The following is a 72089-nucleotide window of genomic DNA, read 5'->3' on the forward strand; positions in this document are numbered from 1 at the left end:
AAGAAAAAGACTGAGCAAGTTTACAAAAATGTTGAATACCCAAAATCTCTACGATATTTAGACGATTGGTTTGGAAAAAGGAATAAACCAAAGCTGTGCTCAAGAAATTACCCAGGTATCGTGAGACAATGAGCGTTCATGTTCACTGGAGGTATCGAACAAGAACATCTTCGTCTTGAGATAAATGTCTGTATATACTGTCTAATAATAATAACTGATGAGCCAAATTGCTGCTACTTTTATATACATACTGTATACTGCAGGTTACTGAATACAAAATGTTATAAAACCAGATACTGTTTAAACGCATGCAAGTGTGCAACACAAGCCTCGTACTTCACGCAGTATGTTTATCAAAGTAGCGACAGCAGATTATTTGACACGACACTCCGAGAACCCCCTCCCAAAAATATACTGTAATCTGTGAGTCACCAACGGTGCGAGAAGGTCTGAAGCAGTTTTTGCTACATGCACTGGCAATTCTGGATTCATACAAAGCAGTTCAGCTTCATCCAAAAGGGTTCATTCAGTGTTGTGGAAATCAGCTTTGACGAGGCCGTGCAGGAAATACGAGTCCACAGGGAATGAGGAAATTCAGAGGGAAAAATCAAGGAAAAGGTCCATGCACTCCAGTTAGTCTAGTTGGTTTGGCCACTGGAGTGTTTGTGTCTGGTGTTTCCAGAGAAAGACATAACACTTTTGACAAAGGAACAGAGTTTGACAGAAAGTGGAAAACAAATAAAAAACCTCAGAAGTTAATTCGACCTGTCACACACAGCAAACATCTTTACCTCAAAGCTTCTGTTTTTTTGGCACTGCTGTAGCACATTAGAAGAAGGCTGAGGAGGAGGTGGTGGAGGAGGAGGAGGAGGAGGAGGAGGAGGAGGAGGAGGAACACCCTTAATATTTCACTGCTAACTTCACACACACCATCACTTTGGCTTCTTCATGTTACTTGTCAAGCAGAATTAGGAGCAATTAATCCTTTTCAAATGAAATGGGTAACACTTTATAAAAAGGATACCTTAATAAACATTAATGAATGCTGTAATAAGCATTTACTAACTCTTAATTCAAATTTAACTTAATGTTTAATAATGTTATTCAAGTTGAATAAGATATAAATCTTAAGACTTCATAAATACACAAGTATGTTAAATATGCCTTACATGAGCACAATTAACCACATATTAACCATTGTTAAGAAACATTAATAAAGGGTAATGATGGTTAACAAATGCTTTATAATAGTTAAGTAATACTTAAAAATGAACTTCTCTACATTTATGAAGTCATAGTTAAGGGACACATGTTTTACACTTTATGGCAAGGGTCATGAGCATTAATAAAGGCAACGTATGATTAACAGAGTTCAGTGATGATTATTTAGTGCCTGTTTATATAAATTAAGGGTCATTTCAGGTAAAAAAAATAAAATAATATATGTATTTATGTTAATAGATACAGAAACATTTTATGAATATTATCTAAAGAAAGGCATTTACAGTTACCTAAAGCTTTTAATGTAATTTTCAGTTATGGTTAATAGTGGCATACTGGCATTAATACTATAATAATAAATGGATTAATAACTTAATTAACCTGAATAACATTAATAAACAGTGAGTAAAAAACCATTAATGAACTGTAAGAAAATATTTATAATAGCATTAATATTGTTAATTAACGTATCAATATTGTAAAGTGTTACCACAACAACAACAAAACAGCTTAAAACCAAAAATAATAAAATAAAATAATAAAAAATGGCACTTGAATAAATGCTAATTCTTGTTTTGTGTAAAAAGATGCCCACTATTGTCACTAGCATCACCTAAAATCTTGCTTTTCTGTTTTGATATGTTTACAGGTGAAATATGTACAAAAATAATAATATTAAATAATAATAAAATATGTATTTTTAGTGTATCTGTGAGGTGAACTACAATGTTAGCATAGCCGGCTAATATGATAACATTTATTTGTGGCTAATGGACGTTTCATTACTTATGCAGGCCTTGGTCACAAACCAAAGTTTGGGATAAATAATAATAATTATAATAGTTATGATTCATTATCTGAAAAACGTGAACATCTGCGACAAACCTAATAGCTGATTTTAGCTAAAATAGCCAAAAATGTTAGCCTGCTAGAGGCAAAAAATAAAAAAATGAGGGGATTATTTAGGTTTTTATAAATCATCCTTTCACGACAATGAATGTATGTACAGGTGAACCACCCAGTAAAAACTGTTTGATTAAGTCTCTTTAAAGTCAGAACAAATAGTGGTGCTGTTGTTTGAAACGTATCACCTGGATTTTCAGAGATAAAAAGTTTTTAATCAGATATTCAAGTGGTCACCAAAGTGTAAAATTTTCTACCCAGAAAACCAGAAATTGTTGTTTCCTTACTTGTAAAAAGACAGATATTAAGATTTTTTGAAAACAAAATAATACGAAAAAGTTTCATTCACTGAGCACGGACTTATTTTTTGCGATACCAAGTGGTTGGTCATATTGGCAAAAAGCCCAAAAATATAAATTAACCTCCTCGGTTGTTGAGAAGCAAAGAGCATATTAATTTCTCCAGATGGTTGGAGGTTTCTCTCGGTGTTATGGAAATACCACCTTTTCAAGCATCACTGAATATTAATTTTTTTGGGGGGGTGGGGGGGGGATTGGGGTGGCAAAGCAGATGTTTAGCTCTGCGAGTCAAGCACAACTGACATCTATGACAAACACAAGCTGCTTCCTAATCTGTGTGCTCTCACTTTCATCCATCGATAATCTCTCACCCGTCAATCCCCATAAAAAGCAGATTTTGTAAATATTAACAGCACTGACCTGTGTGGGGGGGGGGGGGGGGGGAGAGAGATTAGAGGTTACACAACAGTCACACCGGAAAGCTGCTCTGAACATATAGCTGACCAATAGGGAGCTGTTAAGACTTCAGTGGTTCCTGCTTAAATTAATTAGAATTTTGCTTCACACAACTTGGCTTTAGAGGTAGACCGATTAATTGGGTCAATATCAATAATTTTTAATGATTGGCATTGTCTGAATTTTACAAATTAAATTTTTTTCTCTCTGAAATTTTATTTGTTCATCCAAAACTTGATTTTATTTAGTTTTTGAAGACCTATTTCATGTATTTAATATGTAGTTTGTAAAAGAATTACTGGCTATAACTGCACTGAAGTGCAAAAACAAAATATATTGAGGCCGACAATTATTGTTTGTCAATAACTTGTGATTAAAGTTATTGAAAATCTATTTTACAACGTTAACGTAACACCAAAAGTAGTGCCACCAAGGACCAAAGGACACTGTAGAATGCTACTTGGATGCTAAAATAGCTCATTTTCAAACTATTTAACTCTTTAAGTGTTACTAATACTAAAAAGAGTTAAATTTAATACTTCTCCATGGTAAATTTGGTTTTACCTGGTGTTGAATTAACTCTTACTTTAACACTGTAAATTTGACCGTGAAAGAGTTATATTAATTAGATTTAGGAAACATATAGAAAAAGGGATAAATATATGGGCCAAAAGAAAAATCGGCTGCCCTGATTTCTAAAAATCCCATCGGTCGACCTCTACTTGGCACTACACTTTCTAACATAGCTTTCCACTCCATTTTCTGTCTCTTTCACACCAAAATAAACGACGTAACAGAGCACAGAGAATATAAATAGCACCTAAATAGTCAACAACTGCCGCTAAAGTTCACAGATGCTAAAGGCGTTATCATTATATCACTGTGTTACAAGACGTAGGCTATAACTGTTTCAAACCAGTTGATATGGTCAGACTGACGTGAGGTGCATTAGTGTAGACATGCTGACTGCTCAAATCTAGCATTTAATTTTTGAGATCGAAAGGATAAATATATATATATATATATGTGTGTGTATAGTAACAATTGAACAGTACAATAACAAGGCCATGAACATACTGCAAAATAATCCATGCAAGACACATTTACAGAGATGTGAACAATAACAGTGTTCAAGTAACGGAAAAGGCGCTGAAAAACCCCCCGAAAAAAACCAAACACTAACTGTCTTACATTCAACAAAAATGTCTCAAATGGCATTAAAATAACTCCTATTTTTAATTCTCAATGTCATGGAGACAGGGAAGAGACATACTGAAAATAAAAACGATGAAATTGCACTTTCAGAGAAAAGAAAAACACATAAATTGTGATTTGTCAGTTTGAAGTCTCTATTGGACACAAGGTGCTCAAAGGTCAAACCGGATGAAATAAATGCTGTTGTTCATCACAGAAAGGTAATACCAGTATTGGTTGAATATGCCATTTGTAATCCATTTGAAAAGTATTTTACAGTTTGTCCCATGTCCCACGCTGTCTTCCTGTAGTGGAGACACAGCCAGGACCAAGGCAATGGCACAGGTTGTTAGGCAGGACGTTCTCCTAAGATCTCCCGCCGTCCTTTCACCATTAAGAGGCTTTTATTTCTTCTTTTTTTCCCACCACATTTAAACGAAGTAAAGTGCAAGGTGTGTTTTCAGCTCAAGGGCTCTTCTCCTTTTTAGTTCACACCTTTTCTCAGAAATCCTTTTATCTTTCTGCATTTAACAGATATACATTCACGCAAACACACGCTGCACTTAAATCTAATTGTAAGCTGAAATCCCCAGAATCAAGATATGTCCCCTATGCGTTGGTGTATTTTCACGTTACGGTCCTCATTAGAATTTAAAAACAAGTACACCGCTATCTCTGTGGGGAGAAGTCAACCTGAACCTAAATCTAACAGCAACCTGAACCCAAAAACCAGGTCTTAACCTTCAGAAATCAACAGTCTGTCACATGTCCCTATTGGCTGGTGTGTCGTCACGGTCCCCACCAGGATTTAAAAACAAAGTACACACTCTCTCTCTCACACACTCTCTCTTTCTCACACACACACACACACACACACACACACACACACACACACACACACACACACACACACACACACACACACACACACACACACACACACACACACACACACACACACACACTCACACTCACACTCACACTCACACTCAGCGCTGTTCTGTGCCGACATCAGAAGCAGGAGCCGCTGTGTCCTGACGTCAACGTAGACATCAGACTCAAGTCAGAGGAAGAGTCAGGCAGTGGTGTTGCCGCTAAGAGAGGATGTGGCACAGGGGGTGGTGGTTTTGTAGCGAGGCTTGGGCCATGCCATGCCAGGACATGCCAGGACATTCCTGTCTGAACGGGGACGATGAGAACAAAGGGCCTGGCTCGTCTTTGGTCCCATAAAGCACTTGAATTATGTCACGGTGAGTCTTTGTGATGGGTCGGGAATCGAAGAAGCACCGGCTGCTAAGCTACGACGACAAGATGTGCAGCACAGGCAAGTTAAGTTTCTATTTTTTTTTTTTGTTTCCCTTTTTAGGCATGCAGTTTGGCGATCGTCCATAGCAACCGGCAGAAAGCGTCTCGGGGGAGATTCAGATGGTGCCAGTGATGGAAGACGAGCATGCTCACAAAACGACAGGGTAAAAGCTCGAGTCGCGTTGGCTTTCATTTGATAAAAAGTCCACGGGGTAAAAAAATTGACAGACAGCACTGCATGCTTTCCAAAGCACGGGAGGAAACTGGAGAAGAGGTGAGGTGTCCGGGGCAGCAGGAACATCCACACATCAAAGGCTTGAGTCGATATAGAAGAGGAAGAGACGTAGCATCTAAGATGTGGACTGGATGATGAAATGAAGGCTGTGCTGATGGTAAGAACATAAAGGGGTGGGGGATTTAACATAACGTCCCCGTCTCCTCCACGTGGAGAGACATACTCAGCCTTAAGGCAATGCATAGCCCTTGAAAACATTGGCACATGCATGGCGAGTGCAGACATATCTGCATGTGTTGTATATGCACTGTGTGTTCGATTATGATAATATGAAAGGGGAAAAAAAGGAGTTTCTTCGTATCAGTTAAGTCGCGAATTAAGTGAAAGTGATTAAAGGTGCAATATGCAACATTCTGCCTCACATGATGTTGGTATCACATATGTAAATACTAGTGCTGGGCACATTAACGCTTTAATGGCGTCAATGACGCCCGTGAGGTCATGTTTACGTGACTCCCGATTGTTAAAATGAGTCTCTAAAGTAACGCTAAACTTTAAAAATAGAGGCACATACGCAGTAAACAGGTACGCTGGTTATTTGTAGCGCTGCTCTTTTGGTTTAATAAACAGACCGATCCAGTTCGACTGTAGGTGTGCTAACGGCACTAACGACACTAAAGGAGCTAACTGGTAAACGATACCTGGACTCCGGTGCCACGGCACTTTAACATGATGTCGCATGCGTTTTTTTCCGGTCAGCTGTCATGGAAACCCGTCATGCAGCATTAACGTGCCCTAGTAGCACTAGTAAATGCATCACGTTGTAGTAGAGTCTTCAGTTTCAGAGTCCTCAGAGTTATATTAAATTGTTTGGTATATTAAAAATAATAATAATTTAAAAAAAAAAAGCTAACAAAACAAAAAAAAAAATGTTTTATCAATTAAAAAGTCAGAGGCTAAATCTTACAAATACAGTTGGTGTTTGAGTCTGAAATTCAGTATCGGTCAAATACAAATACAAAATCCCCAAAAATCATGAGACAAGATGGACATGAACCACCAACATCATGTGACCAGAATGTAAGTGATCATGTGGACTATTTTAAGATAAAAGACGGCTGTAACTTTATGAAAAGTGTGTGTATAGCAGTAGATGCTCAAGGCTGTGAAATTGGAATCAGACTGAATGAAAAAGTGATTCCAAGAAGAAAGTACTTCAAAATGTCCCGGTGACGACAAACCTTCAGTTTTACTTCCTAATACTCATAATTACCTTGATGTAAACATACTTATCTATTATTATTATATGTGTGTGATACATGCAGGTACACAATAGACGAGTTTCGGTTTGACACGTTGGCATTTTGCATTTTGCACCTTTAAAAATCAGCCTGACTGAAGCTCAGACATGATTTAAGGACAAACATCATGTTTTGTTGAAACACTAAATGAAGGGCGATTTTGGCATGTGTTGTTCGGTAAGGAAATAAAGGTATAGTCCTTCAAAAACACTTGAAAGAGAGTACAGAAGAAAACAAGGGGGAAATGATGAGAGAAACAAAGAGAGAGCGAGCGAGCGGCACAGTGAGCTCCAGCGATGTTTGGAGGATGATCGTTGTTCATCACAACGGCATACACGACGTCATCAGATGTTGGTGAGCGTGGTGGAGGTGATGAGGCGCACAGTGAGCGTGCCCGGTAGGTCGTTGTCCTGGCGGTTGCCCTTGTCGCGGAGGTGAAGCGTGTGCTGCTCCTGCCGCTCGTTGGGGTCGCTGAACAGGATCACCTGGCCCAGGAAGGTGTCCACGATCATGTTCCTGTTGTAGATCTGTTGGGTCGCTCGTGTAAACAAGGCAGGGATCCGGGAAGCAAAGGGAGGAAAAGCAGGAAAAGAGAGGACAGAAAAGACAAAAAGGGGAATAAGCAGTGGAGCATATTTGTAGGGGACAGGAGGAGATGGGATTTAACCGACAAGACGGGAAGCAAGAACAGCAGATCAAATACACATGACTGCAAACAGCTATGTTTATCCAAGCATCAGAGCTGTTGTTTCAGAAAATCCACAAAAGGTTTGTATCATAGAGTTTTTTATCCACACTGAGACGAGACATAAAGGAGGATTTTTGGAAAACCCAGCGCAAAAATCTTGAAATGCCACCCTAGTGGGCAAAGAACAATATTTGGTAATTTCCGCTGACATCCGGAAAAACGCGTTACCGCGTGTTACCGCAAGATCGTAGAAACGGCCAATCAGCAGCTGCGTCACAGAGAGCGTCATTGTGAAAAGGCCTGTGACACTCTAAATTTAAGTTCCCAAAGGCAAAACGTAAGGTCATACGGCTCGGTTTTCTCCTGTATCTATTGTAATATTTCAAAGATGAAGGAAAGTTGATGAAGTTGAGGACCAGGATTTTTTTATATTCTTATATGCATTTGTTTTAGATTATTTGTTTTACCACAGATGGGCAAGGAATCTTATATAGTACCTTTATTTACCTTGATTTTCTAAATGAAAATAAAGCATTTTGAAAAAATTAACAAGTATTTTGGTTTATTTCATACAGGCCTGGCATATAAAGCGGTAATTTTTGGAGGTTTCCTGTGTAAAATATTACTTGAAATGATGCTGTGTTTACAAATACTATAACATTATTTATTTGCCGCATCCTTCATCTGAAAAATAAGCTCTGTCAAGCAAAACTATCAGTCCTAACGAGAAACATTTAGCCCAGGGGTCTCAAACTTATGGTTTAAATGTCTGTTTTTGATATTTATAGATTCATTAAATTTTTTGGTTAACTATATATCACTTCATACCCAAAACATTTATTTTGAAATTCTGAAAAATATTGTTATTGCTACAACATGATGTAATATTGTGAGGGCTTAGTCAACATAGTGACTGATATTTCAAACCTTCACAGGTCTAATATTCTGATTACAGAGTGTGCGTTTAAATATCAGGGGAGAGGGAAAAAAAATCTCTGCTCTGGGGCCTTGACAACCTCCACAGCATGAAGACATCTGCTTTCACTCACCAGGTCGTAAATTATACAATTTCACACGTCTGATTGAATAAATTCAATATTACATCAGCAATAATAATTCCCTAACAAGAGCGCTGGCTTACAAATATTGCCTGATATTGAGCCTGTAATTGATTAGTTATGGATGTCAAGCGAAAGACACACACACACACACACACACACACACACACACACACACACACACACACACACACACACACACACACACACACACACACACACACACACACACACACACACACACACACACACACACACACACACACACACAGACAAAGGGATGATGGTTGACTTCAGCTATATATGTAATAAAAATTATATTGTGAATCCATGTAGTTCCTGTACTTGTAAATCTACAGCTTACAGCAGGATTTGTTTAGATATCTTGTTAATTAGAATGGGAGGAACATGTAAGGAGGAAACATTCAATTAAACCTGAATATTATTATCTGAACTTGGTGTTTTCATGCAAATATAAAAGAAACTTAAGGTTCCATCTTTATGTGTGGACAAATTAACTCTTTCATTTATAAGAAAAATTAGCAATTCAGACTATTTATGTCAGAAGAAGCGTTGCCTGTTGTTGTGACACGAGATTTTTCACAGCTACTATGCGTCACTGTTTATGTTAATCACCTTTTAGCAGCATTTGTTGGCTTGTTCACACAACAGCGACATGTAATTATGTATAATTATTGCTTGTAAACTTGTAAATGACTGGTCGGGTATTTATTCCGATGCCTGAGACCAAACACAGGTCACAGTCAAACAGAGCGTCGTCGTCGTGTGTGTTTCAGTTGTTTCGTGCACAGTGTGACAAGCTCACCTCGATGTGGATGCCCTCTTTGGGTTTCTTGCGATAAAATAGGCCTTTGATGTCGAAGTTTGGGCAACGCGTGTCCTTGTGAACGGGCGAGCGAACCCTCTCTCCTTCACAGGTGATGATCACGTAGGGATTGACAGCTACAATAACAAGAAAACACATCAGGACACCAGGTACTATATGTGTATTTGGTTTTTAAATTACTTTACCAATTACCAATACTTTCACCAATTTAATTAGTAAATATAGCACTTTCTGAATTCAGAATTGTCTTTAAAATGTGACTTGCAGGGAGAATATGCTGCTTTCTCCCAGACTTCTATGCTTCTTCCTTCAACAACTGTTATTTTATGAAGATAATTTATATCTACATCTGCTGCAGCATGAGTATGCAAAAATATTGTTAGTTTCACTGCAGAAGAGACATTTGGACGTTGGGAAAAACACCATAAATGAACAAGTTACTGATAAAGGACTTCTTATCTTACCCAAGAACTCACGTTATATCGGCATATCAGATATCAGCAAAACGTCATGATCAAGATTTCACATAAAAACACCACATTATATCGTCTTATACTGAGTTTTTTCACAGATAACAGATTGATCTAGTTTTACTGAAAAATATACAGAAAATATATTTTAAAATTCACAAAAAGTGGGTTTCAACATGACGTTTTAACATGATCATGACAAAACAACTACACTAAATAATAATGCTGTGTTCAGTTTCAGAAGATGGCGCTGTGGGACCTTGTGCTTTGCTCATTATTCTTTTCTTTTTGGGGAATAGACAGTGAAGCTCCATGTGTATGTGTCACTGGACGTACCTCCGTTAGAGTCCTGACCCTGCAGACCCTCGGCGTTCAGCACATGGACCTGAGTGACCAGCTGAGGGTAGCCACACATCCCTGTCCAACACGTCTGAGGAGGCTCGTCCAGAGTCAGCTCTCTGGGAAAGACACGGGACAGGACATGGATATAAGGGGACAGGTTTGTTTTTATTCATTTTTTATTAATAGCTCAGATTTTCTTGTGAGTTTGAGGCCGAGGTCTGTTGTTAAGCTGCTGCTATGCTCTGACATAAGTAGAAAATGCCATAACTCTTCAATGTCCAATGTCAGGATACTTCAATGTGTATCCTACAAATATTCCACAATAAAAGTCTTCAAACAGATTCTGGTAACCGAAACACTGTGATGATTTTACTTTGAAACATGTATGAAGTTTGTTTGTGTTCATATTCAACAGATATAGACGTTGAAACGAGGGCTGCAACTAATGATTTTTTTCATCCTCGATCATTAACCTGTTAATTATAATCGTTTGGTCCATAAAGATGTGAGAAAACATAGAAAAAGAGACACAAATTCAAATGTTTGTTTGAATTTGGTGAGGAAAATCGCTGATTAAGATGTCAGGATGAAGTAGCTACCACATTGTCCAGCAGAGGGCGCTGTGAGCACAGCTTGGCTGTAGATCCCGTTTTAATTCCCAGGACTCAAGGAAACTAAATCTGACATTAAAGCATCTGAAAAACGGTGCGTGGAAGCATTTATGGCTCCACATCATAGATGCCAAAGGAGCACCTACACATCTGTGGACTCAGCGGTTAGCTTAGCTTTTAGCGCCACCTGAGCAGTGCAGCAAGAGTTCACCCTCATGTGACTAAGAGAAACAGTTAGCAAATGAATTAAATGACACTCTGCTCTATCTCTGGACAGAGAGTACAGATTTACTTGCAGTCTGAAGGCACATCAGTAAAAACACGCAGCAGGAAGTCGCCCTGCTGCGTCGGGTCAAAGGTCGCGGGGATGATGACGTAGCGGCCCTCCTTCAGCTCCTTCCTGAGGAAGACGCAGCGCGAGTTGATGTAGATGGAGCCCGCTACTTTCTGCTGGGCCGAGTGCATACGGTACTTCCGATTTAGCTCCACCTGCAAGATGAGAAAAGACATGTAAAAGAGTCCCATTAATGATGGATTCATGACACATTTTTACATATATTAGTGTCTTATTTGAGCACTAGTACCCGGTGAATATCAAAGCCAATAGCCAGGTTTTCCCCTTTGCCCTCTTTGGGTGTCGCTCTCTTTTCTTTTTGCTGCAAGCAGATCAACACCTCGTCCTCCACCTTCTTCACATCGAACACGTACTGCAAAAAGGAAGTCAAAATCATATCCAGTCTTAGCTGAAGCACATAAACACACATCAGCGCCGGGACCAACCTGAGGGTTCTGCAGAAACGTGGCTTTGTGGTTGATGCAGCCGCCGGACCGGTTGCGGAGAGGATCCTGCCGGTGGACCCAGGATCCCCTCATCACCTCCTCCTCCCAGGTTTTGTGGATGCTCAGGTAGGACGTGTTGATGAGGCGACACAGGATGATGTCGGTGAAGTACTGGCAGAAGTCGTCGAACGTCATCCTGCAGGAGGAGGGGCAGGAAAAGACGAGGAGAGAGAGGAGCAGAGAGAGTGGAGAGGCCGGAGCTTGAAAGAAGAGCTTCAATAGGTGTTTTTTTAAAAATAGAGGAGATGAAACCAGGAACAAAGAAAAAGGGCAACACGTGAACGTGAGACAGGAAATTCTGCCGGTGACACTGAATGAGATTTAACCAATATCCAAGTATCAAGTCTTAAAAGGTGCCTCTGAACGAAAGGAGTGTGTCTGTCTGAGCTCAGGACAGAGAGAAACAATCAAAACGATTTTAAATGACTTGGTTTCTTATTCCTCACTCACCAGAACTCGCCGTCGTCCTGCACGGTGACACCCAGCTTCTCTCGCTCGCTCTTGCTCACCTTGTTCCACTCCTCCGAGCTGTCGAGAACAAAGACAGAGAGAAAGCAAACAATTTATTTACTTTGGCAGCAGAGAGAAACCCTGGCTTTTATTTCACAGCAGTCTTAAATCGCAAACGTGACTCTGTGTCTAATTTCCCCTGAGTTTTAAGTGTATTTGAGCAAACTTTAATACAAATCATACACACCTCATCTAATTCTAATACTGTTTTGAACATGGGTTTTGATGGGTTTTCACGACAGGCTTTCAAAACACAAATCATGTGTTTCATTCATTCATTACTAAATTTACCGTAGTTTATTTATTTATTTATTTATTACAGACTTCATTTTCTTTTGTTTTCTTGTGGAAGCGTCTTTAAATTACCTGAAAAACATTATAAAAATCTGCTATAAATATTATTATTATTAGCAGTAGTGCTGCAACTAATAATATATTCATTTATATCAATTTCCTTGTTTGGTCAATAGAATGCAGAAAATTTTGAGAAATGTTGCCCCAAACCTCAAAATAATGATGTTCTCAAAAGTCTTCAATTGTCTTTTTTTTATTGTTATTGGAAGCAAAAAAACCTCCCAGAAAAATTCACATTTAAGAAGCTGAAAAATCAGACAGCTTGTTCTAATCATCTTCTTAAGATTTGTAGTAGTAGGGCGGCAACTAATAAATATATTAATAATCAATTAATCTGACAATTTTCTGAATTAATTGTTTAGTTGTTTGGTCAATAAAATGCAGAAAATGTTGAAAAATGTCGACCAAAATCTCAAAATAATGAAGTTCTCAAAACTCGTTTATTGAGTTTTGATGGTTTTTCTTTGTTATTTGAAGCAAAAACCCCAGAAAATATCAGACAGCTTGTTCTAATTATTAAGAAGAAGACAAAATCAATAAAAGCATCATCAAATAACCAATTAATAATTGATTATTCGTTATAGCACTTCTTTAAAGCAAATATTACAAACCTAAAACGTCTCCATTGTTGTTTTCTTGATATATACTGGTTAATGAATTAAGATGGCTGTGAGTACAGACACAGGAGCTAACAGTTCTTCCGTTAACCGTTGTATTTCTGTGATTTTGTTTCCAGAATTTGGCATTCATGATAATATATTTTGACATATGAATCATGTATCACATCTGCCCCTCATGAGCAGTGTGATGGTTGTTACTGTGAATCAAACCTTAACATCCAGGTCAATCCTGTATTCACTGCTCTGTTTTTACTGGACGCATTAGCTCCGTGTTTATGTATTTGTGTTTACGTCGTCGTCTCAACAGTCTGTCAGACTCCATTTACTGTAACAGGTTTAATCAAACCATAAATAAATTATTCAGCCAGTGCGAGATGACTCACGTATGCCTTAATAACATCGTTCTGTCTTTGGGCTGGATTAATAATTCAGACGGCGTTGTGATCCGACTTTACCACCTCCCTGTTTGTGTCACTGAGTATGGCAGCAAACAGTTCACAGAGAAGCTCGGGGAGCAACTTTATCTCTGTTTCCTTTCTTCTCACTAACAATTGCATGGCAGTTAAAAAAACAACAGAAGGGAAAACCAGAATGAAAGGCTTGTTTCTGGGATTGACTTTGGTCCCTTGTGCAAACCAATCATTTTGGCTCCCCTGGGCGTTTAAACTCAAGAGGTATTTGGTTAAATTTCAGCCTCTTCACAGAGATTTTCCGGGGAAAGTGACTGCAGCGTTTCAAATCGTTCACGACAAACAAACAAAACTCCTACTGCGCTGAATTCACCCGTTCTCGTTCGCCTCGTGGCCCATTAGCTTGATTGCATCTCCATTTTTCATTGTCAACCAGACGTTTCCTATTGTGCAGTTTTTCCTGTCACCACGGGTATGATGCATAGACTGGGCGGGTTTTTTTTCCCCCTCATGTCGTTTCATGTTTCATGTTTGCTTATTTATCATGTGCAGTCTCTTCAGAAACACATTTTGACGACAAAAAAAGCAATTTACATACCACGTAATTATGAAACAAGACAGATCATGAATCTTCTTCTTCTATTATTTAAAACATCAGAATTTTTTTTTTTAATTCCATCAAATATCTTCAACTGAAAACAAAAGGAAACCACCATAGGAAATGGTGCATATTTTAATCACAACATCCTGCGTTTCTATATATTTCATTCACCAATTAATCCACTGTATAATGTATTTATTTATATTCAAACAACACATTTAAACCATTCTTTGTTATTTTTGAGTCTATTATCCATATATTTTCACCTTAACCTCACTCATACATTTTTACTTGACATTAAAGCTAATTTTCTTGTGTTAATGTGTGTGAAATAAATCAAATATGACAAAAGATATGTATAATATTGCATTTTTAAACAAAATACCTGAAATTGGGGATGTTGGTACAGGTCTTACGAGAGATAGACCAATAAATGGGTCTAAACGACTAATTTGGCCGATATTTGCCTTTTTTGATTAATTGCGATTGGGCAATTTAAAAAAAAAAAAAAAAAGTTTCCAAAAGTTTTTTGAAGACCAGTTTCATGTATGTACAGATTATACCAGTGTTTTATTGAAAATGCTCGATATAATTGTCCTGAAATCCAGACATAAATTTAGATAGGCAGCCCATTAGTGTTGTTGGTTACTGAAGTTATATTTAATCAAATGGAGGACAAAAAAGGAAAATAGACAATACGTATTGTATGTGTATTAGAGCTGAAACGATCAATCGATTACTAAATTAATTGTCGGTTTGAAGCTTTTTTCATGATTACAACAAGATTTCTGATTGATTTAGCTCCTAAAATATTCTGAAATTTTCTTTGTTTCTTTGCTCCACATAACAAAGAATTCATTAAAACTGAATCAATTTATTTTGTGGATAAAACAAGACATTGAAGAACATCATCATTTCCAGGTTTGACAAATACTGATCAACGTTTTTTTAAAGCGGACCTAGACTGTAAGTTCCAATTAACGCTGTTTTTCAGTGTGTATCTGCGACATTACCCTGTTTAAGAAGCCCTGAAGATTCTAAACAAACAGTTCAGCCACCACTGAGAACGCTGTGTTTTATTGTAATCTCGGGCTCAGCGAGAAAAAAACCTGGTACGGTTACGTAAAAAACGGTTCTCCGGAACAGCAGATCGTCCTGCTCCGGGCACTAGTCCGGGCACATTCGGTTGCGTACATTGAACCGCAGAAGAAGAATAACGTCTGTTGTGGCGGAGCGACAGTGTCTTCTGACTCTGGGTCTGACTCCAGGTCAAAGTCATAAAAGGGACTGCGGCGGGGAGTCGTGAAGAAGCTATTTTTAAACATTGTTAAAACAATGTTTTGATAATGAGTAGCAGTGCATCCACCGTTCCAGAGGGGGAAGCTGTGCTTCTGAGAGGGGGTGTGCTGAATATGTCCCTTTCCGGGTGCTGGCCAATCACAACACAGTTGTGAAGGCTCTATGCTGGCTGGCCAATCACAACACACTCTGTCTTCTGGGGGTGAGATTTATGTTTGAAATATTGCGGCTGAGCACAGCGTCAGAAAAGACAGATTTCTAAATAGCATCAGTTATCGGTCATTAACTGCTTTCATTTCTAAAAATCTGTATCAGTGTCACAGAAAGACCCATCTCTCTCATCCTCTAAGTCAGTCCAAAGAAACATTATTTCTGTTACTTTTGAAACATCACACAGATGACTGTACGCTAGCTCATTGACCTTTTGTGTAGGTGTCGGTGGTTGTAATTACCTGTCGCTCCAGGGGCCGCTCCACTCCTTCTCCCCCCACGGGTTCCTCATGCGGATCATGTGCAGCTTCTCTGATTTGAAAAAGGCCAGCAGGCCGTGACCCAGCCGCACTTTCCGCACGTCCGTGACGGCATAAGCGTGCCCTTTCACCAGGCCGCAGTCCAGCCGAGCCTCCATGTCCTCTATTGTAGTCGCCTGGAAAACAGCGAAAATGTTGTGGTTAAAAGCAGACAGGTCACTGCGGGTCAGCAAAATTATGTAAATTAGGAGAAGGCTGGCGCTGTTGTCTGGGAAATTATTACTACTGCAGTTGTTTTTTTTTTTTTTGAACAAGGTCTTTTTATTTAAGACTTTCACAACACATAAAACACACTTACAATACAAACAATAACTAATCCCTAATCACCACCCACCCACCCACCCACCCACCAAACCTGTACCACGAAATCAAAATACAGTCATTATGCATATTTGTTGACAAGGCAAAAATAATAAATAAATAAAAATGAATAAGAAAAAACACATGTACCAACACAAATAGGAGAATCTGTATTATAGAGCCAAATTTTCTGTTTCCATTTGCTCCACAAATGTCAGGAAGGGCTGCCATATTGCATAAAATTTCGACACAGACCCTTGCAGAGAGTATCTTATTTTTTCCAGCTTCAGATATTGCATAGTCTCTTTAATCCAGTGGGAGTACAAAGGAGGAAGAGGGTCTTTCCATCTTACTACTGCAGTTGTGAGCAGAATTTAAAAAAAGGCTTGAGAAGCAACAAATACAAGGACATTTGTTGGCTGGGAAAACTGTTCACGGGAAGCTGTGCTGACATTTTACTTTCACTGTGACCTGTGTCTTCAATATAACTATAAAAATAAATAGTGGCTTTGAAAAGGAACAGGCGCATGGAGCCAAAGCTTTGCCTTGACTGTTTGGAGTTTGAAAAGTAAAAGTTCTTTACTTCATCCTACACCCTTTTGAACATTAAACGGTTATACTCTACCGTTCAAAAGTTTGGACTCACTTAGAAATGTCCTTATTTTTGAAGGAAAAGCAGTTTTTTTTTTCAATGAATATAACATCAAATGAATCAGAAATACACTCTATACAATGTTAATGTGGTAAACAACTATTCTAGCTGCAAACATCTGGTTTTTAATGGACTATGTAGAGGCCCATTTCTAGTGTTCTAATGATACATTGTGTTTGCTAATAATGTTAGAAGGCTATTGGATGATTAGAAAACCCTTGTGCACTTATGCTAGCAAAGCTAAAAACAGTTTTATTTAGAATAAAAAGCATTAATTCTAATCTTGTCAATGTCTTGACTATATTTTCTATTTATTTTGCAACTCTTTTGAAGTATAAAGGTGTGTCTTTTCATGGAAAACAGAAAAAAATGTTATCGGTGACCCAAAACTTTTGAACTGTAGTGTAATTAGGGGTGTCATTTTGTTGTTAATCTAAAGAAAAGTAGCTTCTATTCTCTTCCCCTGCCGACATAGGTTATTTTGTTAGTTTATCATGTTTGAATAAGTAGTTTCTAAAATTAGGTAAATCAGCGACGCTGCTCTCTGTTTACCCTGATGGAGCAGCTGATGAGTCCATCTCTGTTGTGGACTTTGAGAACCCGTTCAAACAGTTGGTTGCGGGCGGCTTCGTCCGTGGCCATCTGACCCTCCAGCAGGTCCACGGGCTCCGAGACGCCGCCAGTGAAGTCGACCAGTGCGTCGGCCGTGTTCCCTCCGTCCAGAGCCTCGTAGCAGCCGTAAACCCTGCGGCAAGTAAACAAGAGTTTACGAGTCGATTTGTTTAAACTGACAGCAAATTCAGCGGCAGTACTAACTTGGCGTAGGCCTTCTCCACCAGCGCGCTCCAGAACTCGTTGCTGTCGTTGGAGTGGCAGTACACCAGCTGGTTGTCCACCGTCGGTAACCGGTCGTCGATCACCACGTCTACCCACTCGCCAAAGCGCCAGAAGCGGAAGTGGAAGATCCCGGCGTACGATTCTGGCTTCTCCGTATCCCACTCCTGCTCCTTCCAGTCTGGAATGACCTGGAATAAGATGTAGGAGGAGGAGGAAGAGCAGAGGACCGGGTAAGCCAAACAAACACCTGTAGCATAATAAAATTAAAGAGCAGTGGGCTGCCACCATATCCCCTCTCGCCTGCTCAAACATTCAGGAATAGGGGACGAATGTGTCAACGTGGACCTCAGGCTCATAAATCCAGCTGTAATAGGACATGGGTGAGAGGTAATAACTGTTTGACTGCAGCGGCTGAGTATGAGTCTATGAGCTGCAGCCTCCATTTTGTGGCTATGTAACAAAATTACAAACTCATGTGCAGTCGAATGTGAATGCTTCAAGCAGAAACGGAAGGAATTCTGTGGCAAGAGCCTCATCCTGATGAGTTCCTTGGTGGCAGGGTGGTCTGAGCTCACTAGGTCACTGCCCGTTTCGCCCTTTTAGCCCGGACATCTTGCCTCAGCGGCGCCGTGAAGACTAAATTAGTCGACTACTTCCCACTGCAGGTTCCCTGCTATCCACAGGCATCTTGAACTGCTGCTCAGCTGCCACGGTTATCTCTCCTGTGGCCCTCTTTAGTTCTTGAGGTGCAAGTCTCTCTATTTCTGCAAGAAATAGCACGGCCATGTTGCTGGGAAACTTCAATGGGGGGAATAAGGTTTTGCACACCATCCTTTCAAAGCAACTAGGGCTGCAATTAACAAGTATTGTCAGAATGGATCAATCTGTCAGTTCCACAAAATGTCCGAAAATGTTGACTGGTGTTTTCTAAACCTTGGTTTTCATGATTTCTTTGTTTTATGGAGCAAAGAAACCAGAAAATACTCAAACTTAATAAGCTTAAAAGTCAGAGAACTTGTTTTAGATAGTGAAAAAAACTCTCAAACGATTAACTTACCTTGTCAACAAAGTCCTAGCAAATAAAGAAATTAGTACAGATGTTCTGACATTTTGAACCCCCATGTTACAGTACAGTAGTCCACAATGGACAAACTAAACATATTTTGAGTTTTGCTGCTCACTGATGGCTCCATAGATTCTCTATCACACTTAGAAGTTATGCTGCGTCACCAATCAATTTAGCTAAATTTCTCACTCTTTCTCACTATCAATACTTGGCACCCGCATATTGATAATCGCATCTGACAAGTCAGGACAAGCTTGTTCTAAGGTATATACAAGCCTCACAGCCACAGCGTTGTGATTGCTATTTGAATATTAAGAGAACGTCGTTGCGGTCTCTCGAGTCGGCCGTGACTCAGTGTCATAAACAGAGCATCCGACCTCCAGCCGACCTGAGAAAGGGCATCCATCTATGAAACATCTACGGGCACAACACAAGGAAAACTGTAAGTGACGCAGGGTGCGAGAGAGCGACACCACATAATATGAACTGACTGACACCATCCCAGCAGGCGTCCTTGGGAGATGCCAGAGTGTGCTCACGTCACGGGGGTTCCTGTCAAACCTCCCAGCAGGTGGTGACACTGACACGCCATCGCTGATGGAGAGAGAATCTCGTCTCTCCAGTGAAGCGACTCTGAGAAAGGCAGAGCAACAATAACACAGAGAGAGAAATAAACAAAGCACTGCAGCACAGAACCATCACAGTCATTCTGAAATCCTTTGGGAAGGAACCTGTCTTACTGCTGCTGCTGCTGCTTACTCCCTCTGACATAACAAAGACTATCTGGGCTGACAACTGTCCAGAAACACAAGCAGGAGCCTCCTTAGCTACGGATGCACTGTATAACCCAGGGGGAATAAAGAGGATTTCCCCAAACTACAACCTACATTCCAACAACAAACACTTGGGATAATTGTTGCTTTCAGTCGTCCGTGTGTGACCGCACGGCCTCCACTGGCTCTTTTCTGCTGTCCACTTTATGTTTCATCATCCCGATCGATATCTCCGTTTGTTTGTTTGTTTGTTTACCACTACTTCATCTTTTGAATAATGGATTTGATGAAGTCGTTGATTAAACGTCGTTCACTGCATAGGTTTCTCAAAATCAGGAACAGACTCAAGCCTAACCTCAACTGTATTCATCTAATAACCCAGAATATCAACAATACCACAAAACCAAGACTGAAATTGCAGCAGTACACAAGTATCCTTAATTTAAGGCTTTCCTGAAACTTAAGAGAAAGGGTACCCAGTTTTAACCAACACTGAAACACATCTGTTCAAACATAAACAACAGTTTTAAACTATGATGTCCTTCAAATCAAACCACTTTATAGTAGAGTAAGGCAGGGACCTTACATCAATTTCTTTTTTAAACAAGAAGAAATCTCTGACAATCAAAAGAGAAACAGCAACTAAAACAGAAGACAAGACGTCCAGTGATATGACATGACAGAATATGAAGGTGTTTGTGACTCTACAGGAGCACAACAAGAGTTTTCTGTCACTCGACGAGTATAAATCAGGCTTCACGCTGACATAACCACTTTGATATTCACATCACTCACACGAGTCTCTTGGATTTCTGGCGGTTACACCGAGCGTTTCTTTTGAAGCCAAGGAAACAAAGAGAGACAAACAAATGTGTGACAAACAGAATCCTGCACGGCTCCCTGAAGGAAATGTGCTTGTGCTGTGGTTGCAAATGTCATTAGTCCTGGTTGCCTAGCACCGCAGCTCATCTGTACGCTGCCTCCACCCTCTTCTATCAACGCAACACAGACGTGCTCACATGCAGACCGTGGCAGCCTGCAGGCAAGAGCAGATAGTAGGAGTTTACTGGACTAGGAGAGTGTGGAGACGTTTGGCTGTCGACTTCATCCACCCCCTCGTTTGATATCAAACATGTCCACAGTACTGGAGCTGCCTTTCCGTCCCGACACTCAGCTGACGGAGGTGATGCGTCTGCGGGTTCAGTCCCTGCAGCAGCGTGGACAGAAGAGGCAGGACGGCGAGCACCTGCTGCGTCCCAACGAGGCCGTGTACCGGCTGGACTTCTCCAAACAGTCCCTGCGATTTTCACGGTGGACGGTGCAGCTGCCTCAGCCCGGGCGCATCACCATCACGGCCACCTCGCAGCTCTGGACGCCAGACCTCACTCACCTGATGACGCGTCAGCTGCTGGAGCCCGCCGGGGTTTTCTGGAGGTCAAAAGAAGTCAATGCGGCGGTCCAGTGCTACGAGGCTGACTCGCACGAGTTCGGCGAGAGGGTCGCGGAGCTGGCTAAGGTAAGGAAAGTGATGTACTTCCTGTTTGCGTTCGCCGAAGGCTGCAGCCCTGAGACTGTCGACTGCTCCATCACCTTCACAGTGGACAGCTGAGAATCACAAAACCTTGGACAATCGCTCCTTCTGTGCTTGGAAACTTTTAGTTGAAGATTTTAGTATACATTCAAATGTCAACAAAATACTGTATCGGAAAAGAAACCCTTTCAAATCCTGAAATCCTGCAAGAAAGAACAAGAATAAGCTGTTTTTCTAACTCTTTTGTTCTGACCTTTTCTATTCTGTGATATTGAGCATATTTTAGTAAAGTTCTAATAAATCTAACACAGCAAGAAAGTCTTTAAAGAAAAACTGGAATAACTTTTGATTCATGATGTTTACGTTTAGGTTTTGGAATTAGTTTTTATATTTGTGTAACTGAAAATGTTTGTGAATCTTTGTTTGATTTGATTTGCGAGTCCTTGGGTCGCAATTTGATTAAAGATTTTCAAAACAACTTCTGATTCAAAATCATTTATTTTATCTTGAAAAATGTATTCAGTACGAGGAGCTGCTGGTTGTAACAGGAGGGTTGTTGGATCGAATCCCTGTTCGGTGAAAGGATGAGGCACCTCATCGCCACTGTTAATTACACAAGCTACATTGAGCTCAGCCACGGGGGAACCACATCCAGTACTCCTCGTCCTCGGATAAACGGGAGGGTTGCGTCAGGACAGGAAGGACATCCTGCCGAGGATCACCCACTGTGGCGCCCCCTAGAGGGAGAAGCCACACCTTTTCTTCTTAGGAAGCTTTTATTTTGGTAAAAGGCACCGTAAACACAAGCTTAATTTTTAGTTAAACTCTAAGTTATTTAGGGGTTTTTTTGGGGTATAAATTGGGTATAAATGTCAACAAAAGACTGTATCGGAAAAAGAAAACCTTTCAAATCCTGAAATCCTGCGAGAGCTAAAGAACAAGACTAAGCTGTTTTTCTTACATTTTTGCTCTTCATTTCTATTTGCCTAATTTGTGCTAGTTTAGTCACTTTTTGGTCTTTTTTAAGCTATTGTGTATGCAAATAACTCAAAGAAACTAAATTATCAGTAGTTTATGAAGAAAATTTCAAGCACAGATCATTCTTTGGGATTCAGCTAAGCCGTCCTCCCTCACAAACATTCAGCCCTGATGGGTTTGGCAGAAATGAGTCCCATGCGAGATAACGACTAGAGACGAGTGCGTGTATTTGTTTATATGTGAGCGAGCGAGTGATTCCCCCCGGCGGACGGCAGAACAGGTTCCTGCTGCCTCATCTGTCTCTGTCGTACACGGCGACCCCTGACAAACAAGAGAACCTAGCAGGCATGTGGATCCCATCGCTCAGCCTCCTCCTCCTCTTCTTCCTCCTCACCACGGGGGACTAAACAGCAACAGTGACTGTAAATGAGTGGACGCCTGCACGATGTAAAGCGTGAGAAAAGAAAATAACCGAGACGTCCCTTGACGGTGTAAAGCAAACACTAACTTGCCGCCTGAGTGGTCAAATCCGGAGAGACTGAACCTCTTTCTTTAAAAAAAGAAAGAAAAAAAAAGTCCACCACTGCAATTCCCAGGTGTGTCAATTAAATTGATTTTTCCTCCAGCACTGAATGCATGAATATAAATCATTATCGAGTGCCCTCGTTGTTACGTGTCCTTTAGCTCGCCGCTTGCTTGTCACCTTTTTTGACCAAGGCGTGAAATGACGCGTGGAAAAATTGGATTCAACAGCTGAAATGAAAAGCACTCTGTTGCTTCTGTTGCGGGTAATTAACTCGTACAAAATACACAATAATTATGTTTTGAAGCACCAGCACTGGCTGATTCACCGGGGGATAAGCAGCAGTCCCTGTGAGACTTTGACAAGTACTTGTTCTGCTTTCATAGGAAGTGAAGCTGGAGGCTAATGGAGGACAGAACAGAGCATACGAACGACTCATCAAAAATTCAGTTTATGAACGGCAAAAATAAATAATAATTAAAAGTAAATTGCTGAAATTTTCAGGCTAATTAGCCAGAGTGAGTAACAACATTACTATTCAGGCTTTCCCATTAATTGTGAGAGCCTTCCATATTCATCAACATTTCTCATAACACAACAGATTTCTAATGCAGTTTTTACTTTTTATTAAGGAACTGCACAAATGCAGACAGGGATATTTTGCCTCAAAGCAACCTCTTGTTCATTAAGGTTTGTGCTGTCAGAGTTTCAGACCTTTACAGTTAAAACTGCAGTTCTCCATCATGCGACAACAACTGATCCTGCCACAGATTGAATTAATCCTGTGATATTCGAAGAAAAACGGACACTGAAGAAATAAAACACGAAATAGAACACTAAAGAAATCAAATATATTAGTAACTAAAGGAAAAAGCCTGTTATTTGGCAAAAGCTAAAATTTTTCTCTACAGTTTTTAACAGTAAACTTTGAAAAAAAATTATCAGTTTGTTTTAAAAGAATAAAAGTTGTACTCCAGCTTATTCATATTTTTTGGCTTCTTTTTTTCCCTTTGGCAGCGACTGCAGTTTTTGTGGTGGTGCTGGTTTCCATGAACCATTAATATACTTGACACCCAGATATTAATTATCGAGGTGTCCAGCAGCGTTGGCACACTGTTGAGAGAATGTGAGGGGAGAAAAACGTACAATGGGTTGGGTTTGACATTGTCTTTTGAAGTTTGATTTTAGGGATCGAATAACTAATTGATTTTAGGAAGGAAAAAGCAGCCGTTTCCTGTATCTTTTCAGTCTCAGGAGGCTTCAAACATGCTGTGCAGCATGAGAAGTACAAGGAAGATGAGGAGTGAGGATAAGCTGCTCCTCTTCAGAGTCTGTGACACAGTTTCTCTTTCATTTTTTTTTTCCTCCATTTCACATAAAAAGCGATCCTTGAAGGAGGTGTTGGAGTAACAAACAAGGAGTACGCCACACGTATAAAACATCAAGGGAAGATGCACTCTGTTCTGGAAGATGGAGGTAAATGCTGCATTAGAGCATGAATATCCGACCCAAGCCTGGACAAGGACTGATTGGTCACGCTGGGTTCCAAGAAAAATCCAGAAATTATCTTCAGGCTTGGGTTGAATTTGAAGTTTCAAGTTCTTCTTGCAAAATGCGAACATTTAATAAATAGACGATCACCGAGTAAAAATAAGAGCTAATAAGTAGGGCTGTCAAAATTAACGTGTTAACGCTACTGGCGCAGATAATGATATAATCATAACATTAACAGTCACTGTCTAACGAATGGGGACACAGACAGCAGCTAACATTAGCGTCAGAATGCTAGCTGACGCTAACGCTAACTAGTAGAAGCAGTGCTTCAAAGTGCTGATGAGGAATTTCCTGCTGTGGGTTTAGTAAGAAAACTATTTAACTTCTATACTTTATATTTTGTTTATAATGTGAGTTATTTACAGTGCAATGTATAGTTGTTTTTTTTACAGTTATTTACAGCATTTTATTTTTTCTATTTATTTATATTGTTTTATAATGTGTTTTTTTTTTTACAATGTAATGTTTCTTTTTTACTAAGTTTGTATAGGTTTTTACAAGTTATTTACAGTATTTTATTGTTCTTTACATTTATATTTTCACATACTTTATTTATCTCTCCGTATCTACAACAATATAAAGAGAAAATTCGATTTTTTTGGCATATTTACGAATGGTAATTAATCGTGATTAATCGTGATTAATCCACAGCTACCCTGTGATTAATCTGATTAAAAATTTTAATCTTTTGACAGCCCTAATAATAAGTAGAAACTGACCTCCTGTTTTTGTTGAGCTGGGGTTTACTATTTACAACAGGACAGTGAACGCAACACGGGCTACTGAAGCAATTTCAACTCAAAATGAACCACGACAGTTGGATCTTGGAAATAATTACCTGTGGTTACAGTTCATCAAGAAGTTTTTTGTCCTGGATGTAACAACAACTTTTTAGTTTCAAATTTGTGCACATAAAGACACATGGGTAAATTAATTGGATGATGATGACACATAAGCAGGAGCAGATGTTCACACACCTTCTGAATCGTCTATCATAATCCAGTGTTTTGTGAAAACAGGCTGAGGGATCTTGTTTTAAATCCTGTTAAACCTCTCTAATCACTTCGTTTCCTCTGTCAAGCTGCAAGTCAATTACCATGTCAACAAAAACATCCTGAGAAACAACAGGTTTTTTAAATCAAGACTTCCATTTCTGGTGCCAGTCATGATGCAAACATTATGGATATAACATTTCTCGAGAAAAATGCACAGATTATCCAGTCACAACGCACATGAGGAAACCCATAGTTGAAATAAAAGATGACATTTAAGACAGAAGAAGAAGCAGACAACACACACACACACACACACACTTACTTTTTGCCACAGTGACTCTCTGGAGGCCAAACTGGAACACGCCGCCACGAACCAGCAGTTACCCAGCTGCCCCTGGTGCAAATCGTGAGCGCTGATGCCATCGACAAACAGGTGAGGGTCCTCACACAGCTCCTGTGGTCAGACAACAACAACAGGAAATGATCAACATCTGATTTAATTTCCGTGAGTAAACCAAGCCTGTAATAGGATTGTGATTCAGGGGTCAGTTCAGGTTTTTGAAGTGTGGTTGTGTGAGGTATTGACACATATTGGCTTGGCTTTATATTGGTGTTAAGACAGCTTTTTTTTTCTCCAGCTAGAAACTGAAGAATACAAACCAGTCACACCAATCTCCTTTGAGAAAATTGGTGTTTTTTTGCTCACATGGACTACTGCTGCAGAGTGATCAGTTAATAAGCTTAATGTTCTGGCCGGCTAATGGCAGGAAAAACAGCAGCGGACATCATGGACTTGTACTTTATCAGGTGAGCCTTTTATTGCGTGGCTTAAATTAGATTTCCTGTCTCTTCTGTCCCCGATAGCAGCCACGTTATCCATAAAAACACCAGCGTGCCCTGAACCATCCCTTTAACAAACTGTGTGTACAATCAAACACTAGAACCCACGTATCATGTTCATAATCTTTAACCTGAGTGTGGGAAGGCGGCGTGCATGAAATCAGACTCTGCTGAGTCGAGGTTTCATTTTCTGCTGCAGCGTAGAGCGAACAACACGCGTCTTCTTTCTCTCCTCCTGTGCACGTGTCACAAACACCTTTCCATCAGCCACTGCAGGTCACACACACACACACACATACCCCCCCCCCCCCCCCCACACCCACACACACACACACACCCCCACACACACACACAAATCAGACTTCCTGCCGTTCCTGTGATAATGTGTGGGATGATTACTACAGCCTGCGGGCTTGAAACTAGCCAATTACCGAGAGACACACACTGTGCTTTGCTCTTTTGTTGAAACACAATGGCCTCATGCTTCAGCAAAAATCTGTCAAAAAAAGAATGGAATGAATTGATAAAACAAAAAATTAAAAGAAATATATAATAACTTTAGATGGTTAGGTTATTATCTATCATGCAATCCCCGTCATGGAGGCATCTTATCAGTCCCACATTGATTCTGCAGCACAGCAACAACAATTCAATTCAATTTATTTGTACAGCGCCAAACCACAACATAGGCAAAAAGGCAAAAACCTTTACAATATTATAGAGAGCAGAAAAAAAAAAACATTCACACAATGAGCAAACACTAGGCAACAGTGGAGAGGAAAAAACTGACAGAATCAGACTCAAAGACGTGCGGCCATCTACCTAGACCGGTTGCGATAAAATGGAAAAATTGGGGACAGAGGAGAGGTGGAGTCTGAAAGAAACATCCTCTATGTACAAATAGATTTATAGTCTTAGGGATGGTGATCAAAGAAACTGCACCACCATCTGATTTATAGAGAAGCTGAAGAACACCAATCTGAATACGAATGAGGACTTTTTTCTCACTCATTATTTTCCTCCTAAAACAGGGAGTTGGTTAAAATTTTAACGATTAGACATATATACAACATCTAAAACACACTAAAAGTGCTGACGTATCTTATTATTCATTGAATATACTAATATTTTGAACTCCAGCGCATGAGAGTTAGTGAAAGTAATGCAGGGTTCACAGTATGTTGAGCTACAGAGATGCATTCAAAGACCCAAAGAATAATTTACAGCGTAACCCTGTGAACTTCGTCATGCGTGAAGTCCGCTAACAAAATGATCGCTGCCACCTTGTGATAAATAAAATACAGAAAGAATTGGAGTAGAAAGATATGTTTTTATAATTAATGACACATTTGTTTTGCATCTTTTTTACTATAATTATTACAAATAGTCACAGTAACTGATGAACCTTTCAGAACAAAGCAAGTAATGAGCAAACTACTACATACTACAAACTACTGCTCAATCAATTTTAAAATCGCAGGAGGCGGAAGATTTATAATAGCCAATGTGTATCAAATTACCCTTTTAGATTAAATATTGTCCTGACTTACACAAATCGTATTCTACAGACTGAGGAAAACATCTCTGTTTCTCACAGATAGAAGACAGTGATCATTTTTAAATGTCTTATTCAAATGACAGCTATAGAATAATTAAGAAAAATAACCATTCCCTCGCAATTGCCATTTCAGTCACAATTAGATATCTATACTTTATATATACACAATACTTATACACAAACATTTGGCGAACAACTGCAATTAACAATTATTTCCTACATTTTTCAATACATTTTTCAGTGTCAAAATAACAAATATTTCCTCTGTTAATTGGTTAGTTGTTTGATTCATAAAAAGTCTTTCCCAAACCTCAAAACAATCATGCTCTCAAATGTTTCTTTTTGTCCACAAATTAAATTATTAATTTCAAAAAACAAAAAACTAAAAAAAGTCTTTGTTATACAGAGAAAAACAACTGAAAATATTCACATTTAGAAAGCTTAAAAGCTTGTTTAATTATTAAACAAAACTGTGGTGTGACCCAATTTTCAGATTCCATTTAAATTTGATAAAATAATAAGTTTGTAAAGTGGGTTTTCTGCACATCTGCTCTATAAAATCCAACAATCCAAGGTCCCGGGCAGATTGAGTAGCTTTAAAACTGTGTTTAAACTGCTCTTGGCTCGTGACGCCGCAGCAATTTTATTGGCTATTTGGCATCTGCTCATCATCGGCAGAAGGTAGAGTTTCTTTTAAAGACTGTAACTGGTCACCATGAGACTGCCTTTAAAAAAAGAAAACATAGTAGTTGATATTTAATTAAAAGAATATGGTTATTAAAAAAAAGTGGTAAAAATTGATGGAAGATTTTAATGTGGAGCAGTTCTATAGGAAAAAAAGCTAACTTAACTAAAACTGAACCTGCACTTAACCTAAAAGAAAATGCAACCTAAAGCATAATTTCAGTGTAATCTTTGTGTAATCTTCTGGTTTTTACATCTGCTAATGTGTTGAAGCTATTTTAGTGAGTGATTTTTAACACCAGCTCTGTCTGAAACACAAAGAGCTGCAGAGTTCCAGTGTCTGCAGGTCTGGGTGTTAACCGTCTGTCTGCTCTCTGCTTTATGGGAGCGACGGGTCGATGGGCACCTCGGCCATTACTCCGCCAGTGGAAACCCCAGCGCCACTTAACAGCTCTTTAACTTTACACACTTGCAGCTCTCAACTAGGGTTAGAAAAGTAAAAGAGGAAGAGAGACGGGAAGCAGTGAGTGAGCGTTTGTTCATGTAAAGGGAATACAGGAAGATGAAGCATAACAGAAATGTTGTTTGTTGTGTTTTCCAGGGCCGATACAGATATCAAATGATCACGAGCTATACAGAAAAATGTTGATTTCGAGTTTGACTACAACACAAAACTTAGTTTACATTAATTTAATCAATTTATGATTACATTGCATATACTGCCATCTTATGAAATTAATCCAAGTAATAAAGGCACAATTCTTCTTTTTTCTCTTGTCATTTATATGGATGTTGGGTAACAGATTCTCATTAACAGTATAATAGACAAATGTCAGTGGAGCCACAGTAACGCACCTTGTAATATTAGCCAAAATATCTAATATTAGCCCCAATAATCGTCCAGACCGATCACTTTTGTGTGTGAATATACAGTGCATATATGCAATGATTCCCAAAGTCTGTATCAGGACCCACGGATAGATCACAGGAGATTTGTTTTTGGGTTCACAAACACATTTGCAGAACTCTTTAATTTATGAGTATCTGTTTTAAATAACAAGCAAAAAATTAAAGGGACACTTCACCGATTTGAATGTGGCTTTGTATTGCTAGAATAGCAGTAGTATTTTTTAGAAAATTTGCTTCCCTCCCTGAGTTTTTCCCTGACTTGTAAAAAAATCTGTTTTCCCTTATCCAAATGTGCCCTACTGTGAGTCAAATGACGTGTTTTGCATCACAGTAGGGCAAATTTTGAAAATGGAAAACTGATTTTTTTTACAACTCAGTGAAAAACTGAGGGAGGGAAGCACATTTTCTAAAAATTGTTTGCTATTCTAGCAATACAAAGCCACATTCAAATCTGTGAAGTATCCCTTTAATTTTTAATCAAGTTTGGAATCATTTTATCAATTTATAAATTCAAAATGATATCAGGTGTTACATATATGGCAATTAGTTAGATTAGTTTGATTGTATGGCTGTAGAATAGACAAAAAATGTTAAATGAGTGAGTTCTTTCTGCTCCTTTTTTCAAAATAACGTTCACTTTCAATATCTGGAAGTTATTAAACAGTTTAGGAATTCGGGGACTGAGAAGCTGGCGTCACCCGGTGGTGATGATGGTGAATCTTGTCTGTGATTGGACGGTCGTTCCGCAGAAGTCCTTAGGGATACCGTAATGACGAGTATATGGGAAGCTCTATTTCTCTGCCTTCCTGGTAACCATCCATCCATTATCTACCACTATATCCTCCACATCAGGGTCACGTGTTAATCTCAGCTGACATAGGGCAAAAGGCAGGGTCACACCCTGGAAAGATCGGCAGTTTTTTTTTTTTACATTTCTAGATAGCACAAACGTTCCAGCAGTTACAGCAATGAGAAGTATGCATGTCATATCCTATCGTTGATTAAAAAAGTGGTGAGTTTGGGACACACTGGTGTAGAAGGTTGTTATTGCCTGGTGTCGCAACTTCACAACTGGAACATGGTGAATTCAGAGGTGACGTCATTCCCACTTCTGATTTCCAATGTGCCAGTAAATGGAACGCACCTCTAGCTCAGTGTGAGCTGGAACAGGCCCAAACTTGTCGTCCTCATTAAATCAATAGCCTGAGCGTGTGCTCGCCTCCTGCAATATCACATGCATGTACTTCAACGCAGGTCATCTCACATGGAAACAGTGTACAGAAATACGCACACACAGGACACAGCCAAGGCCAGTGATTTGCTGACGCTGCAAAGCCGATTGCAGCAAAAGCAAAGTTTTAATCAGAAGCAGGGGCCACTGCAGTGAGTGCAGAGCTCCCTGGAGATGTGCAGACTCCAGCAACAGCCCCTCTCACCTTACACAGACCAGCACTGGACAACTCCCTACCTTGGAAGTCTGTGCCAGTGTATGAAGCAGAAAAGCTTGGATGTTGTTTCTCGGGGACTATGTTTGACCTGTACCAGAGTTAAGATCTCTAATCAGCTTTTACTTCTTTCTTTTTTCTTCCTCTTTCCGCAACAGCATTGATTGTGAGTGTCTGAGCAGCAGCGAGGGCTCCCGGTGGTGGCCTGCCGTCCAGGGATCGGCTCGGCTAGAAGAGTAATAGAGTATCGATCCCTGCTGGGGCCCTGCAGACACTGAAGTAATGTGAATATTGTGGCTGAGCACGGCCTAATCATTTACCCTGCGACTGAGAACCTTTTCAACTATAGCATTATGGTCCTTCGCAGCGCCATCCATCAGCGGGAGAGAAACCATCAGCCGCACATACAAACACACAGCATCAGCCAGAGGAAAGTAATAAAACATAAGAAGTGGAATCCAGCCGTTTACAGCTAAAGGTCCTTTGTCGGGGAGTGAGGTTTTCTTTTCAACATGATTCAATGTGCTTTCTTCATTGTGTGGAACTTTAAGAGTCTATAAAAGTGATCAATCTTTTTCAGCAACACAAACAAAACATTGTTAAACTAGTTTTTAACACAATTTTCTTCTCATTACTTGGCACAAGTTACAACCTAGAGAGAAATAGTGAGCTCCTTTGCTTTAGAGCAATGGCTCCCATATAATTTCTTCTTTTGGCTTCTCCCTGTCGCGGTTGCCACAGCGAAACATCTGCCTTCATCTGCCTCCATCTTGCCCTATCAGAAATATTTTCAGGCATCTGCATATGTGATTTGGCAAAGGTTTTGAGCCAGATGCTCAAAACCTGGACTGGCACTAGGAGTACTGGTTGTGTGTTGGTGGCTCCCAAACAAGATGATTTCCATAAATTCTGATTTAATCTCCATATTTTTGCCAAGTCTCTGGTGCAGGGGAATTGATCACAAGCAAACGAGTCAGCCACAATCGATGGTAAGCAACGTCACAATCACATGTGACAGGAAATGGCCGCATCTTGTGTGTGATCATACTCGTATGTATAGTCGGTGAGTTCATATAGAAACAACGGCATCATCACTGGTGGTTAAACAGGTGGGTGTGGCTCAGACTGGTGGGTGTGGCATCTAAATGATGACAAGACCAAATCTGTGCATAATTTAGCAACTGATTGCAACATCATTTTGAATCGTAAATTGATAAAATGATGTCCACACTTAAAGGTGAAGTAAGTAGTTTATAGTACCATCTAGAGGAGAGGCTGAAATTTACAACTCCCTTCCCTGAGCGCTATGGTATCCTCAGCTGGTCAAATGTCGTCCTCGTTGTCTTTCTCCGTGTCAGCAGATGAGGTTCGTGAGGTGAGGGAGAGGGCGAGCTACCGTGGCCGTAGCAGACGAAGCGGAGAGAGTGGAGGCAGGACTTCTGCTCCAAGTAAAGAGACGCTTGATTTGTTCTCTCAAGTTTGTCCTTACAGGCTCCGGTAGAAACATGGCGTCTCTCTGCTAACAGTGGCTATGCAACCGTGGCCCGCGACCATGTTATTTTACATGACTTTTTGAAACACTACGAAAATGAAACAAAAACTATTATACAGCGACTAGACAATGCAGGAGCACATAATATGTATAAATAAGTGGATTTTGGGTTATATAAACCCATAAATACTACACAGTGTCCCTTTAAGAAAAACTTCATTTTATGCATGTTGTTTAAAACATATACTCATAAATGTTAAATAAAAGGTCGGAATAATTGATCAAATTTATTTGGGGACCCAAAAAGAATCTCCAATGACCCATCTATGGGTCCCGATCCAGACTTTGGGAACCACTATGCACTGTATTTTCCACATTTTTGTCAGGTTATCCAAAACATACACACATACATTTCAACTAATAAGTTAAACAAATTTGCATACTTTTTTCTCAATTTTTCGAGGACCCATTAAATACCTCCCGCGAACCACGTCTGGGTCACAACCCAGTGTTTGGGAGTTTGTTTTCCTGTAAAGGTTGTTTTGTCGGAAGTCTTATTTATTTATTTCCACTGCTGCAGAGAAAATGTAACACGCAATTTACCACTGACCTTTCTACTATTTTTTTTTTCCATCCAGGTTTGGCACTGGAATTTAAATTGCTTAAAAACAGGAAAAATGGCTAAGCAGAAATGTAATGTACCACCTGTAGTCTTGATTTTGTGGCATTACCTCAACCTAAAAGAAATAAGCGTGATTCTGGGGGGGAAGAGGAGGGGAGAGTCTGGGAGACAGTGTACGACAGACAGTGAGGCAAAAACATTTTATTAGAGCTTGCTCTTTATGCCCGCACGCTCTGCCACTGGGACATCGCTGCAGCCATAAATCGCAGAAATGCAACTGAGCAAGGATAACGGCGAGTACATGAGGCTCAGGGCGGTGGGAGGAGGAGGAGGTGAAGGCCGCGTGAACCTTCACCCTGACACTGACACACAATCACATCCAGCAGCTGGTCTGACTGACAGCTCGATAGCTTTAAATTCATTCCAGTTTATTTATGAACATTTCTTGCATGTCTACTACATGATTCAACTCTCCTTTTGCTCTTTCTGAGGTTTCAAATTTGCAATATTGATACCAAACTAAATGGAAGATTGAGCTTCTGTGGCTGAAAATGTGAAATGTTTTAATCCTGAAGCAGCTGCTTTATTAATTAGTGAAGAAAATGGACCTTCACCAAGTGTTACTGCGCTGAATTAATTAATAAAGCTGTTGTTCCAGATTGGTTTCATATAAATGAGTCTATTAAAGTGGATGCATAATTCAGGAGAAAACGGCTGCCTGTACTCACACTGCAGCAAAGTTTCTATAGGTTTCAACACAACCTGAGGGTACGGGTATTTTACCATATTTTACTGACTTCATCTAATTGTCAAGTGGTTTGCCACAGTTTGCTCTGGTTTAGATAAAATAAAGCAACGCTTTTTCTAGGTATGTCTAGAAACAACAAGATTGGTATAAAATAATTTTGTTTTTAAAATAGATTTAACACAAAACTACTACGTTGTGCCACATTTATGCTGATACAGTTACCACCTTGAGTGTCAGACATGTGAAGGCCTCACACTAAATTTTACAACATGTTGATTAGTGAAGCTTTTCACTGATATTTAAGGTTTAACAGATAATACTTCTTTTTCTGATACCCAATTTACTGATTTCTACCAATATTAAACCTATACTGGTATGAAAAAACATTTATATCATGGTATTTTTTTACAACTTTTAAAGATTTCGTGGTATAAAATGGTATTTAAAAGTGTAAATTGTTTTGTATATTGTACTTTTTTTGGTAATGCAAGTTTATTATTTATTATCTGTATCTTTACCGTCTTTGCTGCTGTAACGATGTAAATTTCCCCACTGCGGGACAAATAAAGGACTATATTCTTATATTCTTCTTATTATCTTATTTGCAGTAAATTGTTGTTTGGAACGTGTCAAACTTTTCAAACGTCTACGTTTTTCCCAAAAAACTGACACAGCTCCTCTTATTGGTACACAATCTGTGTCGTCCAGTTCCACCGTCTCATTTTTGGAAACAGTCAAGAGTCCAATTACTCCAATCCCGTTTTTGCAGCACAGCGTTCCATTTTCCCACATACCAGACTTGCGGGACTATCCATGAAAAATTTAGATAAATAAAACCATAATAAACTCTGGTTTCCAGTATGAACCAAACAACACTAAGATAATGTGAATCTGATCTGGCTCATAACTAGTTCTTGCTCGAGTGTATAAAACATCATCATTAGTTGTGCAGACTCTCGGGGAGCTGGAGTCAATTTTGATGATTTAACAGTCCTTTTCCACTTGCTGCTACATATCAGACTTTTCTGACAGGCTTTTAAGAAGGAAAACACTCTCCAGAATTTATTTTGAGCTGGAAACAACTGGAAATTTATGGAAATCTACAACAAATGATATGTAGGGATAAATCCTTTAAATATCCTCTAAATACAAGAGAAACCCATGAATCACTGAAGTCCTTCAGGACCATGTGCAGCCATCAGAGCTATTGTGGTCTCAGAGAGAGTGGGGTCAGGAGCTGCAGCCATCATCATTACTCTGAAAGTCTGACTTTGTCTTTAAAAGCTTCCCAGAAAGAATCCAATACATCAAAGGCTTTCAATATGAATCAATTGAGCAGGGGAGTATTCTGCTTTTGTTGTTTGAAAGGTGGATTACAGCTGGAGAAAACATACATTATTCTAAATCTATTGAGAACACAGGTAAACACAGGGACAATATTACTTTATGTAAAATAAAAAGGTGTATAAGAGCCTTTTTTTTACATAAAATAAATCAGAATTACAGACCTATATCTAATTTAAAGACCTACATTGCTAGGCATTCAAGGCTATTGGAGGAAAAAACGACTTTTCGTATGGTTTGAAAGAGAAATAAGGTATATTTTTCAAATCCAATGCTTTTATCAAAGTTAAGTAACCGTATTGAAGCACTAAAATTGGTGTTGAACGACTGTTTGTATGCGAGGGTGTTATTTTAAAGTAGCTTTGGTCAGAAACATGATTACATCTTGATCGTAAGGAACACTTCATCCTCTCAAACCTGCTCTGCCCTGTAGCTCTTTGACGTTCAACGTCACAATAAAGGTTTCCAGTGAAAATGAAATTGCTCAAAGTTAATTATTGGTCGTCTGTTTGCTTTGTGTTTTTTTAATCTTTTTTTCCTGGGTTTGTAATCAAAAGGCCAAGTCACAGCAGAAAATCCGTCTGTGTGTCTCTCTCTCTGTGAAAAATTTGGCGCTAAAGGCTCGAGACCAGTGATGAAGTGACAACTATCAAGGCAAGTTGGTCAGTCACAGCTTTTTCAAACAATTTGTCTTTTTTTCTGTTTTTTTTTGGTAGTTTACTCCTCCCGGTTTTATCTCTTGTTGTATTCAAATAATGAATAGAGCGACATGGTTTTCACTTTTACGACAACTCTTATGGTCCACATAAAGAAGGTGAGTGATATTTTGGTTTTATGAGATCAAGCAACATGACTTTTTCTATGGTGGCTGAATTTTGGATAATCAGGGCAGCTGATGGACAATATATTATGCCAATTTCCCATGTTTTTCTTGGTCTCTCTATGTAATTTGCATAAATAGCCATCATTTTCATGTCACGTAAAAGCTTATATCATAAGTGCTTTTCACAAAGGCCTCCATTAAAAAAAACTATCCATTAAAGTTCAATTTTGTCACAAAAAAAGAATGACTTTTTTTAATCCAAGGCCAAGTCACCAATAACAACTTTCTCATATGCATATTCGAATAGAAATCTTTTTAAAATGCCGAGTTAAATGTGCTTTTCTTGGGGGTTTCTAACCTCCTGCTGTCTGCTCTGCAAAGACACAAATGGTGTCCTGACAAAACGAATGCTTCTTTCTCTTCTTGACTTCTCCCAGTTTTCAGTTTGCATGACTGACATCAGCACAGGCCAGAACATATAATCTGTGTGACCCAGTTTCCATGGCAATGCACGTCGCCTGTCACTGCGGCGGCAAAATGGGCAGAAGGAGGTTACTCCATCCAGAACCACAGCCTGCTGTGTGTGTGTGAGAGAGAGAGAGAGAGAGCGGGGGGGATAACAGCAGCAAGAGAGTCAGCTCTCAGAATCCTGAGGTCCTGCAGCTGATGTCGCACGCCAAGCAAACAAACATACAGTAGCCATGATTAATGAGTAGTGACATAACGCTATCTGGTGAATTATAAACGATTAGTCATACTGTCGATAATTTTGCTGGCATTGAAAGTCAACAGTAACTGCATAAAATGATGAGAATTGACAGGGTTTGACAGGACGTCAAGGTCAGTCAACAATCTTTGTCTTTTCCAGCTCGACCGTCAATATCATCTGTAATCTCCACCAGTAAAAGAGTGATTAAAGGTATTAAAAAGAAGGTGTATGTAGGATTATTCATAATTGCCTTCCGCAAAATCCTCCACTGCCTACAATGACCTGTAAACTCACCTACAGGAAGTTTAAAAGGCCACACTGCATTGATAATGACAACACTGAGCAACAAGCAAGCGTGACACAAATACCACAATGTCGCCAATTCATCTCTGAAATGTTGATTTTCAATAGCGATGGATCGATACCACTTCACATAAACAGAAAATTGTTGTCAACACACAGCATACTTGCTGATAAAACTAATATAAGACCGATATCACAACCTTTAGTATCTACTTCTACCAATATCATAGTCAATAATATTGCAGTGAAGGTTCCCAGGAACCAAAGAGGCTTCCATACCTCTTTAAGTAAGAAGTGTGGGGCCACAACAGCACTTTCTGCACACAATGATCAAGGGACCGTGCACCTGATGGTCACTCTGGCTGAGCTCCAGAGATCATATGCAGCAGAAACGTCCAGAAGGACGACCGTTATTGCATTACTCGACTGATCTGGGCTCGATGGCAGACGGCCAGATGAAAGCCTCTCCCCTCAGTGAAAGAGACATTGAAGATGCCAAAAGGACTGAGTCTGGTCTGATAATGTTTGACCTCACTTTTAAGCATTATGTCTGCTTTCTGGACACGGGGGGGTGTGCTGCAGTGGCTCGAGCATTGTTGCCTCACAGCGCAGAGTTCTCACCGTGTAGGTTCTCCCTGGGTTCTCCGGCTTCCTCTCACTGTCCAAAAACAGGCTGACACATCACGGTCTGTTTTTCACTGTGTGTGTCCTGCTCTGTGTCCTGTGAATGTCGTTGAAAACAATTCTGAAGCTTGATTTACACACGCCGTCCAACTGGAGCTCTGTTACAATCCCGTCCACACATCTTGTGCTTGTTTTATAGTTTTTGTTTGTTTAAAAATAATGGGGTTTTAGGAAACAAACGCAATCAAGCGATCAACAACATTCGTTCTTATTGGTTGCTGTGAATACATTGGAAAGGAAGCTCAGGGAAAATTGACCACCATCCTGACCCCTGTCCAGGGTGTCGCCCCCGTCTTGCGTCAGCTCCAGCCCTCTATGACCCTCATGTGGAGGATAAAGCGCTCGGAAGTGGATGGCTGGATGGATGGATGGATGTCTGCTTTTGTTTTTAAAGTGTGAGGCACTTTGTAATGTCTGGTTTTGATAAGTGCTCTATCAGAACGATCGCACAACAAAACGCATCTGAGGCTGATGGAAATGTCAATAGTTCTTGCAGGTACATACTGTATATATGGGCATGTAATTTTCCACTGACGAGTGGTTTTAGAAGAGACACGATGGAGTCATCAAACGGATAAAACTTCTCAAGGGAACATGAATGTGTACAAGTGTTTAACTGCAACTACGTTTTTTGGTGGCAGCAGCAATCATTTGTGATCAAATTAATGAGGTTCCTTGAATGCACCTTGAATCTGCTGAACTTCAACATGCTGTGGTGGATTCTGCAGAAGCCATGAAACTTACCAGGGTCATTGCATGCATCTCATGAGCTGCTAAACTTCACAGGTCAACACCATGTAAACCCTGCATTACTCTGACTAGCTCTCATGCACACGTTTGTTCTTGTTTGCATTTGGAGGTGAATTGCCCTGTGATATAATCATGCTTGAAGTTTTTATCAGCTGTAATAGTTCTGTAACTTTTCTGGTAACTCACCCGAGGTCTCTTCCACACCACACGTCCAATCCTGTTGCCCTGGTAGAACAGTGAATCGTCGGTGGCGGGGAAACGGGGGTCCTCAAAGAGGAGGCCGCTCTGCAAGCACTGCCTCTTCAGGGTGGAGTACTGCTGCCCCTCGAAGGCCTTCACTGATGTGAACATCCTGCAGCCCTGAACAACACAACCAGGAAAGAGGGACAAGCAGTGAAGACCTGAGCTGCTGTACAAGGAAAATCCTCCAAAGGCACTCATACACTTCAAATTAACTGCTTTTCATCACAAAAAAACCCAAAACATTTATCTCTGGATGTATCACTACACCCAATTTCACCTCCTGCACCTCAGGAACTCCACTTACACTGCTGAGTGACAGCCAAATCCAGCAGACTTTAATACCTTAACAGTGAAAGCTCTCAGTGGGAATGAAAAGTCAATGTGTCCTGCTGCCTTGAGCATCGCCTGGATTCACAGGAGTCAAAATGATCAATCTGTCAATTTACTGACATCCTCCTGGGTCTAATTATCACTGCCATGCGCTGAAGGATCTGTGTACACACTGGTCAGCTCACGATCAGCGATGACTTCAGAGGGATGGGGCAGGTGGAGGCAAAGAATATGGAGCTATTGATGAAGGGCTAATCAATACTGAAAGGTTGGATTTATAGGTGACAACCACGGCTAATGCTTCTCTTCATCACCTTGAACTATTGATGTCAAGATTGTACCGTGATACATACATATTATGGGATATAGAGCTTCTTCCTCTCAAGATTTATGCTGTGACTCACAGGTGTTGTCACAATCTCAGAGTTGGGAGTTTTCATCAAAGACATAAAAATAAAAGCAGTAAATCCTCACAATATGAAAGGCTGTAATACAAACTTTTTGTATTCACGCTTGAGCTGGGATTTATAGCTATATTTAGCGATTTATTATCAAAAATAATGTATGTGCAGGAGTGATAACCCGCCTTTTCCTTCCCCCAAAAGATCATTGATGTTCCATATAAGTTTAATAAGGTCAATATGATTTTGTGTACTTTGTTAAAATTGTAATATAGTCTCTGGTTTCTTCTGCAGAAATAATGTAATCCATTCTCTAGTTTTCAATAAAAACATAATATCTGTGTTGTTAGCATCATCATTTAAAGCGAAACCCAAAATCTGATTTGTGATGCATGTGTAAAAGTGAGGCTACTTCCAGCTATTACTGCTATTGTTTTTTGACTAGCCTCTAATGTGTATGTTGTTCAATTCAACTGCTTAAACATAATATGACATTATTTTTTGTCACACAAAAAAACAGTGAGCGCAATAAATTGTTTGCATAGGAAGTAGCTTGTTTCTAGTGTGTCATAATATTTAAATTATACACCTAGTGTCACATAAAATCATGGTGTCATCTATCTCCTCTTTTATCAAAAAATGCAAGAAACCTCAGTCTGTTGCTTGAATAACCTTTTAACAGGTTGCTCGACAGGCTTCAAAGTTGGCAGGCGACTTAGTAAAGACGCCAGTGTATGCAGTGCCAACTTTGACATTGTTTGGATAAGAAATATGCGAGATACCTGTAAAAATATGACGGATATGTATCACTAAAAGAGCTGAACACAGGCACAAACAGGTACCGTACGTAAGTGTTTTTAAATACAGAATCACACCATTTGCTTGTACAGTTAAGTGAGACATAAAGTGAGTCGTAATATAAGTGACCTTATACTGGATAAATTTAAACCCAGACAGAGTTTTTATTAGACAAAAAGTTGCCCATTTCAGCAAAAATTGATTAATCAACGTAATTTGAATAAGTTGCTCTTGATGTGTGGTACATTTTATGCATGGCACATGGTAAAAGTAGGGAATCTACTCCTGTGTGCAGTAATAAAGTAATAAAACAAAGCCAGCTTAAGTCTGCTAATGCCTCATTATTATCCAGCAGCTCTATCAACAATCAAGCTACTTCTTTTTAATTGGGGTGAGTTGACCCGTTCACTTTGACAACCAGTGTCTGCACGAGATAAAAGTGAACAGAAAACAGCATCAATATGAAACATGACGCCTTTCAAACAGCTTTAACCTGAAGGCAAAGACAACCTAACTCTTCCAAACATTCACAGGGAATCTGATATTTGTGTTTAATTTAATCAATCCAAACAGGCTTTGTATCTGGCTGTAGGATAGAAACAACAAACTGAAACCTTTGTAGTAAATGTAGTAAATAAAATTGACAAGTGTAGGTCACCAATACCCATTTGGTCTATGGAATTATGATATTATAAAAATAACAGTCAGTTATAGTGACTATTTGCAATCAAAAATATACAAAATAAATGTTTTATTATTATCAATGATTGCCTTTAGAAAAACAAATATTTCTACTCCAATGACGACCTAATTTGTAGGGGTGGGAATTGCCAGAGAAACCACAACATTGTCACAATATTTAAGTCACGATATGATATTATCACAATATTTAAGGCACAATACGATATTATCAAGATATGCAAGTCACGACACAATATAATCACAATATTCAAGTCACAATACAACATGACATCATGATATTTAAGTCACAATACAATATTTTAGTCACAACACAATATTATTATGATATTTAAGGCACAATATGATATCATTACGATATTTAAGGCACAATACGATATTTAAGGAACAATGCAATATTATCAAGATATTTAAGGCAGAATACGATATTATCAAGATATTTAAGTCATGATAAGACATGATAATGATATTTAAGTTACGACACGAAATTATCACGATATTTAAGGTGATATTATCACGATATTTAAGGCACAATACAATATTTAAGGCACCATACGATATTATCAAGTTATTTAAGTCAAGATACAACATTATAACAATATTTAAGTCACAACACAATACCGCAATATTTAAAATATTATCAGGAGACAACATTTTTTACGATACTTAAAATATTTTCACATGCATACAATATTTAAGTCATATATTGCGATATACTAACACAACAGCTCTTGTGAGACTGAGCACTTGGGGCCATCTAGTGAACTGAGATTTTTTATATTCTAAACACACAAAAAGTAGAAAAAAGAAATAATGAACAGCTTTTGAGACACAGAATAATATTATGTGTCTCAAAAGCTATACATTATTGCAAAAAAAGCATTTAGAGGACTTCATATGTGTTTGCAGAAGTGATGAAATTTAAGAGATTTCTTGAATGCATCTTAAAGCTGTTCCTTTAAGCTCAACACGCTGTAGACACAACAGAAGTGATGAGATTCACCAGGGTTTTTAAATGCATCTCAAATTGGGAATATTAAAACTGCATTTTTGCTACAAATGTCCATCCCTCGCCTCTGCTGATTTCATAAGCTAAAACCCTCAAGTTCTTAGTCTTAAATAAAGAAAACATCCAGTAACTTGTATGCAGAGTAATTAACGAGCTACTGTCGCTGACTCTTGAATTCCTGGGAGAGTGAGTAGACCGCAGTTGGAAGCCAAATCGGACAGATGGCCCGGTGTCTTGGCCCGTGACTGTGTTGGGGAAAACCATGCTGTCATCTGGCCTCAGTGGACGGCCAACAGCTTTACCTGCAGAGAGCAAACCCTGAGAAGCTCCAGCGCTGGATGCATTTTTTACAACTGCTCCGAATTAAAAATTCTGTCAGAAATGCTGTAATGTGCTTTGGGTTTTTTCCGGCCTTAAATAGCAGAGCTAACTTGGGTGCAGTGAAACATGCTGTAAACAAAATCTGACATATTTTGACCTAATTAGCAAACAGTTGCCTGGTTACACTTCCAGCAGATAGCGAGCAACATTCACTTTCATTTGTAGTCGTGTCGTTTCTGTCCAAGCTAATGAATCTAAGTAATCACATAATGAATTTGTTTTTGACATAACGTTTTTTATCTTTTTAAATTGTGTACAACTTCGTACAAATTGCGCAGCATCTTGGGACTGAGAGTTATTCATGCTTGTCATTTTCTGCTCTATGCAACACATTTAAGTCCGAAAATAAGCTTGATGCCCTCCCTGAAGAGTACTGCATGTAGTGAGGGATCAAAATAACCACAGTCATATCAAAGCAGCATTAAGAAGGATTGTGAGGGAAATAGTCCATCTTTTAGTTTCATAGTGAGGACATTAGGATACAAAAGGTTTTGGGATTGTGGCTAGGGTAAAGGGTAAAATGCCCTGTATTTTATTTATTAATATTCACTTTATATTTCACGTACATACGTGAAACGTACACTATTTTGGCACGAGATGTGCCTCCATTTGTGCCAATTTATTTACTGTTATATTGGTTTTCACTTTCATCATTGATCAATAATGGCAAAATACAGATGTATAAAAAAAGCTGCTCGACTAAAGTTAGAAGTTTGGGGAGACGCAAGTCAGTGATCATATAAAACTTGCGGTTCCTAAAATGTGAATATTTAATGGATCAGAGTGGAAATGCTATAACAACCACAGGAAGAATGAAACTGCCTCAAACTACTGGAGATGCAGACAATTTGGTCTTAATGTGGCTCAAAACTTGTGGCCATTTTGAACTTTGACTTTTCTGAGTTAATGGACATCGACGACAGAAGAGAGAGACAAAGATGGCACTGAGAGCGTGGACGTCTGCAGCGAAAGCTTTCTCATCACTCATCTTAATGGGTAAACTAATAAAGAATGATAATGCATTTATAATGTTCATTTAACAGAGGCAAGAGACAAGTTTGGTGTCCCCAGTGGCTTCTTTCTGGTCAACTGTGATAATGACGCAGCAGGAGCAAGTGAATTGTAAAGATTTTTCAGTGTTTTCAGTTTTTTTCAATGTGGAAAAAATTGACAGATAAAGGGATGATAGAAATGATTGTTAGGTGCAGCCCAAGTAGGAAGAGAGCAGTAAAGATGCAGGTACATTTTCCAGTAGTGTTGTGCTACATTAAAGGTCACAGAGTGGTCCTGTTGCACATATATGTTAGTTATGGAGGTCTACTTGCATACATTAACTTGTTTTTATGGTCAAAAACCTCCTAGTTGCTGTAAACGAGCCGAGGTAAACCCTGACCCTAACCCTCTTTTCTGACGATGTTCCCCAGCCACGATGTTTCAGACATAAATCTTGTCCCCAGAAGACAGAGTCTTGTGATTGGCCAATACCGGGAGTGACATATTCAACACACCCGCTCTCAGAAGCGCAGCTTCCCCCTCTGGAACGGTGGATGCACTGCTACTCATTATCAAAACATTGTTTTAACAGTGTTTAAAAATAGCTTCGTCACGACTCCCCGCCGCAGTCCCTTTTATGACTTTGACCCGGAGTCAGACCCAGAGTCTGAAGACACTGTCGCTCGTGAAACACCTCCATAACGGACGTTAATCTTCTTCTGCGGTTCAATGTACACAACCGGATGTGCCCGAACTAGTGCCCGGAGCAGGACGTTCTGCTGTTCCGGAGAACCGGTGTTTACGTAACCGGACCGGGTTTATTCAGAGATCTCGCTGAGCCCAAGATTACAATACAACACAGCGTTCTCAGCAGTGGCTGAACTGTTTGTTTTGAACCTTCAGGGACAAAAGGTAAGGACGCAGATACACACTAAAAACAGCGTTAATTGGAACTTTCGGTCTAGGTCCGCTTTAAAGGACTCCTGTGTAAACACTAATCTCTGCAGTGTGTTTGGATTTGGTATAACACAGTTCCTTTGTGTTGTTAAGTCAAACTCTGTAATGGTGAGAAGAGAAAAACACAGTAACAGCGAGTGCCTGTGCAAACAGTTTACATTAAGAAAAAAGCCAAAAAGATTCATAAAGGTGGTAAAAATGTGGTGGAAATCATGTGTTGCCGAGGAGACTGAGGAAATGGTGAAATGTTAAAGAATTCATGAGTGACAGATGATACCGTCCCAAAACAATGGAGTCATGATTCAGAGACGACAGGTCCTGCAGTGGAGAGAGGAGAAAGCCATTCAATCAATGTTCAATACTCAGAGGAGCCAGGTCGAAAGGAAAAGTGCTGCTTCCAACAGATGGGAACACAGTGTGGACACGATATTACAGTGTCTGATGCAGTGCTTATAAATCAGCCGCTAAAGTGATGTTGGGTAACAGCAGATAATTCAGAATAGCTGCTTTATCCTCGTTTCTCAGTGTGTGTAAGTCGCTTAAGGCTTGCTACTGCACTGAACAGTATTACACGCTCACTGCCTTGTAAGATTTGCAGGGAGGTCAGAAAGGTCGAAACAAGCCTAATAGAGCTGCGGTTAGCCGACATCACGGAACCAAAACGACGCCATTTTGGCAGGAAACAACGAAAGTGAAGAAGAAGGTGGATGGATGTTTTGGACCAGGAGGATGAAACAGGCTAATGGGAGAACATTTTCCACCAGAACACCAGAGATCGCTGCTATAAAACACACACAGGTATTGTCATTAATCACAATGCTGAAGTAAGCCGAGGGCACTGTGCGCCCTTACCAAAGTCTTGCCGATTTAGCGTCGGATGCTATTCATTACAGTATTTTACACAGTCTTCCCGTCAAAGTATCACATTCATGCCAGTAAACAATTTCCCAGTTTGCTCGACTCAAAATTACACACCATCCCCTGCTCGGGCGCTGTGCTCCCTTGCTATTAGTGATGCCCTCATCCTTTTTTTTTTATTCTCGAAAAACCCCAGCATCCAGATTTGCAGGTTTCTGGTCAGCAGTTAAGACAAAAACTTAAGGGAAATATGACAAAAATTATTTTTACACTTTCAGACACACTAAGACGTTATTAAAAACCTTTTTTCTATTTGACAAAGTTGAGTCTCCTTAGCGTCATTACAAACTCCAACACCAATTGACTTAAATATCTTTTAACATAATTTGACATGCTTTTATTGTGAAGTGTTCTCTGGAGAAGAATGAGGGAAAGTTAATCAGAAAGGTGAAGATGTCAAAATGCTGCAGCTGTTCCAATACTCGTGCGAAGCTCCAGGGGGCAGTATAAGGATCAGCATATATTCAGTGTGTCAAGTTCTGCGATGTACTGCTCGATCTCCCTGGTTTCATTTGTGTTAATTCAGTCAGGCTGAGTTTCCATTACGCGTGCCAACAGCCTTTGATCTGGAAGGGTTATGGTTAGGGTAACCTGCCTGTGAGGTTTTGGTGACGTTCGCGCACTGTGCCACCTGCACTTCGCAGTGCACCGAGAGTAGACCAGGTTAGAGCCTCCGGTCTTAACCGGGGAACATAGGTACGACCCCTCCTTGAACCACAAATTGCAGACCAAGGTAAGCCCATACCAGTACAAACACGCATTTCTCCTATGGATATCTATATTTAATTTATTCAGATATACCAAATAAGAAATGAATGTGCGTCATCTGTGAACGCGTAGTTAAACATGCTCTGGAAAAGCGTAATTTCCTGATTTACAAATATATATAACTGTAAATAACTGCAGCCATGTGTGCGCACCGCTGTGCCAGTTAAGACCTGCCTTTCAAACGTGCTAAATATAGACGCAAAAATAAACACCGCAATCAGTTTCAGGTTTGATAAATCACTTTGCGAGTGCTAAAATAACATATTTACATTTTCTCCTCCCATCACACGCAAAATAGCGTGTAAACGCCCCATATTGCATATGCATTAAGGCAAGAACGCTAAATGGGTTGCGAGTGCTATTTTGTACGTCTGAGGGAAGCGATCCTCGTTGCGCCCTGTTAGTAGATCAGCATCAACGCAAATATACGTGTGCAATCCAGTTTGCACACGTTTTTGCACGCGCAAAGCTTTAGTAAATCAGGCCCTTAATGTTCAAAACTGGCACTGGTACCGTTCATTTTTCAGGAGCTTTTCCTGCCAACATGGCAGCGTGAGCAGTCACGTGATATTCAGGGCTTTCTACCAGTTCTGTTCCTCCTACGATCTCTGCTGTAACTGAACAACACATACGTAAACAGGTCCAGACAAGGGCTGTAAGTAAAGATTGTTTTTTATTATAGTCTATTAATCTGTCTTGTTTCAACCAGGAACTAAGATGATTCAGTTTGAATGATTTCTATGTTTATCTGGAGCAAAGAAGCCAGAAAATAGTCACATTTACAAAGCTGAAAACTCAAACCGATTCATATATTCAAATAGCTGGCGATTCATTTTGTAATCGTTGCAGCTCCAGAGTCCAGACTGCAAATTTACTCTGCTTCATTGGGCAGTGAACAGGAGTTACTGCTGGTCAGCAGATGTCAACTTTCATCTGGTTCAGCTGCTGCTGTGTGGCACTGTGCAGTGTCACCGCAGACTATTGGCGCTTTTTCCACGACACAGTTCCAGCACGACTGGACTTAGTACCTGGTATTTGTTTAGTACCTGCTCTGGAGAGGTTCCAAGGATGACGTCAGACACAATCATAAGTTAAATCCGTTAAAACACTTAAAAATCCTGAAAACATGCATTAATCTCCAACATTTAGCAAAGGAAACGTCTAAAATCTCAATATTTAAAATGTCAGTTCAGTGATGTGGTCATGGAGGAAGTACTGAACGATTCTGTGAACAAATCTTTTTAATGAACTGATTCTACTGATTCAGTTACACAGAAAACAACTGCTTTTCAAGTCAGTAGTTGTGAGTTTGTGTCGCATGTAAAACGTCACAACAGTTTTATGCAGCCATGTTATGATTCCCCCCACTTAGAGGAGATACTATAGTAATGGAAAACAATATCAAAAGGTCTAGAGTCGAGCCACAACGAGAAACCAGAGAACCCAGAGAAAACCCACACACACAGGGAGAACATCACATACTAGCCACTACACCACTGTGTGGCCATAAACCACAACAAAATAAACATGAACCATCCCTATTATATAATAAAAGAAAGTGACCTAACAACAACAACGACCACAATGCAACAAACAACCTGCAGGTGCTGCACTGTGAAAAAGATCAACAGTGGCATGAGCCCAGGCACCATGGAGAGCGCCTGACCTTCTTACCCCAGTTAAACCAGCACCACGGACAGCGCCTGCGTTTCAGCATCAACAAACCAAACGCTGTTTTCTGCTCAAACAAACGACCGGGGAACAAATCAAAAGATGTTACAGTGACAGTATGTGCAGAATCAGCACACTCTCAGTGGCAGCACGGCGAGGAGAAGCGTGTGTTACTTTAACTGTTGTTGCCAGGCTGTTGCTACTGACTGTAGGCCACAGAGTTTTGTCACTGACAAATTCAATACTGCTGCACTGAGCGAGTGCATGAAGGAGTCAGCCAAGAAGCTTTCTTGTCCTCTTTAAACCAAGGACATGTTGTTTTTAAAGAATCAAATGGGCCGTACAAGTAAATTTTTACTTCTCGTGTATCTTTAAATGTTTGTTTTGATTTTGCAGCATCTTGTTCTGCAACGATTATCTGTCGATTGTTGGGTCAGTTATTGGGTCCATGAAATGTCATAAAATGTTGATAATTGATTAATCGGTTTGAGTTAGAGCTGGAACTAACAATTATTTTTGTAATCGATTGTCCAATGTCCTGTTTTGTCCACAAACCAAAATGATTCAGTTTTAATGATTTCTTTGTTATGTGGAGCAAAGAAACGAAAAGAAAATATTCACATTTAAGATGCTAAAACAATCAGAAATCTTGTTTTTTACAATGAAAAATGCTTCAAACCGATTAATGGATGATCAAAACAGTTGACGATTCATTGAGTCTTTTTTCAGCTTCTTAATTGTGAATTTAGTTGTTTCTTTGCTCCTTCTGACAAAGTGATTAATTCAAAGCTGAATAGTTTTGGTTTGTGGACAAAACAAGACATTTGAGGACATTGATCAACAAATAATCGCAGCCTTATTACAGGATGAGTTCAAACAAGTAATTCCACCTGTATGAGATGCCACTCTTTCCCCAAATGCTCGATGCTCAGAATTGCAAAACTGAACATTCAAGCAAATACTCTACATGAAAACGCATGAATATTATGGGCTATATAATGACAATATCAACACCTGGAGTGCCAGACAAGACGATAATGATGATGTGCGATCGAGGGGAAACACTTCGAGCCCCAACGGAAGCCGTGATTATAACTGCTCGCAAAAACCTGCATCACACCATTAACGGGCTCAGCAGGCAGCGACAGATTCTGCCGGTGTTCTGGTCAGAGATCAGGGGAGGAGCAGAGAGTGTATGTGGTGATGCTGGTGGTGGAGGTGGTGGAGGAGGAGGAGGAGGGTTAGTGACTGATTGAGTCTGCTGTTCCTGACAGGCTGATTACACTCAGAAGAGAACAGGGAGCAGTAATGCACCAGTATACCAGGGAGAGAGAGGGAGGGGTGCGCCAGACCTTTCCTCATCAACCCCCCCTCTCTTCCTCCTCCTGCATCAGGGAGGAGGAGGAGGAGGAGGAGGGCTATCCCAGCTTCCCATCCTCCCAGCATCGTGATCTCCTCTCTGCAGTGTCTTCTCCTGTTGCCAGTCACTGAGGGCTTGGCCCATGTCATGACATCCAATACTTACACTACATAAAAAAAGCTCCCCATACGTTTGGATTTGATAGATAATGAAAGACATCAGCCGGAGCGTACAGTAAGTGCAAAAAAATATCAACAATTGTTTTTGCTCCAGGATGCACTCACTCACAAATTTAACCTCATTGTTAAAGATTTTTTTTGAGGTTCAGACACATTTTTAATAAACAATAATGCCGTCTGGACACATATTAGAGCGAGACAGTGAGGTTTTTGTCAGTTGTCCAGTCAGACTGAGACACAAGAGACCTCTATTGCACTCTCAAATTAACTTTAAAGCGCTGTATGAGAAGATTATTATTAAATCAGAGATGGCATGTAAGGCAGGTGTGGAGATAACAGTTATTTTCGTCGTCGATTCATCTTTCTTGGTCCATAAAATGTCCGAAAATGTCAATTACTGGTTCCCAAACCTAAAAAGCTATGACGTTTTTAATCAAATTATTCAACTTTAATGATTCCTTTGTTGTATAGAGCAAAAAAAATGAAAGTATTCACATTTAGGAAGCGGAAAAATCAGAAAACCTGTTGTAATTATTAAAACAAACACAAAAACAGCTGATTAATCGATTAATTGTTGCAGCCCGAGTGAAGAGTGCAGTACTCTGACATTTCAGTGGCAGGGAATCCCCCGTCTACAGGAGCTATAGTAGTCTCTTGATCCCACTTTCAGAAACACAACGCACGCCAAACGGTGTAAATGGCTGCTTTCCACGCGGGCATTTGCTGTTAATGTGCACACATCATTCCCCTCTTGGTGCTCTGCAGAACAATACACTTGTGAGATGATTAATTTATCACTCCTCATGCAGTGGAAAACAGGCTCCAGAGACAGAGGCGGCACAAACACCGGACCCTGACAACAAAACTTAGAAATCCCTTCACTTTGCACACAAAGGAATTAGTGCTAAATTCTAACATATCACCCTGAAGAGATGTGGATTTGTTTTCCAGCTCTGGCTTCACATGTGGCTGTGAATTTTCCTGTAAATCATAATTATTTCGTAAAAAAAAACCAAATTGAATGTCGTTAAATGAATAATAAATGCACCATATTTTTAATATCTAATTAACAGCCGTGTCTTGTGCTGGATAAGAAAACAGAGCAGAGGCAGTGAACAAGCCTGAACTGCGGCTCTGAATACCCGATATATTCCGCTATTTATTCGCTAAGTAAAAGCCAATTTCACACGGGCCCGCGGATATATCTGCCCGGACACAGAAGCCACACATACGGGTGAGATAGTAACATGATCCTGGCATCTTCTGAGATTTAACAACTAGCTTGCGGTTCTCCAGCAGCGCCTCTAAAACGCACCTGCCTCCCCGGGAGAAAGCGATGCGGAGCGGTTTCACCGCGGTTACCTGGACTGAGGCCTCTCCCGTGGCAACTCGGTTCCCTCTCGGGTCCTCCTCCGGGGGTCCAGCCGGTCCGGCTCTCGCTCTCCTGGGGCTGCTGGGGTTCCTCACCTCGCTCGCTCGCTCTCCCCTGATCCGCTGGCGGAGCTCCGCTCTCCTCCTCCTCGCCTCACCTCAGCAGCGTCAAGCTGCCGCGGAGCACACCGGGAGGCGGTGGACAAGGCAGGAAGCGCCGTTCTCCTGATTTCAAAATAAAAGTGTTTTATTTACAAAAAAGTGCAAATCTTGCACGATTTTTGCCTAAACATTTAATTAAAACAGCTATAATTGACATTTCTATAGTTCTACATGGGTATGACGATTAAGCTGTGAACATCTATTAGAATAACATGCTTGCTGTAAGTTGATTGCAGTGAATTTCCGTTATGACCGTTAGTAAAGAATTGTTTTAACATTTCAACTGAGTAACTTGACTGCTTGTGCCACAAGGGAGAGCGAACATTTTTCCGACTATTCCAGAAATATGATAGTCCGATTTTACATCATATACTAATGTTTATGTTCTTAAAACATATAATTATAATTTTTTTTTTTACAAATCATGGATTTCTCATGATTCAAACGTCAATGTAATTAATTTCGTTCTTTACACCTGTTCTTTCCAAACAGTGACTGGTCTTCATTTTCTGTTTAAAAAGTACATAATTGCTTGTTCGAGTCCTGTAATCTGCTTTGGAATAAAAGTGACATTTCCACATAATTAATATAAGGTAAAGTATGTAGAAACCTTAAAATAAAGAGAAATTGTATAAAATGAGCCAAATACCAGAATGTTGTACTCGGGTACACCCAAAACCAATCGAGGGAGGTTGATATATCCCTACTTTAAACTTGTGTTAGTTTAATTTCCGGAAAAATGGAGTAAGCCGAATTCACTATTAACAGTTCGTGTTTGCCTAAAACATCTGCTTTTACTGATAACTATCAATAAATCACTTTTATACGGGAACAAACTGAAAAGGGTGATAATTCTCGGGGAAGTCTTGTACCGGTACAGTAACAGTTCAAAGTGTGTTTGCTTGGGTTGGATATAGACGACAAACGATATCGTCAGAAAGTGTAATTTATACAGTCTTTAACAAAGAAATAGTCTCCCAAATAATTAATGTGTTATATGTGATATTATTAATCAATTTAACACGTAATTAGCTAATTAGCTTACCTTAATTGCCTGGCACCTGTTGCTACGTCAACGCCGCCATTTTGAGTCTCCCATTCTTCGTTTTCACTCCAAAAACCTTCACGGAAAACGACTCTTCAAATAAACAGCACTTAATTAAGCCGCTAAATTAACTAATTAAGAAAGGAAGCAATATATCCCATAATTTTGAAGGTACATACCGGAAGTAGCATATTTTCCTCTGTCAAGCTGTAAAAGTGGTCCTGCTCAGAGGAGGAGGAGGAGGATGGGGGAGGAAGATGGTGCAGACTGCGCATGCGCGGAGCAATCAGGCCTGCTGTAAATCCTCTTTGTTAGAAATAAAAAGAGGAAGCTTTGTGCTGTAATTAAGAGAGAAAATATCCACCTAATTACAGCCCGAGGAAAAAGAATATACAGCCAGTTTCATTCTAGGTTTCTGTGTCAGCAACAGAAATGTTCAGACAGCAGAAAATAGCCCTGACTGGAAGATTTTTGAATGAAAATAAATGAAAGGAAATCCCTGTTAAATACCAAATAGAACAAGAAAATGCTCTGTTTACTCCAGTTTGAATAGAACAATAAGAAGAAAAATAATATATTTTAAATACACATGTGTTGATGAATAATAAAACACGCTACAGGTGACAACATACTAAATGAAAAATACAATTAATGTATAGTTTTAAACAATAATAATGATAATTAAAATAAAATGTCCACAAACACAAGTCAAAATGATGGATTTTGTTACCTCGTCAAACAATATCTTGAAATTTGCTGGTTATTCATATATTTTTGCTTAACATCCAGGGTAGTTTGGTGTTTCCTGTCAGGATTGTTACACATTCTTATTGGGTATTGTAGGATTCGTGTAGAAATTTGACATTTGTCTCTTCACTTTTGTGAAGTGTGAGTTAAGATAATTTATATTTTCATCTGAATCCATCCCTAGATGTTTTGTTTTTTTAAGGCTGGGTCATATGAATGACAAAATCCTTTGGACAAAATATCATAAAATTAAACTGTTTTTCCTTTGATAGTTTGTTTTGTAATAAAACTAAATTGTTAAGCAGGTGTTGAACTGGTTTAGGGCTGCAACTAACAAATATTCTCATGATCATTCATTGATGAGATAGTCCAAAAAAATGTAATATAAATAAACACATTCTCATTCATTTTTTCCTTATATAAAAGATAATCCATTTTACTGTCATAGCAGAGCAAGTAAACCTGAACATTTTCATATTTAAGAAGCTAAAAAAAATCATATAACTTTCTATGGCTCTATTAAAAACAGTAGTAGTATTAATACATCCTCCACAACAGATGATTCAACTGGATTTAACCGGTGTCGTGTGGCTTTGGCACCATCTACTGGTCACTTGTTGTCACTACAGCTATTGAAGATGGATGGGGAGTTCACTTTGGAAAACATGTCACTGTGAATTAAATCATTTAGAATCAGACTGAGAATGAGACTAAAGGAACTCCTGTTTCTTTTAATAAAATATAATTAAGCTTATATTAAACTCAAACATTTTCTTATAGTGTTTCACTGTGTGAATGTACACTATAGCTTATTATAGATATCAAAATGAACTATTCGTAGTGTTATGAATGCAAATGGCTTTTTCTGAAAGCTGAAACATGACAGAACTGAATGAGGATGAATGAGAGGCCATAATGTTTTTTGTTTGTTTTTATAATAAGGTGCTGTTTATTTAATCATTTCACTTGTCGCATACACTCTTTTCGTCTTGAACTGTGGTATTTACCAAGTGTAATACTGACCTCCGCCTCTTCTCCAAAGGTTTCCTGCAGAGAAAAGAGACAGCTTCCATTTTAAAACTCACCAACACCACATCTGCTTCTTTCAGTACATTTGTCAGACGACGGAAATGGGACTTGATTGTAGCAATATGCTAATTTTTTCCCTCCTCCCTCCGCGCGCTTACTCTGTCGTGTCCTGATTATTCTTTTAATAAAACAGGGAGACAGAGGATTTGATATGATTGAGAGTCATCGCTGACTGATTCAGTCCTGGAAACTGTCAAGTGCTTCGGTCTGGCTCTTTATTCTGGATTAAGTGCTTGGTCACTGGACGACGGTGTCCGGGCCTGGATGGAGGGTCGTGGTGTCGCCGTGTGTGTTTTTTGCTCTGGGTTGGGATGGACGTGGATTAGAGTTCCTTCCTGTCTGCATTCCTTTAGACTCACACAAGCGATGAGCAGGAGTGTCGTTGTCGCCGACCCAGATGACACACATCACGCCACGTCACCAAAAAACAAACAAACAGCCTCTTGTGGACAACGAAGGGAAAGTCCGTCCGACTAAAAACGGTCACAACCACTTGACGAAGCCTCCCAATGCAACTGCTGCATTCCTCTTTTCTTCTTTGTACAACTTCAAGGCAGGAAGTTCCACCTTTTCTTTTTAAATAGCTCTTAGTCTTTAATTCATGCTCCCTGCACAAGTTTGTGTGATTTTTTATTTGTTTTATCTTTTTTCTTCTTTTTTTAAATAGAGGATGGGAAGCCTGGAAGTTCTCCTGTGTCCATCAGGCCTGATCCACTGAAACCAACGGTCCACACACATATGCTACGCCATGTAGATGAAGGTGTTTATATCCGTCTCATCCCGCTTTATGTACTTGTGATCGATCAGCCACTCGATCTGCTCCTTGATCATCTTCTTCTGTGGTAAAAACATGTTCTTGAGGATCTCGACCAGCTCAGTCTGCAGCTGCGCGTTGTTGATGCGCTTCCTCATCTTCATGATCTGGATTATGGCCTCCTGGACGACGTGGGAAACGTGGGGGGAAAAAAGGTCAAAACAGATAGATTACACAGAGGATAACATTTATTCACAGCAGGTGGAGTAACATAAGAGTAGAGAGCGCCACCATGCTGCGCACTCGTCCACATACCTGTGTCCTTAGTATCCTGAGCTGGACGATGCCCTCGTTCTCCTCTTCTCTCATTCGCTCCGTGGTGAGCTGCAGCCGACCAATCAGGTTAATCTTCCCCCTTTTCTGGACCTTTGAGTTTTTTCTGTAAAATTACAAAAACAAAAAATATTCTCAAAGTACAGTTTGGTCATTTTTAATCAGGAACTGTAAACTCAACAAACCGAGCAGTATTTCTACCGACTGATGACACAGGCACATGCAGGGGTAGCAAGGATTCTATTTAGTGATGGATTTACGTGAAATACCATGTGGTGTAAACACAGGGTGTTTTATTCTGAAAAGTAAACCGGATGTTTTGTTTTCCTGCTTCCCCTCTTTAATATTTTCTTTGTAATAAACATCTGAAAATATGTTGTAATTATTGAAAGATCGAATAATCCTTGCAGCCTGAGTGACGGTTAACTTAAATTTACAGACACAGAAGGTTGCCTTAAAGCAGGATAAAGTCACAAAGAAGTAGATTTTAAGACTTTTACGTAGAGCTGAAACAATTAATGGATTATTAATCGATTACTAAATTAATCGTCAACTATTCTGACAAGTGATTAATCGGTTTGAAGCTTTTAAAAATGTTATACGTGAATATTTTCTTTGTTTCTTTGCATAACAAAGAAATCATTAAAACTTAATCATTTTGGTTTGTGGACAAAACCAGACAGATTAATAAATTACGAAAACTACTACTACTACTCCATACATTTACGTGGAATGTTCTGTTTAACAGAGACAGATGAAGTATATTTTGACTTTTGTCACATGGTTCCTTACATAAGCGAAAACTCCTGGTTGACGTAGAATAGCGTTCCCTCTGCAAAGTCTTTGGGTGAAGACACGGACGGCTCGTACGACAACACCTGCCGCTTCAGTTTGGGAAACGCCACCAGAGACTGAGACGGGAGGAGGAGAACATGATGAGTTCAGAGGGAGATAAAAATAAATCAAAGTCAATAACAAACTGCATGTCGGGCGTCTTTTACCCAGAGAGTGCGTCGTAGTTCTGCGTCCGGCAGCTCGGTGGCGAGCTTGAGGTTCTCGAAGCTGATTCTCTCCCTCGGCCTCTGGTTCCAGGCGAACAGCACAGCCAGCTGGAAGGTGGTCACCTCCAGATCATACTGACCCACCTCATTCTTAAACGTTATCTGGACAAATAAGGCAGCAAAAATATACACAGATCGAGCAGGAACAAGTTGTGGTCTCACTGATAATGAGCTTTATTCTGGTTTTTGAGAAGGTAAAATAGCAACAGAACCAGGATTAAATAAGTAATATATGCATATATGTGAGAATATTACCACAACTTTTCAACAATTCTATGGATTTTTGCTTTTATGAACAGAAGTTTCACTCACGATGCCGTTGGACATGAGGTGGTGCCAGTGCAGTTTCCTTCCACTGTGGTTCTTCTTATAGAAATCTTCTACCTCTGGTATCAAATCCTCCAGTTCTGTAGGAAGAGAGACAAACACCTTCTCGCTGCTCCTCGACCACGCTCCAGCGTTCAGGATCTTAATGTTGACCGAGTCGGCTGCAGGGAGACGCACGGTTACTTCAATTTACAGCTTTACAATATATTTAAGTCCTAAACTGTGATGAAGAATAATGTAAATTAGTGTTTAAGAACTATCGTGACACAAAATGTACAGCCATATCTGTAACACCTCCAAAATGTGTTTGAGAAACAAATTAAAACTTGATTTTATGAATGTTATTCCCCACATACACTCATAAACATGAACTAAAAGGTTGGGAAAATTATGCAAATTTGTCTGTGGACCTAAAAAACATCTCCCACGACCCATCTGTGGGTCCTGACCCAGTCTTTGAGAATCTACTTGTGAAATAAAGATGTACTTGGGACAATAAATTCACCTTTTACTGAGTTATGCTTATTAATTGTCCAATTACTATTCAATTAGTCAAGTCAATAAAACCCTTTTTTGTCTTTTTTGAACTGTTAAATTTAATTAAAGTTTAGTTTACACATTGTTCTTATTAAAAAACACAGTATATAATTGCACTGGAGTGCAGATGTAAAATGTAGATTGTTGAGACAAACCATTTGTGTTTCCTGTTTTTATATAATTTATCATTAAATAGAAGGAAAAAAGATGTTCTAAAACCTCTCCTTCTTACCTGGTAAAGCGAGTTTATTATGCTTATGCATTTCTTTGAAAGACTGGTTGAGATCCTCTGAAACCTTGATGTCCTGAAACATCCGGGCCAGTTTGTTGACATAGTCAGCCGGCATCCCTACTTCCTGTTTGGAATCAAGAACACATCACTTATGATGATGAGCAATCGAACACATTTCAGATGATAATTTCACAGCGAGATCAAACACACGCCGTGTTCTTACCCTGAGCCACTCCACCATGTTCTCCTCTATCTCACTGTCGGCTGAAATGTCCAGGATGAGTCGACGGGTCAGGTGAGCTTTGTGGTAGCGCATGAACACATCTTTGTTCTGGACGTATTTCAGTACTAATAACTGCAAAAGAGCGCACACAGCATTATTTCTGCAAAGATATCATGAAACTATGAAGTCTTTAAAAATCAATATCCAGCTGGTATTTTGTTGAATTTAAAGTCATTGTGCCATTTTCTCTTAAAACCAAAAATTATTCACTTTGAATGATTTCTTTGTTGTATGGAGAAAAGAAACCAGAAAATATTCACATTTGAGCAACTTAAAAACCTGAAAACTTGTTTTAATTATTGAAAAACAGTTGACACCTAAGCTTTTTGCTTATTTTAACCATAAAAAGGGCCAGAAAGTGTCCTGTGAGTCAAAGCTTTTGCCCACTTTTCCAGAATAACTAAATATCTGTCAGTTATTTACCATTTACAGCATGCTAGAATAGTGTATCAACAACTTAAAATGAAGAAACACTGTAGGTGTGTTAAATTTGAACAGTATAAAACATATTTAAAATAACATTTGTTTGGAATTTTTTGTTTAAATGTGGAAATAAAAGCCAAAAACATGTAAACTTATGTACAGGCTTTGTTTTTCCAACTCTCTCTATTTATATCATGTGCATTGTGTAGTTAATATTAAAACTAAATATCCACATCATTGAGAGAGAACTACAGCCCAGACGAGTATTTCTGCAAGTCGAACTTAAAAGAGGCAGTTTTCAATTAATGTTAAGACAATTAAGACTTCATTCCTATTTTCTTTTACGCGTTTCAGGCCTAAAATTCTAATTATTAAATTAAAATCTTTGTAAGAAGCTACAAAAGCCTTTTATCAAGGCTCCTTTTTTGGGGTAACTGTGCCAAGAAGCATTGTGATGGGAAGACATTTCTGGCACAAAGTCATGGCGTCTGCTGACTTTTTCCAGATAAAACTGAAGTACCGATTGGCTCAGGGCGTCTACGTTCAGTGAATCACTTGCATTGTGAGCATATATTTGTCAAAAAACATTTTTAAAAAAACACATTAGGGCAAAACATAAAGGCTCAGCGCGACTTACTACTTCCTTGAGTTTTGCTTCGATCTCCTCAGAGGTGAGTTTCTTGCTCAGTGGTGTTTTCCTCAACAGCATGTCACAGTAGTTGGCCAGCAGCTCTGGACATTTGGACTCAGGTTGAGTTTTCAAACCAACCCTGAGAACACAAAACAAAGAAGTCAAACGTGTTTCCCTTAATCGTTCACATTACAAAGAGCTGAATCTCACACATCTTACCCTTTCTGCTTCAGAGGAAGTTCTAGTTTAAATATAGTGGCATCGTTCACTACAGCTTTGTACGCCTGTGGAGAGGTTTGAAACAAAGGAGTTAAGACCCAAACCTGACACTTTGAAAACGACAGTGTCCTGTTAGAGGTCGAGCTCACTTTGTCTCTGGCCGTGAGGAAGCGCGGGTCGTCCTGAAAAGCCTCTTTCACCAGTCGACTGAAGCGGTTAAACAAGGTGAGCAGCTGCTCCACGTACTTCTCCGAGTCCTGCGAAGGTTAAAATACGAGGCACATCGACGGTGAAAAGTCGCCGTTTTCGTCATGAACGCATACATTCAAATGCATTTTCAGGCTCTACAAATATACAAACGTAATGTTTTCATCCCATCCTTTCGCTTACTCATTTGAGTAAACTTGAAATCGATTAATCTAGAGCTGCAACTAATGATTATTTTCATAATCGATTAATCTGTCGATTATTTTCTGGATTAATCGTTTGGTCCAAAAAATGACGATCAGTGTTTGTCAAATCTGGAATTGATGATGTTCTCGAATGTCTTGTTTTGTCCACAAACCAAAAGGATTGTTTTAATTATTTCTTTGTTATGTAGCGCAAAGAAACAAAGGAAATATTCACATTTACGAAGCTAAAACAATTATAAATCTTGTTTTAATAATGAAAAAAAAAAAAGCTTCATTATTTTTTTCTCCATTCATTGATTTGTTTGGTCTAGGGGCTGCAATGATTATTTGACTATTGATCATTTGATGACTAAATTAATTGTCAACTACTTTGATAATTGATGAATCGTTTTGAATGTTTATTTTTCAATAATCAAGACAAGCTTTCGGAATATTTTAGAATATTTTCTGGTTTCTTTGCTGCATATAATAAAACAATCATTATACAGACTAAACATATACTCAATCAATGGAGAAAATAAACAGCATATTTATCAATTATGAACATAATTGTTAGTTGTTGTGTTAATTTAATCCATATAATGTCAGAAATGTGGAAATATTGATCTATTGATCAATGTTCCCTAAACGTCAAAATAATGACGCTCTCAAATGTCTTGTTTTGTCCACAAACCAAAACGATTCAGTTTTAATGATTTCTTTGTTCTGTGCAGCAAAGAAACCAGCAAGTAATCACATTTAAGAAGCTGAAAAAAACATTGAAACGGTTCATTGATTATTCAAATAGTTAACGATTAATTTATTCAACGATGAATCATTGAATCCCGAGCCCTAAGTACATAATTGCAAGCCCAAGTTTTGTTTTACACATTAAACATACGGCACTAATCACTGGACCTACTGGTTATCATATTGTGATCAGATCTCTGGTGTCAGATGTACACATCAGGCGTGAACACGGTCGAACACTCACGGATGTGATGGTCTCAGCTGAAGCCACCATATCTGCCAGGCCAGCGCTCATGATGTGCTCCTCCAGGTCCTTCAGCATGGGCTCGATACCACTGGGCACTTTGTCCATCAGAGAGAACATCAGGTGCAGCTCTGTGGAGACGAGAAACACAATGTTATCACCGTCCGGGCACAATGAGAGCAGAGGGAGGGGAGCACAGGGGATGGTGTAAGTGCTACACACAGATTTAAACCATTGCACACACAGACACAGACAAGTGTCACAGACACTCTCCTGAGATTAATGTTTATGGTTTTGCCTGTTGTTTTCATTTCCCAGCGATTAAATTACAAAAAAAATGAGAAATCCATCCATATCAAATCATAAAAATAACCATTAGCCTGATTCAATACTGTAACAATAGAAGTGTAAGCATTTATTTATTTGGCATCTGCATTACCATACGAGCAGAGGACGGGCTACTTTAAAATCCATTACTGTGCAGACTCTTCCACCACTTGTTAAATCAGAACAAACACACACAAACACACATGTAGGGGTACTAATGCATTAGCTGAGAAGGGTGTGTGGTAAAGCAACAAAGAAAGAAACACAAATTCATACTTGAATTTGCACCTGAAGATAATTTTTTTACTGTATTTAACATCTGGATCATGAAGAGATCAGGGAAAAAGCACGAGGAGTACAAGGAGTACGAGGAGCGACGGAAACACACAAAACGTTCACTACGGGACAGGACAAAGAGGTTTGGTCAGGGCTATGTCCTGGTGCAAACCTGAGCTGGCTGAGCCTTTGGTGGGAGCGGTCCGGCCGTACTCACTCTCTGTTTCATTGCGCTTGATCATGCCCGGACACTCGGCTAAGATGGTCTCCTTGAACGACGTCACCAGCGCGTTGACGCAACACTCCATTAACTGGGAAGATGAGCAGAAGGTAAACAGTTTAGTAGAAAGTCACGGGAGAGAGTGTGTGTCATTTGAATGTTTGAACTGACTGTGGACATTAACCCCCCCCCCTACTGTGTGTGGAAATAGGACATAAATGAAGAAGAAAAACATATAAAATGAGTAAAAATGTGTATAAACTCACTGCTTGTACGGAGTTACAGTCACGTCTCGTCTCCAGGTATCGTAGTGCACGTTTCTCCTCTTCCCTCAGTTTTGAATCGGCCTGCAGAAAATACACAGAAACATTTACAATAGCCATTATACTTAAGGCATTTATTTTACAGGAAATTTAAGGAAAAATCATAAAAACTTTGAATAAAAGTAGCTGGTCCTGAAATATTCTTGTTCAAAGCACGCACAGTGGGCAAGTTGCTTTATCTCTTTAAAAGAAAAATACACATTTTCTAATTTATGATGACACGTATTTGAATAACTGAGTAGATGTTTGTTCTATAAAATGTCAGATTATTGTGTAAATAAAAAAAAAAATTCAGTGAATTTCTCTTAAAGAAACCACAAAATCTCTATGTAAACTAGTTTTAAAAAGTAATAATTAAATAATAAATAGCAACAACGTCAGGAAATACATTTGAAAAAAGCATCCAAGACTTCTTTCTCGGATCACATCACTTAGATTAATCGTAATGATTGAACAAAATGAGCTGTAAATACAACTACGACTCACATATTTCATGTAGTTCTGGACGCCATTTTGCTGTAGGTAGGAGGGTGCCTGTGTTCTGTAGAACCTCTCCGTCGAATCCATGTACGCTTTCTCAAAGTTGTCCCTGTAGATCTGCAGCTTGTCGTCAGGGTTGGAGCAAAGATTCACTGTTCAGGGGGTAAACAAACAAACAGGGGGAGTCAAAAAAGTGTCTGGATCAGGAGGAAAGAAATCTGGAATCAAATCCAAAACAAACGTTTTCTGACATGAATTGGCCCGTTCATAAATGATGAATGGTGGTGGATTATCCGAGTCAGATGTGTTTACAACAGCAGCAGAAACACCCAGGTGATGATTGGTGTCTGTGTTAGAAGTAAAAGAGGCAGGATATTTCCCCAGTGATTCACTTTGAATTATTTCTCCTCTCCTGCTGTTTTCTGACCCGAGAGCTCAAGTAGCTCCATCGTACAACACTCAGAAGCCAAAAAAAGCCATTTTGGCAGGAAGCTGTGCCGTATAAATCCATAGACGTATAAACCAGGCAGTATTTTGTCAGACAACTCGCCTTTTTCTCTAGCTGCTGACATGAAAACAGAAGATGGTGGATAGACAACAAAACTGTCAGGAACAAGCAAAGATCCTGAGAGGTGTCAGAGTCATTAAACGCTCTCAAAGCAAAGACAGAAGATAAAATGATTGGAATCCACACGCAACAGATTTCACTTCAAACCAGATACAGAATCCAACACTAACTAACTTTAACATCTTGGTTATTTAACATACTTTTATTGCGATGTTTCATACTCCAGAGACGGACGAGGGAAAGCTGATTACACAGTTAAATACTGTATGTTGTAATGATGCAGGTCTGGAATAATGTCCACTCCAGCTGTTTCCTTACTCATGAAAAGCACCAGGGTGCAGAATAAGAAATATATCAGATATATTAAGTCTGTTAGTCTCTGTGATATATTGCTTGATCGTGAACTCTGACGCCTTGAAATCATCACTGTTCACTGTTCATCACTTTTTCTGCCAACATGGTGGTGTAAACAAAGGAGTCACATGATATCCGGAGCTGTATATATTAAAATTTACGTCAATGTCAACTTCAGAGCATGTCTTAAAGGTCACATAGAGTGGTCCTGTTGCACATATATGTGAGTTATGGAGGTCTACTTACATATATTAAGTTGTTTTTATGGTCAAAATCCTCCTAGTTGATGTAAACGAGCCGATTGAAATCTGTCCTTTTCGAAGCGCTTGTCAGTTGCGCTATTTCAGCCATAAATCTCGCCCGAGAAGACAGAGTGTGTTGTGATTGGCCAGCCAGCGTAGAGCCTTCCCACCTGTGTTGTGATTGGCCAGGTATCTGGAAGTGACGTAATCTATCACGTCAGCTCTCAGAAGCGCAGCTCCCTCTCAGGAGCGGTGGATGCATTGCTACTCATTATCAAAACATTGTTTTAACAGTGTTTAAAAATAGCTTCGTCACGACTCCCCGCCGCAGTCCCTTTATGACTTTAAACCGGAGTCAGACCCAGAGTCAGAAGACACTGTTGCTCATGAAACACTTCCACAACGGACGTTATTCTTCTTCTGCGGTTCAATGTACGCAACCGGATGTGCCCGGACTACCGCCCGGAGCAGGACGATCGGTTGTTCAGGAGAACCGCTGCTTACGTAACTAGTACGGGATTTTCAGTGATCTCGTTGAGCCCCGAGATTACAATAAAACACAACGTTCTCAGCAATGGCTGAACTGTTTGTTTCGAACCGTCAGGCTTCATAAACAAGGTAATGACGCAGATACACACCAAAAAAAACAGCGATAATAGGAACTTCCGGTCTAGTTCCGCTTCAAAGCAGCTTTAATGTCTCCACAGACACACCGTATAAGCCTTTCTGATAAGATAATGAAACAGTGGGTTGATCTCACCATAGGACTCTCGCACTCCGATGACCAGCTGGGAGTCAAAAGCCTCTCCGAGCCTCTCGGCGTGGACGAGTTTCATGGCACTGTCTTGAAGTCTGTTTTTAATGTTGGAGAAAATGGACTCGTTCCACGTGTCGAGCATCAGCTGCACAGAAAAAACAGAGTCAGTTTACGTTCACGTACTTTTGGAGCCCACGCTACATGACATCTACAGTTCGAAACTCCTGCTGCCTCGGACCTTGCGCACGATGCTGTCCTCCACGTTGGACTTCTTGTTGCTTCCTTGTTTTCCCATCAGAGTGATTTCCAGCTGGCAGAAAGGTTTTGGCAAGATGTCGCACTGCGTGAAGAACTTCCTCCACTCCGCGATGTAGGCCTTCAGCAATGCTGTGTCATCTTGATGACTCAGCACCCGCTGAGACGGAACAAAAACAAAAACATAAAAGGAAGCTGATTAACACCTGTAAAAGTCAGAGCTTTTCATTTGAACTGTTTCTGGTTATTCAGTGATAACAATGTAAGGCTTTGAAGCTGTAAGTGTAAGTTCTGGAAGAACAGATTCTGGATCGTCAATATCCAGTTTGGTCCTCGTCTTACAGCTTGTGCTTGTTTGATGAAATCTAGGATGTCCTCTTTGAGGGCCTGGTGGATCTTTGCTGGACCTTTGTCATCCCACAGACACACGGCATGGACGTCTCTGTGGAAGCACAAAGGAGACACACGTGTCCTTGTTTCTCCGTGTCTGAGCATCCGACGCTAACAAAGCAGATTCGGTGTGGTTAACTTACGAGAAGAGGTCGAACCACTGCTGTTTGGTGACCGACTCCTGCCGGAGGAGCTTCAGTACGATGGGACGCATCAGATCCCATTTGTCCTCAAACTGAAGGGAGCCTTTGTTCTACAAAACACACAGGAAAACTTTGACAATACTGTTATATTTTAAATTTCATTTAAGAGACGATTTGGCAAAACACAGAAGTGGATTTTCCTATCAAAGATTTATTGCCAACAATCATTGTCACAACAAATGAAGAATCGACTGTTACAACCCAGTTTAAGTCTAGGGTTTAGGGTTGCAACACCAGTGTTTGTCCCGGGTCAAAAGAGGAAAAAGGAAGCGTTCCTCTTTTGACAAAAACAAACGTCTTTCGAGGACTGAAGATGCTGGATTTTGACCGAGCAGCAGCGATCGCTTCGAGGAAGCTTCTCCAGATCACAATCACAAGTTTATAAATGCATAGAACCATATTTATATAGCGATTGAATAGGTTTTCACACCATGTAAATAGTATTAATGAATTATTGCCCAGTCCTAAGTGAAAAACAGAACATAACACAGGTATATTAAGTTAATATGTGGCATATCTTGACACAGAATAAACAGCTCTCCCTTGCTCTATAAGCAGTGACTCCTGTGTCACTCCTCGTCTGTTGTCCTATTATTTAGCACTGACTGACATATGTTCCTGGAAAGCTAAGCTTTGTTAGCATGGTAGCAGCAGCAGGATTAAGTTGCAGTCAATCCACACAGAGACGAGGTACGACAGTTGCTTTTTGGCAGCCTTTTAGCATGTATTTCAATTGGCTGCACAGCATTAGCCTCCTGAGCCACTGACTGACAGATGATGATGATGGTGATGGTGATGGTGATGGTGGGGGTTTGGAGCTCAAGTAAATAAAGGTTATTGTTCAATAATTCAGCGCAGTTTCAGCTAACGACGGGTTCGTGGTTCCCGCTGTGGCTCCGTCTCCACCACCGTGACTCCCTGTTTCCTCCACCTTTAGCTGTGTTTAGCAGCTATTCTGTGAGGGCTAAAATCACTGATGGGCACTTAGCTAATGTTAGCCAGATGTAAGTTGACTGCTCCCCGCTGAAGTCGGCGCTGACAGCGGAGCCGAGCACAGGTGCGCCGCGCTGTCCGCTAATGTCGGAGCTGAACGACGACACCACGGCGGACAAGTGACAAGCGCTGCGGCGAGCGTCAAACAACAATAATTGAATTGAAGTGGGGGCTTACCTTTAGCAAATTCGCCATGTTCCCTCAACTTATCCTCTCGTAAAATCTCGCGAGAACTGAAGACGAGCCTTCTCATAAGACATCATGATACAAAAACAAACACGAGATAGACAGAATACAACAGAAACAACAAAAAAATAGCATCTGCACTTGTTTTTTATTTTATTTTAACACCATTTGTATTTTTTTAATGATTAAAAAAAGTGCGAATGTTGGACTTTTAACTTCAACAAAGTGATTTTTTCACAAAGCTGATTATTTTAAATCAGTTTAAAAGAAAATACAAATTTTGAATAAATTTAAGGATGAAGAACAGCAGTTTATTCCAGGATGGTAAATGGTTTGTAAATTTAGTTGTGTGTAATAGCAATGTGGTAGGTATATACAATATAAATTATAACAACTAGAACTTGTAACTCAATGAATCTCTGAAATCATGTTTGCTTTCCAGTTTCCAAATAATAGAATATTTTATTTAATATTTTATTAGATTTTAATGCAACATTTTAGTTACATTAAAGTTGTTCTCTCTATTTTGTTCAAGCTGAATATTTGTCCTAAACTGTAGGACTAAACATTTATTTGCATTTATTTGGTCATTTTCTTTACTTGCTGCGTCCATTAAGCACACGTCTTTAAATGGACGACTACTACCACCAGACTGTACATCTGCTGTGCACAACTGCTGTCTGGTTTGATCAGTTGACCTTGACAAAGTAACCATGACTGGGTCATGACCATGTTTATTCTCCACTGTCAGCACTATTTGGTAAAACAGCCTACACAGGAAACTCACTTGGAGAAAAACCTGGAGATTACATTCAAGGATGCTTATTATTTCTTGCAGTCAGCAGAGTTTGTTATTGTTCATTCTCGGCCTGATACTTGTGGCCAAATTCTTTCTCACACAAGCCATAAGGAAAACAGGTGTATTTTTGTTCAACAGCATATGATAAGAAAAGGTTAATACAGCATAGATGCACTTAATGTTTTTTGGGAAAAAATAAGTTTGATTTTACAAAGTGAATCTGTTAAATTCTGCAACAGTTTTTTTTTTGTTTTCAAAGAAGACGATTTGTAATGAAACATCCTAATTAGTACAATATATCAAAGTTCATCAAAGAAAAAAATAGATTATATTACTATAAGAACAGCATGGTTTTATGAAAATGAAGTGGGAATATGAAGAAATTCCTTTTTATGCTCATTGGCAGCAGACCGAGTTTGACTGACGTCATTGTGCTTTTAATTTCAACCAATCGTGGCTCAGGGGGCGGAGCTACACAGCACACCATGCTAGGTTGAATCATTCAGCGTGAGACTGCAACGTGTGGATGTTTATTCAGTGACAATTTGACAATAATGATATTAAATCACAAGTGGAGATTTCCCCCACATCTGACATGACTGAAGACGCAAACGTACGTACACATACTCTGTTTTCGATGTCCTTGTCTTCAGCTTTCATTGATATTACGCTCTTATTATTTTTGCTAGTTCTCGTTTAAGGAAGCTCCGTCAGAGCGCAAACTCGCCAAACTGCTTTGGAAAAAGTGAGAATTAAAAATTTGGACGGCCTTTACTCATTATCCATTTGTGTTTTAATTTATTTTAAGAAATATTATAAGTTATGCTGGGCTACACATATCATCGGCATCATTTGTTTTGCTTTCGAAGGTGATGTTTATCCTGTAAGAGCCAACGTCTTGCTAAATAAATGTCAGTGTTTTAGAGGGAAACTGTGTGTCAAACACTGTAAGCTGTTGTTTTTATGGAGATTTTGTGGTCATATTATGAGGACAGTAGCAGATTCAGGCTCACTGGTGACCACAATTTTAGTGAGAATCACATGATGTTAATCAAAGCACATGACATTCCTTTGGAGATTTGGTATCTGTAATGTCTGTAATCTCATAAAGGCAGGGATTGTCAAATGTTGTCATGCTTGGTTCATTTCCTCCAGGGTTTTTGATTTGTCTTTTCTTTCCCTCCAGGTTTAGGTCACAAAGAAATGGAGGGTCAGGCAGAGGAGAGACTGTGTGGGAAATGGAGGGTCGCCTGTGGTTTGTACAATTACAACCTGAGGGATGTTTTCACATGGTGAGCACTGATCTTATCTGTCTATTACCACTGCGGAAGTCACTAAACATTAGTTTCATTATCAATTAATCTGACTGCTAATTATTTCTTACTTGTTCCACAAAGTGTTGAAAAATGTTGATTAATGACCTTTGAGAAAGTTCTCAAAGGTCTTGTTTTGTCCAGGAAGAAAAAATAATTTGGTATTAAAGCTTTCTTTGTTAATTTAAAGCAAATAAAACAGAAAATATAGAACTTGAAAACTCAATAACCTTATTTTAATTATTTAAAAATAAAAATTGTTGATGATTAACGTTCGTTTCATCCCTAATTCGAACATACAGTCAGACACTTGTAACACATCCACTGGTGGTAAACCTTTCACACGAGAGATTTTTACATGTCACAACATGGAAAACACGTTTTATAATACAATTTAAGTTGACACAGGGAATATTAAATCAAATAAACCTTTATTAGTCAATCAGTGTGTAACCAAAATAGATGAAACGGGCATAATACTCATATGTTCTTCCCCCCGCGGTCCCTGCAGGCACCTGCTGAAGACTGTACTCATGGGCCAGGTTCTGTCTCTGCTCATCTGCGGGACGGCAGTGAGCTCCCAGTACCTGGTGACGGCCAAGGTGGAGACGCCGATGCTGCAGAGTTTCCTCAACTACGTCCTGCTGCTGCTCGTCTACACCACCATCCTCATCACGCGCAAAGGTCAGGACAGTTAACAAATATGACAATAGTATGTTTATAGGTCATGGATGTTTGTGCCCAAACCTGAATTCTTTACACTTCAAAATGAAAATATTTCTCCTCCATGTTCCTCTGACATTTCTGCAGGTGAACGAAACATTGTGCAGATTTTGAAGACCAAGTGGTGGAAGTATTTGGTGATGGGTTTGGCAGACGTGGAGGCCAACTATGCAGTCGTGAGGGCTTACCAGTACACCACCCTGACAAGTATCCAGGTAACTGACAAACTGACTTTGTTTAACATTATTTACGTAATATGAAATCGTTATCATGGCATTATTTGAACAGAAATTCAATATTCTATCAGGATATCACATAAATATGCTACATCCAGTGACAAATAGGTGTGAGCTCAGTGAAAACATGGCTGAAAATCAAAGGGAGAAAATCAGATTTCAGCAACTTAACAGAAGTCTCACTGAGTAAAATCTGTGTCATGCTATCAAAACAATATGTTTTTGGCTTTAATTCACTGTTAAACTGTCTTCATCTGACAAAGAACAGGATCACAGGACAAAGGAGTTGGTGGTCTGTTGTTGCCTTGTTTAGCAAGTTTTTGTTACTTAGGTAAACCTGAATTAAGGATTCTAAACTTTAAGCTGACAAACTTCAGTATTTGAACATATTGATGGAGGCAGCAGTGGATCAACAACTGCTGTTTGCTGTGATGTAAAATGACAAATTTTCTCTCTGGACTATGGTGCGGGGAAGTGAGCAGTTTCTTTTTTTGTTCCAAAACTCTTTCAAAAGGTGAGATGCCTCATGCCACATCCAAAACAACGAGTCCAAAGAGTCCTCTAAAGAAGCTGCTGTTAAATCCTGTGTCTGTCACTGTGTATGTGTTTTCAGCTGCTGGACTGTTTTGTGATCCCCGTGCTGATGCTGCTCTCCTGGTTCTTCCTGAAGACTCGCTACAGGCTGGTCCACTTCATCGCCGTGGTGGTGTGTTTGCTGGGCGTGGGGGCCATGGTGGGCGCCGACATTGTGGCCGAAAGAGACCAGGGTTCCAGTAAGAAACACCTTTATTATTATAATTATTATGCCCTTTAAGTACTGAAACTTAACGTAGAAGTGACTTGTGGTGTAGCATATATAATAATCAATAAAGATATAATAATCCATGAAAATGTGTCCAGACTGTGTGTGAGAACATGGGTATAACTGTGCTCCTGTGTGTGTGTAGCCAGTTATGTTGTGCTGGGAGACGGTCTGGTCCTGCTCAGCGCCGCCCTCTACGCTGTGTCCAACACGTGTCAGGAGTACACGGTGAAGAACCTGAGTCGAGTGGAGTTCCTGGGCATGATGGGACTCTTTGGGACGCTCATCAGCGGCGTGCAGCTGTGAGTTATTGCTGTCATTTCTCATTCCTCCATGTCGCAGGGAACCACCTCGCTCTTATCTGTGTCGTCTTCTTCTTGTGTTTGGAGATTATTATTGTTATTTCTCTTGATGATAGCTTTATTTCCCTGGTTTTCTTCATGCCTTCTCTCTTTCTGTGATTTACAGTGCCACTTACTGGCCTGTCATATGTACTACAGCACACTTTCTTGAAAAAGACAGTATTGGTCTGTTTCCGTGTGATGGAGGCCTTATTATTCTATAGTCAGAGAATCAGTACCAACCTAATGTTGCATATTTTAAAGAATTCTTTTTAAGAAAATCTTTGAAATAAGCAAAAATGTGTTGTTAGAATTGTTATAGTTTAAAACATTAACATTGACTGAAAAGGACTGATATTATAGATAAATGTGCTTGTAAATGGACAAACAAGACAACAGATCACCGAGACCAGACCTGTGCTCTTTGAATAAAGTAATTTTTGTGTCTTAAAATTGCAGTGCTGTGCTGGAAATCCCTGCGGTTTCAGCGATAAAGTGGGACCTCCATATTTGTAAGTCGACAGAACAGACGAGAGGCAGTGGCGTCACTAGGCCTATTTTAGGGGGTCTGAAGCTTGGAGTTTTTATTAATTTTTTAATATTTTTTTTAACAAAAAAGTGCCTGCAGCATGTGTGCACCTTGAAGCACAGAGCGAATACAGCAGGTTAGCAGCAGAATAACGTCAAGAATGGACATCAGAAAGTTTTTCAAGAAAGTAAGTATTCATCACTGCTGGTAGTAACAGTTAGTTAGCTCCAGCCCCCAGCTAACAGCTAACAGCAGAAAGTCCCATGTAATAAATTAACCAAGTGCTCCCTGTTTGAAAAATATAAACCTAGCTTGCACACTATAGACAATCTCTGCAGCTGTGTTTCTCAATTTAGGCATGGATGCACACCGTGCGTCAGGAGCTGAGCTCATTCACGTATGATTATCATCAGTGGATAATAATAATACACTAATAATAATCACTATTGACCTGTAGGAGTCAGGGCAGAGGAGCACAGGGAGTGAGAGGAGAGAGACCTCTACTGGAAAAGTGAGTCTAAAGGATTTCACAGGATGGAGTCATTTATGATCCAGACAGTCTTGGAATTTTATGGAACTCAATGAATATGAAATATGAAACATTTCAGTCAAGGTGCACCATATAAGACTTATTTAACTTGAGCTTTCATTGAGGAGAGTAATGATTAGAAAGTGGAGAAAGCTAAGATATTTATATAAAGCACAAATTAGCCTGACCCAAATATTTTCAACAGTATCTTAATATTACTTTAATTTAAGTAATTATTATTAAATATTAATTTTTTCAGGGCTTGAAATAGCAACCATTTTAGTGACACGTGCCTAAAATGTAATCTGTGCGACTTCAAAATATTTGGGAGCAAACAATTACTTTGTTGTGAGCTAAAGTCATGGCATTAGCCTCTATTCTGATCAGTTATTAATTCAACTCATTGTGTTTCGATATATCTTGAAGGGTCAGGCAGAAGGAGATGCTGAGGGAGAAATAGATCAACAGGCAAGGTCAAGTCAGAGAGAGGAAGGGGATCCAGAAATGGATCAAGAGGCAGAGGAGAGGAAGAAGAAGAGCGAACAGGCCAAGAAAGTGTCAATGATAAAGCTGTTTGGGAAATTTGTTTAAGCGCTATGTTCGCTCACATCTGTGTGTCTCTTGGGGGCTAAGCCTCCCGTCCTTAAAACCTAGTGACGCCTCTGACGAGAGGTGAAGTTTTTCTGTTTTTCCCAGTGTCGATGATCCTGACATGTTTGTTTTTGTTAAACGTTGTTCTGCAGCCATGCTTTTCGCAGTCTACGCCCTGTGCATGTACGCCCTCTACAGCTTCATGCCCGTGGTGGTGAAGCTGACCAGCGCTACCACAGTCAACCTCTCGCTGCTCACCGCTGACCTCTTCAGCCTCTTCTGTGGCCTTTATCTCTTCCACTACAAGGTGAGCAATGTTAAAAAGCAAAGTTCATGATAACCAAGCCACTGCTTTTTCTCTGGTTAAGACATTTTTGAGAAGCATACTGAGGCTTTTAAGGTCCGTTATCATTCAGTTTTTGATACGTAGCAGCAGCTTGCTGCTCTCTGCTCACACTTTTTGGTTTTAGTAAGCAGTAAACGTCTGATATCTGCTCCCCAGTTCTCCGCCTTGTACATCATCTCGTTTGTGGTCATCACCGTGGGCTTCATCATGTTCAACGCCGTTCCCACGTACAGCGCTCTGCCCAACGATGATGCAGCCGATCCCTCGGCGGATCGTCCCGACCCCAGCCCTGCAGATTACCTGCTGGCCGTGGACAGAGACTCTCCGAGGACAGAGATGCTCACGGCCGTCGCTGCTCTATGACACAAAGTGACTGGACTTTGTTTTTTTAGCACAAAATCAGCTTCTCCTTCTGACATGAAGAGATTGTTACATTTTATGTTGTCGTTATTCAGTTATTAGATTCAGTTTTAACTTTAATATTTTTTTAAAATGAAACCAAAACTTGAAGTGCCACTGTTTATTCCTTATTGCACAACATGCTGGTACCAGAAAATCACCACATTCTGTTTTTAAATGCTTATTTATGTTACATCCTGTACATAAATACACCATTTGTTACTGAACTGGAAATGACGTTTGTTTACTGCCCAAAACTGATTACTTAATTTATATGTTTTTAAAAAACTATAACTGTAACAGCTGTTCTGTTGCTGTGTTTTTACAGTTTTCCACAGTATGAACTGTTAATTTACCAAATCTCCTGCGAGACACATTATTTTCTT

The 72089-nt window shown here is 39.7% G+C and overlaps 4 protein-coding genes across 4 annotated transcripts; 2 read left to right on the plus strand and 2 right to left on the minus strand.

The window, feature by feature from the left end:
• Positions 1-7258: 7258 nt before the first annotated feature.
• capn5b (calpain 5b) lies at positions 7259-38565 on the minus strand (the record flags this gene model as incomplete). Its single annotated transcript, XM_083889439.1, has 12 exons — positions 7259-7441; positions 9487-9623; positions 10314-10435; positions 11223-11419; positions 11515-11637; positions 11711-11906; positions 12221-12298; positions 16017-16210; positions 17599-17791; positions 17863-18071; positions 25626-25757; positions 38401-38565. 12 exons carry the CDS (start codon positions 38563-38565, stop codon positions 7259-7261), a joined length of 1929 nt encoding a protein of 642 aa, XP_083745565.1.
• Positions 20855-21331, plus strand: ompb (olfactory marker protein b; the record flags this gene model as incomplete). Its single annotated transcript, XM_083889440.1, has 1 exon — positions 20855-21331. The coding sequence occupies one exon, from the start codon at positions 20855-20857 to the stop codon at positions 21329-21331; it is 477 nt and encodes a 158-aa protein (XP_083745566.1).
• A 14729-nt stretch (positions 38566-53294) lies between the features above and the next one.
• Positions 53295-65104, minus strand: LOC310926862 (cullin-5; the record flags this gene model as incomplete). Its single annotated transcript, XM_083889068.1, has 19 exons — positions 53295-54271; positions 54405-54528; positions 55215-55333; positions 55424-55585; positions 55796-55971; positions 56580-56703; positions 56803-56934; positions 57923-58055; positions 58136-58200; positions 58285-58392; positions 59522-59652; positions 60342-60435; positions 60611-60691; positions 61154-61299; positions 63072-63213; positions 63307-63483; positions 63666-63765; positions 63857-63966; positions 65087-65104. 19 exons carry the CDS (start codon positions 65102-65104, stop codon positions 54077-54079), a joined length of 2337 nt encoding a protein of 778 aa, XP_083745194.1. The 3' UTR covers positions 53295-54076.
• A 1299-nt stretch (positions 65105-66403) lies between these two features.
• On the plus strand, positions 66404-71695 carry LOC310928054 (solute carrier family 35 member F2-like). The gene is made up of 9 exons (XM_083890518.1): positions 66404-66507; positions 67081-67186; positions 67719-67891; positions 68018-68145; positions 68780-68939; positions 69114-69270; positions 69769-69821; positions 71111-71265; positions 71461-71695. The coding sequence occupies exons 2-9, from the start codon at positions 67098-67100 to the stop codon at positions 71665-71667; spliced, it is 1122 nt and encodes a 373-aa protein (XP_083746644.1). The 5' UTR covers positions 66404-66507; positions 67081-67097; the 3' UTR covers positions 71668-71695.
• The last annotated feature ends 394 nt before the right edge of the window (positions 71696-72089 follow it).

The sequence above is a fragment of the Microchirus variegatus genome, assembly GCF_963457635.1.
Source record: "Microchirus variegatus genome assembly, chromosome: 5".
NCBI lineage: Eukaryota > Metazoa > Chordata > Actinopteri > Pleuronectiformes > Soleidae > Microchirus > Microchirus variegatus.

Bases quoted from the DNA above. Each gene is read 5' to 3' on its own strand.
- LOC310928054 (XM_083890518.1), top strand. From the start codon at position 67,098: ATGGAGGGTCAGGCAGAGGAGAGACTGTGTGGGAAATGGAGGGTCGCC. The intron at 68,146-68,779 runs GTAACTGACAAA...ATGTGTTTTCAG, and splicing joins CCACCCTGACAAGTATCCAG to CTGCTGGACTGTTTTGTGAT. The intron at 71,266-71,460 runs GTGAGCAATGTT...TCTGCTCCCCAG, and splicing joins TTTATCTCTTCCACTACAAG to TTCTCCGCCTTGTACATCAT.